Raw genomic sequence first — 67,697 nt, 5'->3', positions numbered from 1 at the left:
GCCTGCGCTTCATCCGATGTGAGTTGCCTGGGTTGAGTCTTTAGGTGGCAGGTTGACCCGATGGGTGACAGAATGGATCCTCCTGTAAGAGAGCGGTCCAATCGTGTGCTTCAACGCCTCTGCTCACGTTCTGCCCTGTTTAATAGAACCAGCGTAAAAGAATGCTTAACCTGTTGTTCGACTGGTAGCTGTTCTGTAAACGTGCAACACATTTTAGATATCTAAAGCAGTGATGGATTGAAAGAAATAGTTGTATAGGAAACACTAGAGTGATTGGACAACTAACTAACTGTCCTTGCTCTCCATCTTCAGCTGCAGCAGGTGGATCTAATGGGCATTACAATCAAGTCATTGGCTGAGATTGAAAAAGAGGTGAGTCGATCGATGCAATATAGAGCATACCAGAAACACCATGATCAGACGAGTTAACAAGCAACAGTTTATCACCTCTTTATTTGGAGGAACACCTGGAATAGTGATGATAACAGGAGTCATCCTTTATCTATCCTGGTTTGATATGAACGGTGGAGGGAGGTAGTGCAGTGAAAACTAAAAACATTTCCAACAGCAGATGTGAGGTCTGGGCCCCGCTTCAGAGAGCCGGTTTAGTTTGTGAACCCTGAGACGAGGGAATCCTAAACTCTGGCTCTGAGACCCAAACCTTTCTCTCGGTCCCCTCCCTCTCACAGTTCCTCATCCATTCATCTGTACCACCACATTCATTAGGGAGGTTACCGTCTCTTAGAGTGTAAACCCTGGTCGGCTATAGTGATGCAGCTGTATAATGTAGTTTAATAGTGAGGTAGCTGAAAGCACCCAGAACGTTAGAGCTGGGTCAGACTGTGGGCTTACAGTCGAGTCTCCTGTCTGTTGATCTATGCATTGTTTTAAATGTTTAACAATATGTTCCATGTTCAGCTGGCCCCTGTGTTTTTTACCTGTCAGATTAAAGCTTACATGTATATTTAAAATGACTACAGACTAATACACAGTCGGATTCCACCACTTATGTATATTATGAATAAAACCTTTGACTTGTGCTCCCTTACTCTCTGACTCAGGCTCTCCAAATATATTTTACACGCATTAATATCTTCATCTGGATTAAAATGGAGGCTGCCTGTTGTTTACCTCCGAGCTGATTGAAAACACTGATCAGCTGTTCTGGAACCAAAGACTTGTCAGGCTTAGGGTTCGGGACCCTGGTGTTGTCATGAATCCACATTTTCCATTGGTGGTCTCAACAAATAGAAATGTTCCTGTAGTTACACACTGTGTCCACCAGGGCCAGAGTGCTCCTTAGTTTGATCTACTGTACCCTGGTGACTCACAGGCGTTATGCTGATTTTGATGAACTCGTTGTAGACTTTGGTGATTTCTTTGCCCGCATACATAATACACAATAACAACGATTGATTCTCCCTCCGTCAGTATGATTACAGTTTCCGCACAGAGCACAGTGCAGCGGCTCGCCTCCCTCCCAGTCCCACGAGGACCTCCCTGAGCTCTGAGGCCTGAGGGTCCCCTCAGCAGGAGAGACCTGTACACAACTACTGAGGACCTGCCTGCAACAAATAGTCCCTGAGAAGAAAAAAAACAAACTACAAAAATGATTTTTCCTAAACTTTGGAAGATGTCATTGTCTCTAAGTGTTAGTTGTTCTGTTGAATTGTAAAGGAGACACTGAGAGGAGACTCTACCTACAACAACTGATGAGCTGGCTTTAAGAGGACATGGAAAGAACACACCTTTCTTGCTCAAGAAGAATGGAAGGAATCTCCCTTGTATGATTTTAAAATACATTTTCTTTTCTCAAAACAATGGTGGGACGTTGCCTGCGATACAAATAACCACGTCCGACCTGAAGGACTTGTTACAAACGAGATGAAACACGTCACTCTGACCCGTTAGGCCTTTCTGAGAGCAGTCATCACGTCTGCATCATTGGCCCGAATCAGCACCCTGAGGGCAAATCATCCCGTTCATGTGTTGGAAATACAAAAGGAAATATGTTTTGTTTTTTTCAAGCTTGTACTGCTTATTTTGAATGGGAATGGTTCTCCTTGTTCTCTTGATGTTACTGTTAATATACTGGCGTGACTGTGAGTGCACTTTGTGTTTGGGAATTTCAGTGTGCTTCCTGTTTTGCCACAGATATTCTGTTAAGCACTCCTCCACTGTCTGTACACAGTATAGAACCACTGTTACTGTTAATAGGTTACACTGCTGGGCCTCACATACCACTATTCTTCTGATCTTTTTTTCAACCATTGCTAATGTATCGTCTGCCTTTTTTCTTTTTCTTTAAGGGCTGGGTATCATTTGAGTTTTGGTACCAATGCCGTACTTTAAAAAAAGACTTCACTTTGAATTACTAACATATAAACATGTTTATAAAAAGAGGAACAGCTCGTTTTATCTTAAACATGTTCAGTGTTTTAAAGTACAGTACATTTCTTCAGTGTCTTTCCCTTCCGTCCAGCTCAACCGCTCTACAACTGACTGTCCATCAAGAGTCACTTGTGTAACCAGGGTTCTATGAATTCTGTCTAGCTGCTGTTACACTTGCTTCCGCAATTCTTTACAGTTTACGGCCCATGTTTATCTACTACATTCAACACGTTAGCATGCAGAAAACTACAGCTCCCACTGAAGTCATCTTGAGCTTTTGAATAACAATTAGTTAACTAATAACAATTAGTTAAATGAGTTAAATGAATAACAATATTTAATTTCTTTTACTATCGTCCTTGCCAACTGTCGACAGTTGTCATTACTCTGTGCCACTGCTACATTCCGGACTGCACCACAACAAGCTATTGAGGTTTGATACCCGGCCCTGGTTTCTTTACAGCAACAGAACTATCTTCACTAGTTTGAGTTTCTTTTTGAAGTACAATGCTAAAGGTGCTACATTTGATATTCAGAGCATTAATACAGCAGCAAACCACTATTTGCTATGTAAACGTATAGAGGAGTAATGTCTGCCTGAGGAGAGCATTTAGTCACTCCCACTCTGTGTGTTGTAACGTGCCCCGCTGGCTAGCTCATGCCGCTGTCAGCACTGTTGCCGTTGTTGGCGCTGTTTGTACCGTCAGCTTCTAGCCGCCGGCTCAGCTGTTACCATGTTGAGAGCTGTGCTGAGGCGATAGATGCTCTGGATTTTGCATTGAACACCTTTAACAAACAGAGAGATGTTGTGTTACAAATTGTTCTCCACGCCTGAACAAAGGCATAGTTGTCACTCAAAAGTGCTCTTTTTTTGTTGTTGAGTCTATTGGTTACACGTTATAAACCTTTGTGCCTGCAGTGCATATTTATCCTCTGTAACAAAGCTATGTCTTTAATTCAACTTTTCCCGCTAACCGTTTTAACAAACTTGTCTTTTAGCTTGAATCTGTTTTAGAAGTTGGATAACTTAAATTAGCAAATCTTTTTTGAACCCATTTGACATGTGAGCTCAGAACCACTAGAGTACAGTTCTTTGTGGCACATTAAAAGGTCTTACCTTTGAAGGGATTGTATCGGCATGATTGCGGCAACAACAGTACAAGGAAGAGGCGTGTCATACTCACCACTGCTGCTTTTCTTGTTTGCCGTTTTTCCCAATCGCTGTTGAGCTACTGTCGGGGGAACTCACCACTTCCTGTAGACGTTTCAAATGAACAGACTACCGGTAGGTCAGAGGGCATGATCCTCTTCATTCCCGGCAGGCCTTCATGTGAGAGCTTCCTCTTCAGTTCACTCCAAATACATGTCTGTGTATTTCAGTACCACTTTTTGTTTATGTAAATGCAGTATTGTGTTGAGAAGCGCCATGGATTTTGGTGACCCTGTTTTATTTAGCTTGTTTCCCTCCATTTGTTTAAAGTGTCTCTGCAATATTACCAGGTCATAAATGCATGGACGAACTCCTTTTTTTATTTTATATTTCTGTGCGTCTAATTTATTTGTCATTTCAGTATTGTGGCCATGTTCTCCTAAAGGCTCTCTGTTGTTTTCAGAACTGGAGCGTATAATGTTGTCAATTGCACTGGCAGCATGTTTGATGGGCTCATGTGTATTTGAGCCAAGTGTATCCGCCTGCTACACGTATCATTTCTCAGCTGTGGTGTTAACTGAAACATTTAATAGCTAACCAATATTGTGTCTGCATTAACGAGTAATACTGCTTTGATATGTCTGTGAGTTTGCATGTACAGTGACATGAGGTGTCAGAGGTTTTAATAGGACAGTTATTTTTGTAGCTTAATGATCAAAGGTCACAGATTTTGTTTCATAAATAGATTTTATCCACTAAAGAATGAACAAAACGGCATCAGTTGAATTTGTATTATAATGAAGTTTTATTAAACTATGATGAACTGGAGTCCTTGATTTACTTTTGGTGATGTCACTCAAATGCAAGCCTGATCAATAGTAGATGTTATTTTATGTTTGATAAGGATCTCTTAATGGTGAACTTAGTTGGTTTTCGTATAGTTGCACCAACGTATCCTCCTACGATTTTGTATATCTTAGGAAAAGTTTCTCATTCATGCATACGGTCTTTTCAAAATAAACTTCACAGGAAACAACAGGCAACAAAACAACTTAGTTTTCAGAAAAGGTCGTCGTAATATTACTATGGAAGTTACTGATGTACACAAGTTACGTGACAAATAAATCGCAGCTTGTCATTCGACACGGGGAACGTACAGCGGCCTCCTGGCTGAAAGCCCGCTGTCTGTTGAGCTGCACTGTGTGTTTTCAACATAACAGACCGGATATAAGGAGCGGACGTAGTCATCGTGACGTCACTCATCGGTTTGTGGACTGCTGTTAGGAAGCCTCGAGTTCGGTGATTTCGCCGTTGCCATCTTGGATTACCGCAGTTTTTTTGCAACCAATGAACGGAAGTGACGGTCACAGTCACAGTAATCCCCCCAAAGCATCCCCTGCTTTATGGTCTGTTTGACTCTAAATGGACAATAATGTACTAAATGAACATCATGTTGTATTGAAGAAGACTTGAAACTAGAGATTGAGACCATAAACTCATGTTTACAATGTTTATTGAGCCTGCAGACGGAAGATGAACATTTTTCATTTGCACAAACCTCCTACATTGCAAGGATACAAAGCCTGTGGAATATCGGCAAAGTTTCCTTTTAAATAAGGTTCTAAAGCCCCTCCAGCCAAAGATGTGTCTTTATATGTGTGTGTGTGTATATATATATATATATATATATATGTATATATATATATATATATATATGTATATATATATATATATATATATATGTATATATATATATATATATATATATGTATATATGTATATATATATGTATATATATATATATATATATATACGTATATATATATATATATGTATATATATATATATGTATATGTATATGTATATATATATATGTATATATATATGTATATATATGTATATATGTATATGTATATATGTGTGTATATATATATATATATATACATATATATATGTATATATATATGTATATATATATATGTATATATATATACACAGTATATGTACAGTATATATACAGTATATGTACAGTATATATATGCGCTACACAAACAGACAAGCATATCCATTATGGGATATAACATCTAATTTAATGTACAGTATAGTACAGCAATATGGCACAGAATATAAAATATAGTATACTAGTAAAACAATGATTAACAATAAATATATAGTATAATATATAATAAATGCTATGTGTATTTATTATACAATAATTTTACTTATTTTTCTGAGGAAAAACCATATAGGACAAATTAATAGTCAAAACGGTATTTTCATACAGCGATCAACATTTTTAGTGAGTGGACGTTTTACATTCATACATCCATTCGTTTGGTGGACAAACTGCGCAATGGAGGCACCGTTTCTGAATGACCATTGGCACGTCTGTACCGACGTTAGATATCTAGACGCTCTCTGAGAGATGTCTCCATTGACCACCACCTTGTAACAGCAGGCAGCAAACTAAGGCTGAGAAGAGCAGGCCCACCACCCAAAGGAATGTCTGCATGCTGAAAGACCCGTCCAGAAAGACACATTCCAAATACAAGTCCTGCTCCCCTGAGGATGTGCCATTGTCGTTTTTGTTACGCCACAAGCTCGACTCTGTTGCCACCTCAACTTTTCACACAGGACACTTCATGACCTAATAGGCAGATTGTTGCGTATCTGAGCACATTCAATCTCCCAAGAGGATGAACCTTTTTTAAAGACGTATGGCCTTTCCTCTACTGTAGTGCCACCCTAAGGACAAATTACACTAGTTGAAAGGGTGTTAGAATAACAGAACTGTCTTGTGGTGTAACGAAAATTGGCAGCCCTTAAGGGCCTCGAGTAAGTTGACACTTGTGTTCCATTAAAGCTTCAAAGCAGTTCACAGCGAGCCTCAGAGAATAAAAGCCTCTCGGTGTGGTTGTCTTAAATTGCTTTGAATTGGCACGCGCTGTTGGTGGTTCATTTCTCCTGCAGTGTTTCATCTCCGTGTGTCTTTATTTTCTCAATGGTTTACTCACAAACACGAGTCGATTAGCTCTCCAGCAAACACGTGGCCTCTTCCGCCGGGAGCTTTATGGAGCAGAGTAGACAACAGCGGCCGATACGACATCTGGAGCTGCACCACTGCACCACAGACGGCAGAGGTGGAAAAACACGACGTACGTCATGTGTTGTTCTTGTTCTAAAGCACAGTGACAGATGTTTCAGTCCACGTGAAACAGAAATAGAAATCTTAAGAATTAGAGAAAGAATTGAACTTCCCACTAAAGAAATGTGAAGTCAGGGTACAAACTGAAATGCGAGACAAGTTTTGAATGTTGTCTTCCAACGCTATGAGCATTACAAATGAAATCCCATTCTCCTCCATTGTATTGGGGTGGAGACCGATTCTTTAAAAATCTGGATCTTGTGACCTCGATGTTAAAGCTGTTCTCCAGACAGATTCCATGGCCTGATACCTGTAGAAGTTCGGGATCACCCGACGAGGGTTTCATGAACATCACTGCAGTAAATACATGATCTTCTGGCATCGTGGTCACAATAATTCCACACACTCGATCCCCTCAGCACGAGCGGATGTGCTCAGCAACACGATGCGCTCACCCTGAGCTGTTACAGTGCTGTGAATACAGTCAAGCTTAGATTTGAGTTTTTAACACAATATACTCTGATGTCAGTCAGGCGGCTACCTCCGGTTCTGGCGAGTGAAGCCGATGCAGAAGTGTCTTAAAAGCTGCATTCTCTCTAGTGTCCATCAGGGGGCGACTCCTCTGGTTGTATAGAAGTTTATGAGAAAATGACTCTACTTCTCTCTTGATTTATTACCTCAGTAAACATTGTAAACATGAGTTTATGGTCTCAAGCTCTAGTTTCAAGTCTTCTTCAATACAGCATGATGTTCATGTAGTAAATTATGGTCCATTTAGTGTCTAATAGACCATGAAGCAAGGTATGCCATTAACATATTTTGATGATTATTGTGAAGTATCACATTAGAAACGCTCTATGAAAACGACAAAATTCAATAAAACTTCCTAAATTGTGCAAAAAAAATGTTAGACTCACTACAAGTGGTTTTTCCATTTGTCGAAAAAAGAGTTGATGTGCTCCGCCGAATAAATTCTGACATAGCAAACATTTCACTCACATGATCAGCTGTTTCTGCTGTCAGCATGTTCTCGGTTATATATTTGTATTGTTTTGGTCTCAGCATGAAACATGACCAAAGCATGACATGAAAGAACAACACACACACACACACACACACACACACACACACTGATCGCTCAGCACACCTCCTCCTACAGCACTGAGTGAGACAGATTGTCATTACGTGTAATTAACATGTCAGCAATTACTGTGAGATAAATACTTGTAATGGGCTGATGATGGTGCTGTACTTAGTTGATTAATAGAGCACTGACTTGTTTCCACATAAATGCACAGGCAGGCTGGCCTGAGGGCAGCACTCGGGGCCCGTGGAGTGATGGAAGCTGGTACAGAGGAGCTGCTGCTCAGCTGAACAACGCGTTACGTCTTCAGTGGGGTCCGGAGTCGGGTTTGCGCCAGAGACAGAACTTATTCAGATTCTCTTCATGTGTCCGTCGTAGCCGATTCAAGTCCACGGATCAATCGGTACAGAGTGAGGACTGGTAGAAGAGTCCTCACTCTGAAGAGGTGCCAGTTCACCTCCTGGGCACTGCCGACGTGCCCTTGAGTAAGGTACCCATCCCCCTGACTGTTCAAGGTGCTGTGTCATGCGGCAGCGCCACCAGTCTGCTATCTCTCCCCAGTAGTGATTGTGTACTGTGTGTGTAAATAAAGAAAATAACTACAGAGTGAAACTTATTTTCCCAAGAGAACTAATGAACTTTTGGGAAAAGTTAAGTGAAATTTCTCATCTTACTAAACAACACTCGGCTCACTGCGAGTCTTTGGCTTTATTTCCGCTGGTGTCTGGGGCCTCATGTTGTCTGCATACAAGATGGCTTCTAGCATTTTCTTTTGCATTTGCCAAGACACAAAAACTGGTAGCTTTCGCACAATTATTGAAAGCACAGACTCATGTAGCCTTTCTATTGACCAGTACGTCATTGTCTGCTTTAAATTAAGATCCAGATTCTAAAACACTAAACACGGTTATCTACATTAGACACACCATTCAAAACTAAAAGCGCCCAGAATGCACCTTTAAAAACATTATGAATAGGATTCCGTTTTGCTCTTTGGTGTGCACAACAGTTGAGGCTGATTTCGGAGGAAAATGGAGTAGCAGGTTGTAGTTGCAGTATAATGTATTCTGTTTACAGTACAAAACAGTAACTATGGTCGTTTCATCCTAAGGTGAATAGAGTAACAAAAATGACATTAAGACAATGATTTTTTTTGTATATGGAACAAATAGAAAAAGTAATAAAAGTAACACCTGAATGTGTGTTTTGGGTGTTTTCTTTCCACAAGTCTGAATGACGTGTTATGGAAGTGAGAATGCCAAAGACTCCTGATAATAGTGTTTTATATGAAGACAGTCAGTAGGAAGAGCTTTTCATGTGGTGTTTCTGTGTACAGCTGTGATGCAGAAATACCACTTGAGAAGAGTTTTGAATGAGGTGTTTGCTTTTGCAAGAGAAGTAAGATATTTTGTGTATATGCGTTTGTTTAACATATTGCTCTCGTATAGCGTTGCTTGTTAAGTGATTTTATAGTGTTATTTTTATCGTGCTTTTAGTGGATAACCTGCACCTCACTGAAGCAGTAACTAAACCTAGAATGTTTCCTTCACGTCATCCTTGCCAAACCATTTCATTCATTCAACCTTGAATAAGAATGAAAGTGACCACTGGTTCTAAAGAAAGAGACACACAGCAGGCAGAGACCAGACCCGAGTTTGTGTCTTCAAATGTTGGCTTCTTTTTCCAATTGTAACCATGATACACATTACAATAGTGTCATCGAAAGCCTGGACAGGACATTCAACTGCACTAACATCCCTCTACTAATTACTACATGGAATCTCCTGCAACGTTAGCTTAGTGCTCTGGTACCCCAGGGACTCTTTTAGCCTGGAGAGGAGACACAACAAAGGGAAGTGACTTGAACACAAACATTACATTTTATCCTCAGTCATCATTCTGGCCAAGGTAAAAACTACAGCGAGCACATTATGTTGAGATAATCCAACTCTCCAAACTAAGTGTACGTTTATCTTTACCATTCTAAAACATTTAACCCTTTGAGTGTCTTCTTGCTTGAAGCAGTCCTGTATACAAAGTGCTATGTAACAGAGAGGGTCTTCATTATACTCAGACTACAGACACGTTTTTACATCCAATGCTTACATTTTTCAATGTTCTAACTGGTGATAGAATTCACCAACTGGAGAGTCGGATCAGAAAACGTACAGCTGGACATATTGGACGGATGGTTTCAGCAACCACACTGGTATATTTTATTTGATCACGTAGTGTACCGCTAATACTGGTATTCATTTTTCTCATAGACTGTAAATCTGAAGTTAACGTAATCACCGGGATGTTGCCCATTGGTTTGTGAACTACTGTTTTGGCCCTGAAAAAAGGCACTTGGGAACACTTGTGCACTATGACGGCTTCGCTCTCAATTTTGAGTGTACAGATAACACCACTGTTCTCTGTTCACTATTCTAAAGCAGCTGTTCTAACCCACTTGGCTGGGGCCCACTGTGAGCCTCAGAGCGCCATCTAATGGGCCAAAAGGTTACAAATATTTTTGGGGTAAGTTACAAAGCTAGTTACTGTTATATCTAAATATGCTCAAAAATTCACATTCATAAAAAATAAAACAATGCGTAATTTCAATGACCAGTTATGTTTGAATATTGTAGTGCTAATCACGACACACGATCAGCCAGAGCATGATGCCCCTAAAGCATCCCCTGCTTTATGGTCTGTTTGATTCTAAATGGACCATAATTTACTAAATGAACATCATGCTGTATTGAAGAAGACTTGAAACTAGAGATGTAGACCATAAACTCATGTTTACAATGTTTACTGAGGTAATAAATCAAGAGAAAAGTAGAGTCATTTTCTCATAGACTTCTATACAACCAGAGGAGTCGCCCCCTGGCACTTTTATAGAACCGGAGGTTGTTGCCTGCACACAAATTACCCAGAGTGCTTTGTGTTGGTGCCACCACAACTACTTTAAGATTGCTGCCTAATTTTCCACTAAACTTTCCAACTGCTCAGATACATCACACAGGACTTTATACACGCAGACGTTATAAAAACGTGTTTACAAGGACGTCAGCTGCTGCTGATTTCCCGAGAAACAGTTTTACAGATCTCTTTGACAAAAGCTGCTCGTTAAAATCATAGAAATGACGGAAGTCAATGTGTGGGGCACATGTCATCAAACAGGCTCCGCTGCTCTGACACTCATATCCTCTTGTATGCATGTGTTGCGTTATATTTACAGGCAGTGAGTGGCATCTGATGGTTAAGAACATCAAACCTCCTCTTTTCTTTGCGTCTGTGTTGTAACACAGCTCCTGGCAAATTAGCAGAATGAGCTGTTAGGGAGTTTGTTGATTAGACTTCATGCATGGCACCGTGGTCTGATTAACCTGCTATAGCAATATAGGCCCTGGGGTAAAAATTAGCTGTGGACAGCAGATAAAGATGAGATTAAATCCATCCATTATCTTTAACGACTTATCCTGTTCAGGGTAGCTGAGGGGGGGGGGGGTGAATCAACCATTCATACCTACAGGCAATTTAGAGGAATCAATTAACCGTGCTGCATGTCTTTGGACTGTGTGGACATTCAAACTCCACACAGAAGGGGCCGTCCAGCCCTGGAATCGAACCCTCGCCCCTCTCGCTGTGAGGCGACAGTGCTAGCCACCACCACACACCAAGTTAAATTCTGCAAATGTTACATTCTAATACAAAGGAATGTAAGTAAGACAGTAAGGAAAAACTCTGACTGATGGCGTGGGAGTGCTGGTGGAGACCAAACCAGAGATAAAAAGGATATTAGGATATATCTCTCATCACAGTTGAGTGGGTACCGAGAGTCAGGACTTTTTATGGAACATTTGACATCTTCATATTTTAACTTTGAAAAGTGTGTGTAGGGCCAACCAAAACAATACAGGTGTTGATTGCCATTATCCTGTAGATAAACTCAAGTATTTCTTAGTCTAAGATAAGATATGATGTTAGGGAGATCAGAGTTGGCTGTCACATCCTTTAGATATCACTATTATATCTGCTATATGGCTAAATATATATGGCTGCTGTTGAATATATGTTGCTACTGACATTTTCAGAACTGAAGTCAGAGGTCAACCTCAGGGACACTTAATAACTTTAAATGTTCTTCATGTCAAAATGTAAATATCAAGCGTCAACCGTCCATTTGTTTTTTGAACGCAGTAAGTTAACGTAAAGACACTCCACTCCTTTAAACTCCAGTAAAGGGAATCTATCAAGGAGTTTTGGAAGGAATCTCTCCTGCTGTATGTAATTCCAATATTTAAAATCATTCCTATTGTATGGTAACTTTATTTCAGCTGTTTTCTTGTCCTCTGAGCAGCTCTGCATTCTGACCTGTCCTGTGGTTTTCTTGGTGAGCTTCATCTTTTGACCACAGGGCGTCAGGACCGGCCACTACATGGAGGTGGACTTCCATCTTCCCCTTCACTGAAGAACCTCCATCAAAATAAATGTGTTTTTTTTTGTTGCTCTGATTAAAAGGATTTTGATAATTGTGGAAACGGAAAAGAAAAATGTAAAGGTATTAAATACTGAACCGAATGAAATGAACAGGTTTCCATGGTGGCCTGATATTACTCACATCAATAACATTGTTCAGTTTTGATAAACGCCAGTGCGTGGATCATCACCTTTTTAAATCAGTGATTTATCTTTAGAAATACACACATTATTTTTCTTTTGAAATCTATTTTATTTGACCATCGTTCAGTTCTTTTAGAAACGTTGAAGCATTGCTGATGGTGTATCTGCTGCACATCTGTTGTTTTCTGAACTCAAACAACTTTGATTTTTTCCTGCGATTTGTCCCATGAATGAACTACATCAAATAGTAATGTGTGTACCCATTAATGTACCAAGCAACCTCTGTATTTATAATATGGACTGGAGGACGGGTCTGTAGAATGTGGCACTTCTGATTACCCCCCCCCCCCCCCCCCCCCCACACACACTTTTAATTGAACCCGACCCGCGCGCATCTTTCCATATATTTCATTTCCCGTTAATAAAAGCCTCCTCCCGCCGCTCATACATCACGACGATTCCTATCTGCGGAGCAAACTGCTGAATGCAGCACGAGCCAAAGAGCAGACAGCTGATGACTTTATATTGCTTTTCACACAGCTGATCTCAGGCCCGCGGCGCAGGGCTGATCAATCTGCGGTGCTTTATTTGAAACCGCCGGATACATCGTCTGCGTCTCATATCATACCCGTTTAGAACCACGTGATGCTATCTGTGGGTAACATTCAATAATATAACGTGAATATTTATTCGTATTGTGAATGCGCGTCATTATGCAAATTCTACATCAGGCTGCACGTGCAGATTTAATCTGGGTTCCAATAAAACAGCAGATCGTCAGCTGGTTCTCGTCGGGATCGGTGAGTTGATATTGATACACTGAGCTTAGACCAAAGGCCTGCCGTTCAAACCCAAATAGAAATAAAAGATACATAAAAATGGATACATTTATGGATTCTAGCAGCAGTAACATGTCCATACACTGGGAGGGAATGCGTATAAAACACGTAAATATTTATATTTGATATCATGGTGCGGCCATGAAATACACCTGAATATTTCAGCAGTAAAGTCTCCAAATTATTTGTCATTATTTTAAATTTTCATATTTAGAAATTCTGTTAAATGTGAAACTATCCTTTCAGTAAACGGAATATCCTAACATGAATTAGAGGCACAGGGTCAGGACCCTCTTTGATATTCTGGATCGTCTCCCCTCTTCGGGGCCTTCAGTGGAGACAGTCTGAGAAGACAGGGTTCGTGGTTCTATAATATGTTGTCCGAGTAGACTGATAGACTATTGTTCCATGTGATGGGGTCACGAGTTGTTATTACTTCATACTATTTAAGATGCTGCTGGTCTAAATGCTGCCATACAGTACAGAAATAATGAACCCCTCACTTTTAATTGCTGTAGTGAAATTGAGTCTAAAACCCAGATGCCCAGAACCCGGACAGCAGGTATATGACCTCAGTGTCATCACCACTGGAATGTGTTGTAGATACAGGAGCATGCTGGTTTCATTTCTCCTGTAATTTGAGGCCCAGTGTCATTCCGTGATGTTGAGCTTGTATGTGGATACTTGATGTGATTTGACAGAGCAGCATTCGGGAGGCCTGCATGGACTCACTGTGCAGCTTCTCGTGGAGGCGGATCCATCCGGACCCTCGGGCACCAATACCGCTGCAGCGCGGCGGAGACGGCGCTCGGCGGAGGCCAGGGGGGAGGGCTTCTATCTCCGCCGCAACCCTCTTTGAAAGAGCGGCTCATCGAGGTTAGAATCGCTGGACCCTCTTCGGTTCACACCTCTGGATTTACACCAGCTGCTGGTTCTGTCCTCGTCTTCCCCGGAGACCGACATCTCGCTTGGCTTGTTGTTTTTTCAACTTCGCGGATTTTACAAACTCACTATTGCTTCGTTGTTGTAGTTTTTGCCGCTGCTCGAGGCTTTGTGTGGGATCTCTCACGCGGACCGGGAATCTCACGGTTTGTGGAAGTTGCAAGAAGTCCGGAGCGTGCGGAGAGGCGCGTGCGGGCCGGCGGTCACCGCGCTGCTGTTTGAGGATGCTGAACGACATTAAGATAGAAGACCGTCTGCGGACCGATGCGGGCTCTCTGGATGTTATGATCGGTGAGTCCACATCCTCTCCTCTCTCTGCTGGAAGAGTGCAGAGTCTTTTCCCTTTCTTTTCTTTCTTTGATGACGTTGTAGCAGATCTCCACTCAGCTCTAAGCTTTGGCTTTTAATAATAATATTAATATATATAGTTATTATTATTAGTAATATATCTCTATATAAGTATAAATATGTGTTTATATATGTATGTATACTGTATATAAATACAATCATTATTGATTTTATTATTAGCCTGTAGTGGGGAGAGAGCTGAATGGAGATCTGCTGTAACGTCATCAGTCGGATAACACACATCATGTCAGGAAGTCGTTATCAGATCAGCTCATTTAGATTTTAAATCTCTACGGGATTCTCCTGGATACAAAATGAATGAAGGTTACATTAAAATAAAATAAAGTTCGATGTTGTATCTCGTCTTCAGTTCAATTCTTCTGTGCAGCTCGTCAGAAATGTCTTGTCTCGTAAGAAATCTTATGATAGTTTTTTGTGCGTTTTTGCGTTGTTGTTGTTGTTGTAGTAAAATGGGACTGCAATCTGCATTTCGTTGTGCAATTACCTATTTCCCCTGTTATATTTTATAGGTGGTGATGCTTTTTTTAAGAGAGGGTACTTATGTATTGAATCAAGAATTAATATTTTTTTCTCACCCAGATGTTTCAAATCTCCAAACTGCACGACGCATTATATATAATGTTAATGTCTATAGCATCGGAGGAGTTCAATGCTCAGGCCTCGGCTATATAGAAATATAACCGATGTTATTGCTTCTTAATCTATTGCTAAAGGCCCGCAGCAGGTATATGATGAATGTTATCTTTGCTCTTCGCCATATTATAATGGTGAGCGACAACAAACGAGGGGGAAACACACTGTGTTTATGTACTTATTCATAAGGCCGAAATAGTGCAATTAAACGAGCGAACACGAAAGGAAACCCTTTAAATGAATTCGCTCCGCGCGCCGAATGACGGCGACGCTCCACGACCTTTCTCCTCCTCTGTGTTTTATACGAACCACATCGCAGCGTTTCATTTGTCTCCCCCTTCCTCTCCGTCAGGCGGGGACTCTCTTCAGCGGGCCGTGTGCGAGGGCTGCACGCGGGTCATCTCCGACCGCTTCCTGATGCGGGTCAACGACGCGTCCTGGCACGAGGAGTGCCTGCAGTGCGCCGCGTGCCAGCGGCCGCTCACCGCCACCTGCTACTTCAGAGACACGAGACTCTACTGCAAGACCGACTACCAGCAGTAAGACGCTCTCTGTCCTCCGCACAGCACGCGCTCGGGCTCGCTGGGGCCTCCGGGGCGGAATGTGTGTTTGGGGTCGGTCGGGAAAGGACATTTCCAGTAGCTTAGCTTGTATTTAAATTTTAAAATACTGTCGTGTTGTGGCGTTTGAGCCGCGTACTAACGGCTGGTGAGGCCTATTCAGAAACACGTAGGCCTACGTTCAGTGTCAAGTGGAGCTGTGTTTCTCTTCACTTTTACCGCGAAACAGTTTAAGACTTTGTTTCTCTCCACAACAGCTGAACAAGAATCAGATCTGCTGTGCAAAGAAACTCACGGTGAACCGAGGATTTTAGCTTTAAAAACTACTACGTGTGAATTGATGAAGTTGGCATAATTTATTTTGGGACTATTTTGTTCTTTACGCAAATGGCGTAATTCACAGATCCGTTTGATGACTCCAGGAAAACAAAGGCAGCCGTGGCCGTTTCTCTGTGGGCATAATCATATATTTTTTTATCCACCGACTGTTCTTTTGAATTATAATACCTACATTTTAATGCCAGATATTAAAAAGCAAATGTATTTTTATTTGTGAAAGCACGAGAAAATGAGCTACTGAAATCTAATAATCATGCAGTTGAGCAAATAAGAGGTTGCGTTAATAATAACCGGCAAAGCACACACTGATTGCATTACTTCTGGATGACTTTATGAAACATGAAAAGTCATTGATCTTAATGCGTCGGCCTAGTTACATTCATTGGGAATGAATGGGGGCTTTAAAACATGCATTGATTGCTTTAGTTATGGCATAACTAATAATAATGTTGTACAGTAAGCAGGATGAGGTTATGTGCAGCTGCAGTGTGCTGTGGTTAAAAGGCTGTTTGGAGCTTTGAGTGGAGCACCTGCATGCAGGTGTTGTGTTATTACAATATGGGCCTCCATAGGCTTTAATACACCTTAACACACACACTGTGCAGCTCAATGTAGCAACCTAACAATCCACAACAGCTACCAGTAAGAAACATCCTAGCACCCAGCTCCAGTTTGCTGATTATGTGTATTTGTGTTTTAAAGTCCTATTTTTAGGAATATGATGAAAAAGGCACAGAAGAGTGATAAGTTGTGAGCAACATGAGAGTGGTGTAGGCCTATTTGATGTGGTGCAGCTGGGTGGTCTTGCCTCTTGAGTTTTTTTTCCCAGACAGCCTGTGCAGCGCTGACAGCGGGCCGTCTGACTGTCACATCATCTCTCTGCTGGGTGTCTCTGTGAGCCTGTCTGCTTTTCTTCGAGGGCCTTTTGTCCCGTATAGTGCTGGAGCTCTAAACACTCGCTGCCATGCGTCACCGCTGCGTGCCGGAGGTCCGCTGGCCACAATGGGCACCATGCATCTCCCACACAGCATCGTCCCAAACACTGAATTTCACAACACAGATTGACCTTTAACCCTTTCCCCTTATTTGTCAATGTTTCAGTTTGTTTTTGTAACACCAACTGAAAAAAAAATCAATTGTTAGATATGATGCAGATGAGGAAGATTGAAATAAAAAGTGTACCAGGTTTAATATTAAACCCTGGAACCAGCACAAGACTTAAAACCAACAAGTGCTAAAACAAGCGTGAGGTCAAATATAAATCAATGAGAAAAATACAATTTAACAACCAGAATAAAGCCAAATATGCAATATGCTATGAGACAAAAGAAAGGTCAGCTAAAAGTTTAAAGATTTTCTTATAAAGTAAAAAAATAAATATACAAGAATGATGTAAATTTATGATAAAATGCTATGTTTTGCCACAATAAAATCAAAATGAAATCCAATCAAATAAGTCAAACAAATGTACAAAAATAAAAGCTTAGATGAATGTATTTGAAATGTTTATCTTTTGAAATGTAGATGTTACCAAAATAAAACTAAGATTTCACCAAGGGCATAGTGAAATATAAATTTACATTTTAGCTTTTTTTATAGTGAGACATTGTAAACTAAACCCCAATATACCAAGCAATAATAATAATAAAAAAAAGATTAACAAAAATGAATCGTGGTGGTCTGATTAGTTTCAGTAAAAACATAAAGTCTCCATTTCTCAAATATTCAACTTAAGGCTTTAATTGTTAAAAATGTCACTTCTCTGAGGGCCAACTTTTCTTTACTGGCATTAAAAAAGCAGAGACGAATTCTAAGTGACAGCCGTAGTGTGTTGGATATTTTACATTTGATGCAAGTAAATAAACAAATAACGAAATGATGAAGGAGAAACCCAACAAACTGTTAAAAACACTTCAAGACGTGGACATAAAGTAAAATGCCCCAAATCCTTCAAATGTATTTATTTTAGCCACTTGCAAATTTAAAATAATTCCATGAGTGACAAAAATACTAATAATGTGGTTGAAACAAAAATAAATATATGTTTTATTATTTATTGATCCTGCGGCTGTGTTTTGATCGTCATGCGTCACCAACACTGACGGCCAACTGGCAAACAAATGTCTCTCCTTGATGTGAGAAGCAATAAAAGCATCAACGTTGTGCAGTATTAGAAATTTGACACTAAAAACCATAATTTATAATGAATGCCACATCATTTTTATTTCTTAGAGGAAATGGTAGCACTTCATAAATGAAATACAACAAATGAGTGAATGTGAAGGTGCAGAGGAGACGTGATATTATAATGTCCCTAGAATACGCTGCAGTGTGCTCTAAACCAGGGTTTCCTAAAACTATTTGAAAAAAAAAAAAAAAGACAAACCGTCTCAACCCAATTCACAAGGCCTCATCTATAAATCATGAGACAAGCGTTTTTTGATTGGAAGAGATTTAACATTTGATTAATCACAACTTTGTTTCATGCGTTATTGAAAACAATTACACATGTTCAACACTTTGTAAGTGAGACAGAATAAATGCATTTAGGCCAAGTTAACAGGCTGCCTCGTTCTTTTAGTTTCCTCTCATCAGTCTGACAAACAGAATGCATGCTAGCCTCTCATATTAGATTCAGTGGTACAACTATCGTAACAATACGAACATTCAGGCTCCCTCATGTGGCCCAAAAGTGTACTGCAGATATACATTTTAAATAAAAGACTATGGAAGAAATTTATTTGGCGACCCCCAAAAAAATCCTGTGCGATCCACCTGTGGGAATGACCGTTGTAAACCATTTATTAATTGCCTACATACTGTTAATAGATGGTAAAAAGCACAGCGTTACTCTACCTGTACAGTTGTGCTTGCTTCCTGTGTGAGTGCTACAGTCTTTGTTGACTGCCGGGGCATCGTCTTATTAAATGTTGTTTTTTAATCAAGTGCAGCTCAGGATCAGGGTCAGAGTTAGGGAGGATTTCTCTCGGGCTACCGCCTCGCTGTTTTATACTGTGTATTAAATTGCTTCCCTCATCTTCCTTCGCCATTCAGGGAGAAAAAATATTGATGTAACGGCAATAAAAGGAGTGACCGAGGGTTTAATCACGGCTCTTCAGTCCTCACAGACTCAGCCTTAGAGGAGGTGAGCTCTACTGCTCTGTAGCTTGTAGGGTTATGGTCATGTTTTTACAACCTGGAAAGTAAAAAACATATTATCAGTAGTCTCAAAGCGCTTACAAACACAGTTACATTTACTCCCTATAAAGCATACGGACATTTATTCAAAATCTGATTTATTATACATATCCACGATTTCTATTGAACTCCTCAATAAAACATGGCTCACTGGGTTTTTAGTTTTTAGTTTTAAAGGGAACATGTAACTCATTTTCAGGTTCGTACTTGTATTTTATTATGAAATCTTTTCTGTTTTTTTACACACACATGTGGGGTATTTGGAGTGTCTACCAACCAACGAACTGTGAAATAAGACAACCTTGTCCTTTTTTTGTGGGCTGCCTAGATCAGGAAACGTGATGCACCCACACATTCAGATGTGGCTCCCTGCGATTAATCGTGATTAATGGCATTGTTATGCGCAAAATTCAATAATGAATTCAAAAGTAGTCTATTGCTCACTTTTATTTTAAAAGTACTGCTATATGAACAAAAGTGCAATAACTTTTGGTTTGCAAACACTTTAAAGAAATCAGGTGCTTTTTAACAGCAGTATTCCCTTTACACAGTAACAGTTACAATACAGTTCTAATGATTCTGATCATAGATATTCAGCCGGTATTCACAACTTTATTTCCATGTGTGTAATAGATGCAATTTAAATATACACCTTTAAAACTGCAAACCTATCTATGTCATGTTTTTTTTATTTTTTTGTTTGTTAAATTCTCAGTAGTGATAACTAAATGATATGCTTATTATACATATTCCAAACAAAAACACTTTAAAAACAAAAAAAAAAATAATTTGAATGAATCATTTCTTTTTTGCTTTTTTGGTCAGACACATATTCAGGTATTTGTTATAAATGTACGTTGGTACATAGAGGGTGATAAAAAGCTGTACAGGGAGGGACTTAGGGCCCAGGGGAATGTAGGTGAAGCATGGGAACCTGGAGGGAGTCTATACAGTGCATGTGGAAGTTATGCTAATAAAGAGTTGCACACAAACACTACACAGCTGTTCACCGCTCGCTTCTTGTGTTAAAAATGTCGGCTTAATAATATAATTAATTAATTAATGCGCGATAAAATAATTGTCGGCATTAATTAATGCGTTAACGCGTTAACTTGCCCAGCCCTAATATATATAGATATACGTATATATATATATATATACGTATATATATATATATATATATATATATATATATATATACGTATATATATATATATATATATATATATATATATATCTATCTATATAAGAAGTACACAAAGTCATCGTGACGTCACCCATTGGTTTGGCCTTTGCCATCTTGGATTACGGCCATCACCATGTTTTTTTTGGCAACCAGTGAACTGAAATGACCATATTTGGAATGCGGAGGAGTGACATAGGTGGCGTCAGCGACCTGTCAATCACAGTTAGCCCCGCCCTAAAGCATACCCTGCTTTATGGTCTGTTTGACTCTAAATGGACCATAATGTACTAAATGAACATCATTCTGTATTGAAGAAGACTTGAAACTAGAGATTGAGACCATAAACTCATGTTTACAATGTTTACTGAGGTAATAAATTAAGAGAGAAGTAGAGTCATTTTCTCATAGACTTCTATGCAAAAACTAAAGTTAGCTTGAGGCCACAAAACCACATAGTTGGGTTCAGGAAACCAGTAATAAATGTGTGTCTTCACATCTACACATTCAGTGTAGAGTTGAAGGTCCTGTGTTTGTTGGACCCATCCACGTCTGATTTTTGGAGCTGTTATGTGTGTTTAGCTGAACAGCTGATGAACTCATACAAAAGCGTCATCTTCATAAGCTCATGTGAGGAGATGTCATTCTGTGGAGAGTGTATGGAGGATCTTGTGACCTGTAAAATACAAATAAGCAAAGGCACAAATCCACAACAGCTCATTACGCATAAGCAATATGTTGAGACTATTAGATAGATATTTGGTGGTATATTAATTGATATTGACATCAGTATGCTATTTTTTGTCAGTGCTAGTTATGTTAGTTTTGTGTGAAGTTGAATATTTATATTATAAATCAAAGTGAATGATTATTGTTTTTCAGTTTTCTTTTTGTGAACGATTCCCATGAAAAGGCCAAAACTAATGTGTTAGTCCGTCTCTTAATACGTTCTGACTTCCCTACCCTGTCAGTGGGTCTCAGCCCCAAACCCACCTTTAAAAGCGGCTCACAAATATATAGTTTCATTATAAAATTCTATGTATTTTCCTAAAACACCTGTCCTTTGTAGTTTTTTTGAAATGTCACTCAAACAGGGGGAAATAGTGCATTTGTTGGGTACTATTTTAAGCTGAGGATTAATCCACATTTGGTGCTTTAGTGAGTGTTTGGGTTCAGCATGTTTGTTCATGGACCCAGTGCAACAGTGTGGCCCACTGATGTGTTTTACACAACAATGGTGCTTGACTGCACAAGAGGAAGAAGAACTATCAGGCTGTGATCCACGACCTGGTTGCTCTGGTTGACCCTCGGGTAAACACCGTTAGCTCTGACAGCAGCTGTTGTCAGTGTTTTCACTGTTTGCGCTGTTAGCATCGTTAGCTTCCAGCCGCCGGCTCAGCCGCCGCCATGTTGAGAACCGCGTGGAGGCAATCCCTCTGCTCTGAATATCGTATTGAGAACCTTTATGGTTTCGTGATTGTCTTTCAGCCCTATGCAATCCAACGCCAGGGAGTTTTTGAGCGTTTTGAATCCCTGGTGTTAACAGCCAGCTGGTAACATAAAAGCTGGTCGTGGCTAAAAGGTAACCCGGGAGTTGCAAAACTTTCACGAGATGGTTTAGGTTAGGCATTTATCTCGAATGGTTACAGTTAGGATTGGTTGTTTTTGCATATTTTTGCAACTTGTGGGTGACCTAAATCTAGACACAACCCCATCTACCTACTCTTCTTATTGTATATACCCCATTCAGATCAAAGTAGCCTCTCACGGCATGCTGTCGTTCTGTCTCTTCTACATACTTTTTCATTCGTTAACAATATAGTGCGTGTGTGTGTGTGTCTCATGGATTCACGCAAATTAATGATTTAAAGAAAAAAATGTTGTAGTGGGCTACTGATTCAGATGGATAACCAGTTTCCAAACAGTTTTGGAAGTCTGTTATGTTGAAAGATGCTAACACAGGCGCTAAAAGCGGCTAACTCATCATCTTCCACTGAAACTGTCCTGATTCCTTCTCCTCTTCTCTTTGACTTTGTAGGTTTCGTCGTCGTACATTGGTTTTGCTCCCTGCCCTTGTGTGTGAGCCCTCCATTATTCATTTCTAAACAGGGACGTATGTGGGATGTGTCATTGTAAAACGGAGCAGGTTTATTTTATTAGAAACCAGAGGACCTGCTGTGTTCAGCATTAATCAAAGCAGAGACCCCTTCAGGTGAGGATCCAGGAGTAAATCCTGGACCCAGACACAGCGGGCTGTCCGGGAGTCTAAATACACTCCCGTCCCCCCCGAGAGCAGGGGGCAAAGAAAAGAAGAGGGGGGGGCGTGTACAAAGTCAACCCAAAGCAACAACACAGGAACCAGCGGGAGCTCCTTAAAGCGCTGTTCTGTTTGGATACCACAGCTGATCAACGGCCCAGCTCAGCGCTACAAAAACAAGCCCTCGTGAAAACTTTGCAGATTGGGTTTCATCACCTCTCCAGACTCCTGCCCCGGCAGCCGCAGGTTGTCCTCCTCCCACAGTCTCCAACATCAGCTAACTACAATGATTTATGCTACCGGTCCTCTGACCCCACCTTGACTTCAAACACAGGCAACATGAGTTGCCTGTGTTTGGCACAGTCTGTGGTCGTGGCTCTTAAGGGGCAGTGGAGGGAGTTTTCAGCTCACAGAGCGTCAGGATACGGTTACTGTCTGAGGAAAACACAAAATCAGACTATTTTCTATTGAAATAAGGGATAAATTAAGTCAAAATGAAGTAAAACGTGATATATCGATTTGGATCAATGAAAAAGTCATACCGGTGCATAGCCGAAACAACTGCTGTCGCTCTTCAACAGGCAACTACATATATTGTTCGCCGCTACAGTCGGAGCTAGTTTGTATTGAGAGGGAACCCTAATCATGGTTATAACTTTATAACACAACAATTAATAACCCACAACTAACTCTCTTAAACACCATGACACAACAATTTGTGACACAAACAATTTGTAACACTAATAATTGTACATTTATAAAATTTCACCGCCGAACAGCATGCTGGGTACAGCTCGCTAGCTAGCCCGTTAGCTAGTCTGTTAACAGCTGGGAGAGGCTCCGTCGCTACAGTCACATTACTTAATGAACAGAAAAGAGCGATGCAGGAGGAACAAAGAGAGACCGGAGATGCACCAATAGAGTCTGTGCCCAAGAGAGGAGCTGTGTCTGCTGTATGGATGTGTTTTGGTTTTAAAAAATCCAACGTTTTGCGAGTTTGTAGCCACTGTTGATGCCGCTGGTGGTAACATGAGCAACTTACATCACCTCAGCAGAACATGTGAGTTATTTTCATGTGTGTAGTAGATGCAATCTGAAATGTACACTTTGAAAACTGCAAACCTATCTACGTCATGTTTTTATGTTTGGGTATTTTGGTTAGATACATATGCAACGCTGATTAGCGTGTAATATGTATAGTATTTGTTATAAATGTACGTTGGTACATATAGGGTGATAAGAAGCTGTACATGGAGGTTCTTAGGACCCAGGGGAATGTAGGTGAAGGAAGCAGGAAAAGACGGAAGACATGCCACACAAACAGCTGTTCACCGCTTGCTGCCCTTCTTGTGTTAAAAATGTCCGCTTAATAATTAAATGCGCGATAAAATTATTTTCAGTGTTAATTAGTTAATGCGCTAACGCAAAAACAAATGCCGCGATATACCGTGAAACCGGTAGAATCTTAATATTACCGTGAAACCACCAGAATCTTAAAAAATACCGTGATACAAATTTTTGGTCATACCGCCCAGCACTACGTAACTACCATAAATAAGAAACAACCACCCTTAGCTGACTTTCTTACATAATGCTACATAACTAGTGTAAAGTCAACGTCAGCTTTTTGAACACTTAGACTGTCTCGCTTGTATACTCGTTATCGTTCAACGTAACTCTGAATAACTGTTGCTCGATATACTATGTGAGTTGCTCTGATCGAATACAAAAAACGTCCACATTCAACGTACCCGTTGACTGTAGAAACTTACAGTGCACACAAAGTTAGAACATAAAAAACATATTTGTAAACTCGAAAGACTATAACACAAATGAAAAATCTGAAAACAATTTGACGATCATAATAATTGTCTCTATGAAGGTTGCACAGTGCACAGTTCATTGCTACATTTCAGATACATTTGATAACACTGTCCCTTTACACAGTCCTGTTGTTTTATCACACCAGGTCAGGTGTTAGTCATTTAGGAAGTGATCTGTGTTTCTTCCCGCTGACCTCAGAACAGCTTGGCATTCCTCTACCACACTGGGACAGACTCTAAAATTTGAGAGAGCCACAAATCATTAAGGGGCCGCAGGCAGTCTGTGTTGAATGCAGCCACTCTGAGAGGAGGATGATGATGAATCTGCATCTGAACATTTATGCACCCCATCAATCATACAGCATAGCCGTTTGAACCGATCCCTGGTCCACATACAGTGCTGAGTACAAAGAGGTGTGAATGACTTTCATTTCTTATTTTAGCTCCAGCTATTCTGAGATTCAGAGTGAGATGGCTGGTTGGTCAATGATAATATCTACACTGGGACATTGTGGGGGTTTATACGGCAACACAGAAAACTACAGGTCTTTTTAAAGTGAGCTGCATGTCAAAGTCCTCCATTTTAGTGTTCACATCAGTGTAGGGAGGCGACAACTAATGGCGAGGTGGTCGCGGTGCCGGATGAGCATGACCTTCATTGACTTACTATTAAGTTTAGCATCTTTATTAGTTGTAACTACGATCCCTCCCTAACCCTAACTAAGTTTTAGTTGCCTAACTTTAACCATGCAATAGTTGCAAAGCTGAAATATTTGCCCATTTTGGAATGTTGTCAGCTGGATCGAGTGGCCGTCTGCCTAATGACCTTTACACATCATTTGAACTTTTCTCACTTTTTTTTGTCATGAGCACTTCCACAGAACGCCGACGTTACGCATCGTTTTTTTACGGAGTGAGGTTGTTTTGAGGGAGTTTTCGTGCCAAGAATAAAGACATCAAATATTTACACTATAGTGCACAACAACAAGGAGGCTCGGTGGTCTAAACCAAGACGTCAATCTTTATTACTCCCTTCAACTGTGATTAAGGCAGCCTAACCAGATCCAGTCCTTTTGTCCTTAACTTTCACAATAAAAGCCCTAGACATATACAGTATGTATGTACTGTGCACCTGTTTACCAGAGGGAACTCAAATTCACTTATAGCATTTTTGTTTATTGGAAACTCAATAAAATAGCTTTCTGTAGCTTATTGCATATTGTTGTAAAACTCTGGAAAAATAAGACATGGCATTAGAAACACTACAAACCCAAAATGTGTCTCCTGTGAAGCTACGATACCGGGATGTACTCACACAAATATCTGGTGTTGCTCATTCTTTGCTGGATAAAACACATCAGGTTAAAATAATTTACATTTGTGCATGAATATGACTAAGTTAGCTAGCTAGCAGCTAACGGCCATGTTGGTGACGTGCATTGGGCAAGACGAGAGATTGGTTTCACACAAAACTAAATGATACTACAACAAATATTCGACAAACTGCAACTTTCTTGATTTGCAAAAGGATCTTTTGAATTGACAAACATGATATGTGACATTCATAGCACTATATAGACAGGAGCACAAACATATTTGCCTCTAGCCATACAGATTCCTTTCCGAAATGAGGTCTCGTGGTGGACACCAGAGGGGGAGAGACTTATAGGATCCTGGTAGTTGGTCCGCTGCCTGTGTGACTGTATGCAAACCTTTTACTGATAGTGGTGCAACTGTCACAAATTAGCATCACTGCCGGCACATAGACTGTATTTAAGAAGTGGACGTAGTCATCATGACGAGTTCGGCAATTTGGCTATCGCCATGTTGGCTTTTTGCAACCAATGAAATGAAGTGACCATATTTGGAATGTGAAGGAGTGACAGAGACGCTGTATACGGCTCAGCAACCTGTCAATCACAGTAAGTCCGCCCTAAAGCATCCCCTGCATTATGGTCTGTTTGACTCTAAATGGACCATAATTTACTAAATGAACATCATGCTGTATTAAAGAAGACTTGAAACTAGAGATTGAGACCATAAACTCATGTTTACAATGTTTACTGAGGGAATAAATCAAGAGAGAAGTAGAGTCATTTTCTCATAGACTTCTATACAACCAGAGGAGTCGCCCCCTGATGGACACTAGAGAGAATGCAGGTTTTGATGCAAAATATTGCAAAGTATTTCACATTTTCCGTGTCATTTAGACGGGCCGACCTGAACCTACCACGTTGTGAAAGTAAAACTTTGAAAATAAAGAAAACAACTTTAGGTTTAGGCAAAACTACTTGGTTAGGTTGAGGAAGAGGGAGTGTTTTGGTGTAACTGGATTAATTGAACAGACTTTTGTGTTTTACTTCTCACAGCGTTGAACAATTACATTTAAAACGTGCCACCCAGAAACGGTTACTCTGTATAATCCACAGACCACATTGTGAGCAGCTTTTATTCATTTTACTTTGTACCAAGAAAGTAGTCCAGATGAAAGCTGCTGAAAGTGAGCTCTGTGGATTATACAGAGTAACTGGGACTTTGTTTCTGAAAAGAGATATTTGAAATGTCATGGTTTGATGTTATTCATTATTTAACATGGATATTATTAAGTCCATCGCATTGTTTTTAGAGTGAATCGGGATACTTTTATTTTGGATTGCTGAACATTTCTTAGTTCACTAATGATATGTTTGGGACACAGTATAATAAGGGGAAATTTCAACCACAGGAACAATCTGACATCATGCCACTGTTTTTACGATTGTGTGAACTCCCCCGGCTTTTGTGTTGTTCGGCCCGAGTGAAAGTCAATAGCCAATAAATAGAGGCCGGCCCGTGGGTTTTAACTTTCTGGTAGACATGCCACATTTTTCCCACTCACGGTTTTTATCTGAGAACATTCACTTTTCCACCCTGACACCACCTCTGCACTTCATCCATTTTTGAGTGTCAGTGTCAGTAGATTCATAATGGGCCTGCGGATCAAAGGGGGGGGCACAGGCTATTTTGTCATGTGGACCATTACACTTGGATTCATAGAGCATCCCAGGGTGGGACGGCACGTCTGAGGAGTTTGTTGAATTCATTCCAATAGTTCATATGTGACAGACGGACATCAGTGTGTGTTTTATATGTCCCCCACTATGTCATGTCTTTTCCCTAGACTTGGCCAGACTACTGATTGGTTTATTGCTTTAGTTTCACAAATATAGTCTGTTGTTTTGGCACTTTCTCCTCGTTAAACACTGGCTGATTTTGAGGAATATTTCCACCAATTAAATATAAACTCAGGATAACTTCAGTTCAATCAGGAGGGACTTAATTTTTAAGAGTGATCAAATACATTTACTGACATGGAAGCACAACGGCTCTCACGCTAACGAGCTGCGGCCGTGCTCGCAATTGGGGTCGGGCGGGGCCCTCAATACCACGGCTCTGCTCCCTCATCACTGCTGCACAGGCTCCGGCTCCAAAAGGATAGTCAGAGCTCGTATCTGGGATATTTCGGCTTAATTTCTGTACAGTGGGAGTAAGTGGAGACGCATCATCCATCTCAGGCTGGTCTCATCCAGCATTCGTAAGCAATACCTACGAAAAATAATGGGCAGTGATTTGTAGATATCCCCCAAATTTATTTTGTGCGTTATCCTTGTAATCATGAACGAGGATGTAAAAAGGCCGCTGAAGCACACACCGGGCGGGAGGGAGGGGAGGGAGAAGGATGGGTCCAACAAACTACTTTAGTATTTAGTGACAGCACATCCGTGGTTATTTAACCCAAGTGATGATCTTCTCCTAAACCTAACGAAGACGTTTTCTTGTCTCAAACTAACTAAGGAGTTTCCTGTGAAGACGGAAGTTTATTTTGAAAAAAACACAGGACATCATATGAGGATACATTGTCTTTCTATATATACAGCCTATTATCCACACCAAAAGTTTCTGAAATGTGGTTATTAATATCTAAATGCACACAAAATTGAGGGAGCTTGATCCCTAAAGTGTCAGAAAGATAATGACATTGTTGGTGTGACTAAGGCCAGACCGAGATGACTGAGGACAGCAGTTCTCTGCTCTGACAGAATCATGTTTGCCAGTCTGTGGTTGGCTGGACCCCTCCCTCTCTCTCTCCCCTCCCTCTGCTTTCCCTTTTCCCCCTGTTTAATCGTTATATCAGCGCTGCTGGCCTCTCCCGGGAATCTGGCTGGCATTTAGAAGGCTGAGACGACTCAAGACCCCAAGGGCTCATCCAAAACCTGCCTGCTCCAAGCTGTCCACATTATTAGCTTCCTGCTCTCAAAGGAGACATTCACACACACAAGGCACACACAACACACACCAATACAATCACACACTCCTTCACTCCCTCTTTATGATTCTCTGTTCTCTGTGCTTTCTCTTGTGTTCTGCCTCTGGTTCTCCCCGGAGGAGCAGGAAGACGACGTGTGTGTTGTCGGAGAGCGTCTCCACCACCAGTGTAACAGTAATCACTTCATTGATATTCCTTGCCTAATTACGCCGCTGCGGATCATTTGCATAAACCATGTCCCTCTTTTTAATAATGAGGACAAACAGACGTCTGTAATCTTGTTGGTCTCTTTCACAGCAGCATAGCATACATTATGTCTGCTGCTGGGCTCTCTGTGTGTTTCTGCCTGTCTCTGTCACTTTAGACGGTATGTGAGTGTCTGTCTCACCACGGTGACCAACCCACTGATTTTTTAACGTGCCACTTGCTCAAAGATAGTAAAGGATGGCATCGCTGCCCAATCAACAACGGATTATGAGACAGAGCAACAATTATGGCAAACGTATGTTTCAACAGTGTAGACAGTGGAGACTTTCATTTTGTAGTGATGAGGAGGTCATTATCAAACATGTATATGTTGGGGGCTAGTTGCCCATATAATCCATTGATAACTCGAAAAGTACACTAAGTAGAGTGCAGATCTCCACCAGGTGTGTCTGCAACGCAGCCTTTTGTAGCCTAATTGTTAATTGAATGAATCCAATTCACAAATGTCTAATGTCTACTGTGTGTTTAGTCCCGTTAGCTGGTAGCTCTGTTAGCTGTTAACTCTGCTAGCTGTTAGCTCTGTTAGCTGTTAGCTCCGTTAGCTGTTGGTCAAACACACCGCAGGACACTGCTGCCCACAGGCCGCTAACAGCTAACAAGGTCTCGTCTTACCGACATGAGAAGACGCTCTCCGTCGGAGGCGGTGCTTGCTTTAGTTTGTTGTTTGCTAAGCAATAGTCATATACAAACATACACACGTAGCGAATACAAGAGTCCAAACTGAGACAGTTGATGATCACTTGCATATTCTACTGGCCAGTAAAGAGTAGTGAGGTGTCAGCAGTCAGTGACAGTATAAAACTGTCAATAAAATGTGTTTTCAAAAAGTGTGAGGCTCTCCTGATCATCACTGCACAAGCAACGCAATGATGCTGACTCTTGTCTTGTCAATTTATCCAGCCTGCAGAGTTACACCTCTGGTACATCTTAACTCCTCCATGACCACAGCAGCAAAAACAAGTTTAGAAAATCAGATTTTATTCTCTCTGCATTAATATACTTAAAAATCCACAGCACTGTATTCTTACATGGAACTTGCTTGGGGGGGGGGGGGTTATAAAGAAGGATTTTTAGTTCTGCAATAAGGGACTACAGCGTAGCTACGTAGCTGATAAGCCAAGTAACAAATGAAATATTCATTGGGGTTGCACGGGTTCCATCCATGTGTTGGATCCAGATATTGAATGAAAAACTGGATCCAGATGCTACTTTTTGATACTACCACTTAGGGGCCCCAAAGTCAGAATTTTTCAAATCTACAGTTTTTTGTGGCTTTAAAATGGATACTGTTACATTTTTCTCTGATGTCTTTCGGTTTGGCCAACATGATCACGCTGTCCGCAGTCATCTGATGTGACTTTAGAAAAGTCACTTTACAGCATTTCTGACACCACTTCCTGCCATTTGGTGCCACCAAAATGTAAATTTACTAAGTGCAGCTTTAAGTAGATAATTCCAAAGTATTCAAATATACAATGGAAACAAGTATTATTTTTTTTCAATGGTGCGTCACTTTTGACAAGATGGAGCACAGAGCTCACCAGTGATTGTCCATCTGCTGACACGTTGCAGACAGGAAGAAACTAGTGTGTTTACAACAGAGCAAGAGATGAAGACATTCTGTCTTATTTGCTACATTTCTAAAGCTGATGTTATTGCACACACAACTTTACATATCACTTTTTGGGCACAGAGAATCTTCTCATCGATCCCTTCGATTAAAAGGGACACAGTTTAATTTTACTTCATCAGTTGATGGTCCATGTTTGAGCCTGTGACAATCATCCACACACACATGGTAGTCTGATGGACACACAAAAAACATGTATCTGACTCACCCACTACCTCCTCGTCACAGCTGTTGCGCTGTGGCTTCTTATCTGTGTTGTTCACATTTCTGGCTGGATTAAGGTCAGCTGTGTGAGTACATGACCCGTCAGGTAGCATCCATGCAGGCTGAGTTCATCAGAGCCATGGAACGTATCCTCAAACAATGGACTTATTTTTGTCGTATTATATATTTATCATGCGTTTCCTACGCTTGGCGAGCAATCAGTGCGCCTCCACAAGAACTTGCTGTGTTTAGGCAACGAAATAGTTCGAAATAAATACATTTGACATACTTGGTGAATTCTGGGCTTTGTTAGGTTTCAAAAAAGATCGTGGTTTGGGTTAAAATAACTACAAATATGGTATTTCTTAAGTACGGAAGTTACGTGTCAAATAAGTCATTGTTTGGGTTAAAACAACGATAAAAGTGGCATCACTACTACGGAAGTTAATTGACAAATAAGTCAAAGCTTGGGTTGTTTATAGACTCACCCATCCACCCGGACCTCTCCTCTAAGCGGACTTGTTCCTTACACTACGTCACCTGTTCTGACTCATGCTTGACGTGGATTGCATATGAATTGCTTACGCGGCTTATAAAGGAATCGTAGTGTATTACTTTTCAGAAGTACAGCTACGAACAGTGTATGAGAAGAGCCTGAGCCACGACACAGGGCTTTCTAATCTGAGCATGGGTTCTCCTCCCTCTCACAAGAAGCTGCTGTTGAACAAAGAGCCAAAAAACACCAGTCCTGGTGCCGTTCCACACGACACATTCACCCCCGCCCTTTCCTCATTTATTACTGGGCCTCAATATAATGATCTCATCTCAAGAGGCTGGAAATGGTGAGGCAGCACATTTGACCACTATTTTTGTGGTAATGTTATGTGTGTGTGTGTGTGTGTGTGTTCACGCCTTTACCTGCAGGCCAACATCTCCATGTAACCTCAGCAGTACTTTCCTTTGAGATAGCTGATGTGGCTAAACACATGTGACCCAGAACAGCGCTAAAGAGTTTTGTTTCCCTTTATCTTCCATTTAGTTCCTTAGGTTTACCGCAGTGGATCATTAGGCCCTTTGAAATTTAGAAACCATTATCCAATTATGCAGTTAGAGTGTCTAAGCATTCACAGAGGTCATCTGATCTGGTAAGTTCAAATACCAGCAGTGACATTTTCAGAGCAGGCCTGCTGGGCGCACACTGCACCTACATGAGAAAGAATGCACACGACTGTTTGAGAAACACACCTCTGTTTATGGAATGAAGGTATCCTGTTTTTTTAAAGCTTTATTCTTTCATTCACGCCTTAATTATTCATTAGAAAAGTCTGTTCAGAGTTTTGATTTAGTAAGTCAACCTTACAAAACTACATTCAGATACAACTGAAATGCATTCTCAATGCTAAGGGACACAAAACAAAACCTAATCACAACAAATTTGGTTAACCAAAACTTGGTTATATTAGTAACATAATGGCCAGAGTAATTTTTTTGGAGACCGTGCTGGAAATTACAAATTCCTTTTGTTTTTGACAAATACGTCTCTAAACACGGAAACCTGCATAGCAAGGAGCTCAGGGTGGACGGTTTGGTCAAAGAAGACTGCTCTTCGTGTCCGATGTGGAAAGTCAACGTTGAATTGTTTAAATTGACATCTGCAATTTAAATAATGTAACAAACATACTTATTATAAGCCCACTAAACCTAACCAAGTTGTAGCATTTTCTGTTGTGCTTTGTTTCAAATTACAATGTTAATTGCATGTTTAAAACTGCAATTGTAATTCGGGAGAAAATACATTTCCCTTAAAATGTAATTGAGAATGCAGTTTTGTTGTATGAGAACATCATTGTTACCTGTAGCATTTTTGCCTTTGCTTGTTCTACTTCAGTGAACCGTGGCTAAAGCACTAGGGATATCTTCAGCACATGAGTTCCAGCTCCAAATGACACAAACAATAAAAGAGAGCGAGTATTGTCTTTTAACCGGAGCGTGGGTGCTTCAACTGCAGCACTGGTTTATGAGGCTCGGATCAGGAGGGCGACCGTATCTTTATGTGATCTGCTCATGAAAATCACTGCTGTTCACTGAACAAGCTGTGTTTATCTTTCGTCTTTGGAAACATTGTGTCTATTTGGACCTTTGGGTTGTGACCGTGTGTGTTCATGTCCAGTATGTGTGTGTATATATATGTGTGTGAGGTGTTAGTGTTCGCTTCGGATGGAAATATTGGCGAAATGTTTTTTTGCTTTTTTTTTGCCAGTGATGAACACCATATTAGAAAAATATACATTTCTAATCCCCCCGACAGTTAAAGAAACCCACTCTGCACTGCGCTACAGCGTGACCGGTGAAAGATGTAAAGAGGGACTAGATGACATACAATATAAAGTAAGGCAGACTTAAACTGCATGAGGTCATTGAATGCAGCAGCATCCTGCGTCACAAAGACGTACTGTGTAAGCAAGCCGGTTTTCCAAACATTATAGAAACAATTTAAAACAATCACATAAATGATCTACTACTTGTTGTGTTGTTGTTATTATAGCCTGTAAACTCTTAACGTGAAGAATATGAGAAAAAATCGAATTAATAACTATTAAGATTGCTATCCAATTGGACCACGCATACCTATTAATAAAGAAACCCTGTCAGTAAACAGTACAAAAAAAGAAAAATTGTCTTGCAGTTCAGAATAATCCATTTAGTTAAAGACCCTCTTGGCCCTCACATTTCATTTTGGTGAGTCTCGTGCTGCTTCATGCTGCACTATCTTTCACTACCTCGAATATAAAGCCATCTCGCACTCACAAAGGATGAAGAGCGAGGAGTCCGCTCAGGGCGGGTGGTGAGGGAGGATGGACAGGATTGGACTTTCACCCGACACCGCTGTTCGGGTCATTTATAATTACTTTGGTGACATAACTTTTCTAACGGCAGTTATGTAAACAAACTTATTTTAACCCAAACCATGATCATTTCCTAAACCTAACCAAGTAAGCCTAAACACTAAGTAAATCTAAGAAGTTTATTTTGAAAGGACACAATGAGCGGAAACTGTCACTGAGACGTCCTAAAGCGTCAGTATTTGACGTGTCGGTAGCGAGAACATGTTGACTGCAGAAGCCTGACCAATCAAGCACTATAGATCTTAACCCCTGTGACATGAGAGCAAAAAGTAAAAGCAGTGAATCTGTAAAACAGAATCAGATGTCTGGATGTTGCATTTCTCATCTGAGTATCTGAGTCAAATTATAGAGCATGCAGTAGGTATAGGTAGATATATAGATAGGTAGGTAGGTAGGTAGGTAGGTAGATAGGTAGGTAGATAGGTAGGTAGATAGATAGATAGATAGATAGATAGATAGATAGATAGATAGATAGATAGATAGATAGATAGATAGATAGATAGATAGATAGGTAGGTATGGAATTTCTCTCAGCATGCGCTCCATATAACCATCTTAGGCTCATTCAGTCTGCATCAAAACACTGCCTGCTGTCAGGAATGTAACTGCCTCCACCTCACCAGCCTCCTCCTGTATTAGCTTTTAATCAAACGTGATTTTAGAATTATTTTGTTTACCTGTTCAATAAATGTTGAGTATCTCAGGCTCTGCCAGAGGTTGTGAGCTAAGGACTCTCTGTCTCAAGCTCGCTCCGATTTGTTCCAGAGCATCACGTTAGCAGAGCCACACCACCAAACCAGAATGCACGCTGCTGCAATGAATGGTAAAACCTCGACGCAAGGATCCCAAGTGAACTAAGATAAATTTGAAGTTCTCAGAAGTTTTCGCGACACAAATCAAAATGATGAAAATAATTGCATTCTCCATTTCAGACAGTGATTCAAAATTTGCACCTCAATTTTCGTGAGACGTGTCAGAATTGAAGGAATACATTTGACTTTAATCTCACAATTCTGACTTCACAGATTTCTAACATTAATCCGAGGAGCCCAGATTATTATTGTCTCGAACAAAGACGCACATCAGCAGCCGCACAGCTTATAAGAGTGGAGGTCATCCCTCCTTTGCCCTCTCTGTCGGACTCAGAGCCAGGTATCAGTCGGCGGTGCATCAATTCTGTCTAGTCCTGGGAGGACTGGAGGCTGGAGGGGGTGGGGTTGTGTGTGTGTGTGTGTGTGTGTGTGTGTGTGGGGGGGGGGGGGGGGGGGGGGGGGGGAGGTACAGCTACTCAGAGACAACCTGCACTGCCAGCAGTGATGTATTCTTCCTCAAACAAATGTCGGGGCTAGGGATGGGGGATCCCCTGGGAAATAAAGTCTGCCTCCATCTACAACCCCCCTTCCCTCTTTATCTGCTCAAAGCCGTGTCTATTTATGAGGGTATAAGTGGTGTTAAGTCCCTGTGCCTCCAGGATGTTTATTAGTAGCAGGTCCAAGCTGACTGACACGCTGAATGGAAATTATGTCTCACCTTTAACACACATTGATTAATATGTCTGAAGGTATTTATTAAAAAACCTCTCTGTTACAGAGCAGTCATTTTCAAACTAAGACAAGATGCGCACAAACCGAAGACTTGGATGAATATTCAGTTAAGACAAACACTCATAGTGTCGCCACAAAGTGAGCAAAGTACCCGGTGGCAATGTGGGATACCTTATCTTGTGCTACAGTGTTACACAACCTCAATACACAATATACAAGATCTCATGGATGCAAGCCAACTAGGCGATACACACTGTGCACACACATCACCAAGGCTAATAATGTTAACTAATGACGCAGCAATATAGACTGTAAGCTTCTTCTGGACCAATAGACAGTGTCCTCGGGTCCAAATGATGTGTTGCTTAGGTTTATAATCTAGACACACATAGACAGACACACGTTTGACATTTACACTTAAAATGGAGGCACATGACACATATATTGAAATGTATATAACATGTAATAACATGTTGAACATAAGGTGGTCCTTATCGCCTCCACCCACTGCAACCATTAATCCAATATGACGATATTGTATCGATTACACTTTATTTATACTCGTGCGTGGCACTACGTAGGCCTCCGCAGATGCTGAGTGAGCTACTAGCACGCATGAAGTCGTTTATGCTCAGCACGCTGTTGGTTGCAATATTCTCCGAAATGCCAGACGGCATACAAGCAAAATGTACCGCGAAGAAGCAAGAAAACGAGGGAAAGCAGCAAAACGCCACCATCTGCCTTTACAGAGAGATTGCTAGTATTGTGCTACCGTGCACATTCTATCAGTTGCAGTTCTATGGCTCCAGTGATTCCCTTGCATACAGTGACGCACCGTCACCGCTACAGGATTAGCGCTACCGTTTAGCAGTAACGACTGTTATTGGTCGTTTGAAAGCTTGTGTTTTTCTGTGTGCAGGCCTTAGGCCGTCCACACATGGAGGAGAGCAGGTAAAGTGAAGATAACGTTGGTACCGGTTACAAACAGGCTCGGTAGAGTGAGCAACACGCTAACGTGCTGGTGGTTTAAGTGTTTTTGTGTTTTTAAGCCGAGCTAGAACAGAGAGTATTTGGTTAAAACAGATCCTCATTGTTCTCCGTGAAGTTCGCTGCAAGTGATGTAATGTGGCCCTGGTGCGTTTTATGTGGAGTGAGCACTGCACCAGACTCCATTTAAATATAAAGCCTTTTAAATGCTACATTGTTTGTCAGCAACCAATCATAGGATACTTAGGAGGCAATTTGGCCATGTGTGCTCTTACTAATTTGGTATGCAATTAACACATTAGTCATAATTTAGTTTTAATGAAAACTCAAATCCTGGCAATTGCTCCTGGTTTTCTTCAGCAGTGTTTGGGAAGAAGGAAATAACAGTAACAGGCAAACCAACTTTAAAAGTGATATATGTTTGTGTGTGTGTGCTGTATGGTGGATCTAATTAATGCTGATGTGAAGAGAGCTTCATGTGGATTAGGAAAAATAAAAAATATTTGTAAAATGTACTTATAAATATCAAAAGAAACTTTAAATTGTTAAATTTGAGAATTGAATTTGGTGTGGTGTTTTTGTTACTTATAATTATATATTTTTGAAAAGGAAAATAAGTTTAGCTGCACTGTTCAGTAACAGATAAACAAATAGTCTTCAAAACCAACACGAAAAAGAAATGTGTAACATTCTAAAAACATAAGATCCTAAAAAAAATTGTCATATTTTTGCCACCCTTCTACTAATAACATCCAGGGGGCAATATTCTATTTTTTACTCAACTACATTTATTTGATATGTTTAGTTACTAGTTACTCCTTTCACTTCTCTGTAATACTACTTCATTATTTAAGAGAATACATTAAACATTAAAGTGATCTTCACAACTAATGCATCAATAATTATAATCCAATAATATATCTTTTCTGAAATGGGTTGCATAAACCCAAAATCCTGCACTTCACACCTGCCCTTTGTGTTTAGAATGTAGAGATCATGTTCAAACCAAACAGAGAGCCGTGATGAATCAGTGTGGGTGTGCTGGTTAAATTGGACGCAGCCTTGTCACCACCTCTCAGTCTGCAGCTGGGACATCAGTCCTCTGTGGGTGTGTCTATTATCCTCTTGCACACAAAAGGCCAATGACAGTCGTCAAACAAATAGTTCTATTCCAACAGTGATGATAACGTCCACGTCCCTGTAAACCATCTCTGACATAAAGGCCTTTAAAATGGCCTCGTAACCCATGAACATAAACTCTGGCATGTACATTTTTCATGAAAAACCCTTGTGTAATATGGAAACACGACCGTGTAGTTTAATATTTTTATATATTTAGTCACGAGGGATAACTCTAGTCTTAAAGTCAGCATACTGACTCAGTATTGTCTGTTACTAACCTGGTCTCACTCTCGACTCGTCAAATACCGCTGCTAGCTCAGTGGCCCTCGCCGATCGACACCAACACAGTGAGCCATCCTTTAACGTCTGTATGAGAGGCACGGGGCATTCAACTGCCTCCAACCTAAACCCACTAATTGGGTCAAACAAACACACAACTTTCACCTATGGGACCGCTGTTCAATGTGTGTGAAAGCAAGTCGACTGCCTGACCAAGTATTTTTGTTGCATAAGTAGTCAAAAAACGAAGTGAACCTGAGTTGGAAGTTTATTTTGAAAAAAGATTAGATGCATGTAACAAGCAGAGACTGTATAAGTTTTCTGTGAACATAGAAGTTTATTTTGAAAAAAACTAGCACACTATCCCTGAGCCATCCAAAACTATATACATATATATATGGTGTATGTTTTCCACGACCACTGTGCATCACAGAGCTATTCGATCCTTCTTGGGAGTTCACAAATCTACTTCAATTTTGGCCATTTGTAGGGATATAGAACTTCCAAACATCAGACATAAGATTCAAATGCTTCGACTTTGGAATAGACTTGTGAAGATGTCTGATAAGAGAGCATTTTGCCTGGCCATCCCTGGCCTTTGGGTTTGAAATCTCATGTCTAATATGAACAATTTGTCATTTATTTTTGGGTCACTTTGTGATATTCAGGAGATTAGGACCAAACTGTTCCTCATGCACAGAGAAAAATGGTCTGTTGATATATGGTGTAAACAAAAGTTACAAAAGAACATATTGTCTCATAAAGAATAACTATAGTGCAGAACTTTATGTGAAGTACAACTTAAACAAAAGACAAAGATCCCTATGTGCACAGTTACGCTCAGGAACATTACCATTAGCCTCAGAGACCGGCAGCTTTAATTCCACTCTGGAGGAGGACAGAATGTGGTTGCTGTGTGAGCTCGGGGAAATTGAGAATGAGGTGCACTTTTTGTTTTACCGTCCTATCTACGAGGACATAAGACTCTTTTGCAAAATGACTTCCATTAATGTTGATTTCTTTTGGCTGGAAGACTGAAAAACTTGAGTTGTGCTTCAGGAAAGGAAGCTTTTTTGTAGCAGGCCTGTTAGAGAAGGCAGAACGTTTTGTTTCAGATCCAGCGGTGAAGTAACATGTCTTTCTGTAATTTAATGAATCTTAATGAAATGCGTGTCCACTGCAGCTGTATTTTTGGTGTCTTATAAACCCATGAGGGTTGGGCATGTTATGTGCATGACACGGAAATAAAGATATCTATCTATCTATCTATCTATCTATCTATCTATCTATCTATCTATCTGTCTATCTATCTATCTATCTATCTATCTATCTATCTATCTATCTATCTATCTATCTATCTATCTACCTATCTATCTATCTTATGTGTATTAGACTTTTTGTGTCTGTTAAATGCCTGAATCTTCCAAATTCCACGTCCCCAGTTTGACATAATCATTTTAGTAGCTTAGCTTTTTCTGGAGCTTTTAATTGCACCTCATGGTCTTCATCAGTGGAGGTGTTTGCTCATTTTACGATCAAAAATAACAGCTGCATACGTTTTCATGTTAATTTCACAAAGCTCTCCCATAGCTTCAGCCTGTTTTTATAAGATGTATTCCACATGACTACCATCTCATGACAGTTCCCCTTTAGGTTTAGGTTTCAGCATTTTGGTACACGGTTTTGTTGACTGGTCAAAGAATCCTGAAACAATGGCATTTATTGTCATGAACATAACAAATTATTGAAAGATCAGGCTCATGTACAAAACACACGACACTCTGACAATGCTATGTCCTAGTAACAAACACAAATTGCTTCATTTGCATTACAGGTCTATTTAAAGTTGTTTTATTGATGAAATGTTAGTGAGGGTTCAGGTGGACTGCATGTGGAGGTGAATGAGTCAAAGCTGTGTTGATTTGAGCCGAGCAGTGGTGAGGAGCACAGGTGAGAGGTTGGCCACGGAGGAGGAGGGGTTAGCCGCCTGAAGGCAGGGCTGTTGAGGGCGTTGTGTGGTGACGGACAGCAGCGTGTCGGGAAACAAATAAATTGTGACAGCCAGCTGGAGCACCGGCCCCACCAGCCAGTGAGCCTGAGGCTTTCATCACTTTAGGAAGCAATAATGAGGAGCAGCCGTGATCAGCCTGGAAATATGACTCCATCATGACCCAAAGCAATGCTTATGGAAGGGATGCGGACGGGCCAGAAGGCCCGTTGGCCCCAAATGAAACCCACCAGATTGCCATGACAATACTTATTTATATTATTGTACAGTATGTCCTCCCACACCACATGCAACCATTTTTATCACCTTTGTGAAATGTAGTGTTTCATAACTGAGGAGATACAGGCAAATCTAGATTTTGGTTGTCCTTCTCCTGGTGCTGAGGAGACCCGAAAGCCTTGTCTGGGCAGACAGATGACACATCAAAAGGCAAAAGACCTACACATACCATATTAGTGTTAATTTCGTCAGCTATATTTAGGTTTACATGTCAGCCCTGACAAAAAAAAGTCTGCGTGAGGTCTCGTTTTCCAGGCGTCAAATAGCAGCGTTTCATCGCGGCCGTCGGCGTCTGATACTGCATACAGGGCGCCCTTCAGCCGCTGTAGGAGACGCACCAGGCTTTCAACTGACTCCAACGCAAACCCATCCGCATCATCATTAGACGCTCAGAGCAGCTGCTCCGGCAGTCAGGTGTTGTGGTATAGAGGGATAAAGTCTGGGTAGGGAAGGGGCCGGGGTGAATAACTCAGTAACTGTTTTTTTAAAAATAACTTTCTCTTTTAAGTAGCTCCGCTCCACTCTTGAAATACCAACACATCCCCTGTTAACTTAAAATGACGTTAGGTACAGGCATCTGCCTGTCTGGGATGTGTTGGTTGGTTGGTTGGCGAAAATCGAACCCTCCACCCCCCCCATGGAAATCAATTAGAGTGGAAGCAATGTCGGACTGAAGATGGAAACAGAGTGTAACGTGTTGACAATTCTGTCTGATATCAGGCTGTGTGAAGCTGTCATTGAAAACTGTTAGGAAAAGGGCAGGCACTTTCAAAAGATACTTGGCAAGGGATTGGATGAGCCGTCTGTCAATCAAACTCGTCAGGAGAAAAGCCTTCAGTGTCCTTCTTTGCTCTTCTGTCGATGAAGAAACTCTCTCCAATTCTGATATAACCGATGCTATTGCAGCATCTAAGCTAACCTCTTTGGTTCTAAGCCGCCTTTGTTTTTTAGAACGAACAGTCACCTCTCCGTGTCGTCACACACACCTAAGTGTATGTGTGTGTAGCAGAGGGTACCCTCATCCCTGTCTACCCACCCCCCCCAAAAGAAACGGAAAACAAAGACAAAACCCACCCACCCAGGCCAGGACTGCTGCCAGCCTTACATTCAAATTCCTGCATGATTCTTGCATGACCTCTGGCTGTAAATCATTTCGGTAGTAACCGTGTGAGATATTGCACAGCATTAGATCCCGTCAGTCCCCTCCTTCAGGCTGATCACACGGACATTGCAGCATCTGCATCTGCCGCTCTGCCTCTTGGTGAGCAATGGCCTTTGAGTTGTCTCTTACAGCACTCTCCAATGTCGTAATCTCACATTTTCTTGAGGCTATATTCGATTTGGATGGCATTCAGTTTGTCGTCGGCGCATTTGTCCGTATCGTGACTGCCGCTCCAGATAGTCGAGCTGTTTTTCCATTACCGTATCTGGGATATAGCATCGTCAGTAGCTCGAGTCCCTTCATTTGACCTCGGGGGAGTCACTACATGACGTTTTTCTCTGGTTCTGCCATCAGTTAGTAGAAAACATGCGGAGTGTAAGAACAATCAAACTAAGTTGAATAAATTAGCAAAACGATGTGGAAGTCAAACTGAAGACAAAGTTTCAATGGTGATGATAGAAGGGATTAAAAGACAATTCTGATTTAATACAACTAGGTTCTAAATATACCATCTATGACCACCGGGGTGAAAATAAACTCTGGGGGGTCCACTTCTTTTTTTTTCAAGAAAACTGCACCAGGAATTTCAGCAGGCTGTTTTCTATTAATTGCAATGCTTGTGCCTGTGACCTTGTACCAGGACTCCCACGTTACAGATTGGTCCCCTTGGCAAGCGTGATAGAAAAACAAAACACAGAGAGAGAGGTAAGAAATCCCCCATATAGAGAGGAACAAAACTATTGCAGCTGCATGTTAAAGCAGGATTTGCTCCTGTCCTCTCTTCTCCTTTCCTGCCCTCCATTCCTTCCCTTTTCCTCTTCTCTTCTCTTCTCTCCTCTCCTCCCTTTCCTTATCCCCTCCTCTCCTCTCCTTTCTTGTCATGTGGTTTGCTTCAAGGGTTTTTTTCTTCATTTTGTGGTGAAATGTCTAGACAGTATGCTGGGTTCCAATCAGTACAGACCCACGCACCCACTTGCTGTCAGTAAGTTACAGAATTGGGTTTTGGGTGGTGTCACTATTGTTATTGTTCGGCCCGTTGTCATGAGAACTACACTCAGAGAGTCCTGTCTTTCTCTGTGTCTCTGTCTCACTGTCAGTCACGTATTCCATCCTACCCTCATCAGATAAGATGGAATAGCTTTGCCTTAGTGTTGCACAGGAAGCTGGGTGACCCATTTCACAACACATTCTCACTCTCATCTCAGCAGACACCGACGCTCGGTCACTGGCCCTGAGCTTCAAACTATGGACGGCGTGTCACTGGCTTCCTGTCTAACAAAGAATTGACTTTAAAATCCTGCTGTTGGTTTATAAAGCACTGAATGGTTTAGGGCCAAAATACGTCTCTGATCTGCTGCTACCTTATGAACCATCCCAACCCCTTAGGTGGTCTGGGACCGGTCTACTTTCTGTTCCCAGAGTCAGAACTAAACATGGAGAAGCAGCGTTCAGTTCTTCTGCTCCACATATCTGGAACAAAGTCCCAGAAAGCTGCAGGTCTGCTGAGACCCTCAGCTCCTTTAAATCCAGACTGAAGACTTTTCTGTTTGCTGCTGCCTTTGATTGAACCACATTCAAGGATATTAATACATTCCTGCATTTTACTACTGTATTTTATTTCTTAAACTGCACTGCAACTATTGTTCTGGTTTTAGCGTTTTAGTGTTTTAATGACTGTTTTTAATGTTTCAATGAATGTTCTTAATTGTTTTTAAATCTCCTTTTCTTTTGCATTATGTTTTGATGCTTTTAATGTTTTTATGTGAAGCACTTTGAATTGCCTTGTTGTTGAAATGTGCTATACAAATAAACTCGCCTTGCCTTATGTTGGAGTCAGCTGCCTGATAACCAGCAAACATTAGTATCAGACGCTTAAGGGCACCGACCAAGCGTCGGTATTTGATGAGTTGGGAGTGAAACCAGGTTGCATTTAAATCTATAAACCACCTGATTCACAACTGTTGGGATTTTACAACTGTATGTCAGGGTCATCCAATTTGCATTTTTCTTTTGTTTCACTGTCACCAATTGGACCGGAGGATCTCCTACGGACCTCTTGGCTATGGACTCACCCTCCTCCACTCTCTTTGACTCTCTCTGTGTGGTACTTGGCATCACATTTTGTTGTGCTTCGCTGCCAAGAGAAGGCAATCGCAACTTCAGCTCCCCCTCCTCTCTCTCTCTCTCTCTCTCTCTCGCTCTCTCTCGCTCTCTCTCGCTCTCTCTCCGTTCTCTTTACAACACAGCTCTGCTGTATCGGTGGAATAGACAATCACCTCCAGCTGTTGTTTAAACATGGAGCGTGTACCTGATTGATACCACAGTTTAATGTGATAACGTGCACAGTGCATTGGGCACTCTGCTTAGTCTTGCACTGCAGTCTTAATGCAGGATAAAAATCGTCCTCGTACTGTACAGAAGTATGCACAAACATACACATATATAATAAGCGTGGAAACATCAATTCCCTGAGGCGTTGATATATAAGATTGTGAGGATCCACCCGTCTCACACGGTGTCCACCACCACTCTATCACAGCCAAGATTTAATATCACATAACCTGCCAACAGCTGTCATGGCAACCTGCTTTTTCCCACAATGCAATTTCCCCACTGTCCCTGAGCTCTGATGTACAAAGTCTCCTTTCTCTCTATTTGTGTCTTAAGTCGCCTGTATATTAGAGTATCGGTCTAGAATGAGCAGCTGTATTCTGAGTTTGACGCCATGTCTCTGGGCTTGTGTATTAAAGGTTTGCCTCACAGGGTTGTCGAATGTGTGTTGCAAACTCTGGCTATTGATTTGTTTCTTAATGAAATGTCATAAATCAATTCTAGGTTATTATTAAGCTCATCCCAACCTTTAAACCAAGGTACCAGGGGTGAAGGCAGCCTGATAATACGTCAGAATTGACATTTAATTTTACTTCATTAAGGCCTTTACAAATTTGGGCTGCTTTTTAGGTGCGTTTAATTTGCACATCAATATATTTTTTGGAACTGGTGTTTTTGTCATGAGTACTTTTGCAAAAGCAAAGTCAATTTCTTTTGCAGCAAGGTCGATTTTTCAGAGAAAGGCAAAAACCAATCACATTGAGACACTTTATTCTCAACTGCACTGTGAAGATAGAAAGAACAAGCCCAATCATTTTAGTTTTAGAGCAAGACAGATTACATCCATTATGAATACACGTTCCTCTTAGCAATAGAACCACAATGCATATCTGTTTTCCTACAGGCTTGTGGGTGAGTATACATACTCAAGTCTCTTGGCGCGCGGATGGCCCGCCCCGACAGCCTCTCCTGTGCCATGGTGATTTTTCGGGGCTTAAAGTGAGAGACGCTGACGTTGCGTCAACAGGTTGTGGTCTCAAGTACCAGTGTTTGCATTTAAACAACTGAGAAAAACTGTAACTGAAATCGTATTGCTCCAGCGTACAATGATATTCCAGACAACCGTGTTCTTCCAGCTTTGTGGATTCAGTTTGTGTTTGTCCCTTTCCTGTTTCAATATGACAATTCCCCCATTCACAAAGCCAGGTCTATAAAGAAATGCATTTCCCACTCGGTTGTGGAAGAACTTGACTGAACCCTGTCCAGAACCTTTAGGGTGAACTGGACTCAGCCATCATCAGTGTTGGACCTCGCTATTGCTCCTGTGGTTGAATGGGAGAAAATCTCTGCAGCCAGATTGCAACATGGTGGAAGCCCATGGTGTCATAATCACATCTTCAACAGGAATGTGAGGATTTGGCATATTTTGTTTGAGTGTCCACATCATGTTGACCATGTGGATGTACATCGGGTACATGCAAGGATAAAATTGTTTTATTTTCTAATAATCACCTTCACTTCCTTCTTTTTGCAACACCACCACCTCTGATCGACTCCCTCAGTGCAAAGTAAACCTCCAGAAGGTGAATAAATGAGTGCATCTGATTGATTGCTGAGATCATTTCCCTGCTAACAAACATGTTGAAGTGAGTCCCCAGAGAATCCCGAGGCCTTACTCTGACTTCTTGAGCTTTGACTGAGCAAACAGCACATCCCCACTCTCTGAATCCGGCTTTTATTTCCCCCTGCCTCCTTCACAATCATCTTTTGATTACGCCTACTAATTAAACCTCCAACAAGCTGCCACCCGAAGCCGCCACCCAGCCTCCTCCTTTAGGTCACCCAGGTCCCTGAGGAGAGAGAGCAAACAAGAGAACAGTGAAGGAACACACACAGTCTGTTTTTTTTCTGCTTCATCCTTTCTCCACTCCTCTTATCCTCTTTAATCCTGTACCTCTTTATGCTTGTTAAGCCGCTGGAGCAGTGTGGAAGCATAGGGCACAGGGCCAGGGGGTCAAGGAGGCTCCTCCAAAGAGGCGGCCCCGAGCAGTGGTGGTCCAGGTCCTCGCTGAAATCAACCGCTGAGGACTTTTCATGAATCCTCTGTTGGAACAAACGTTCGCTCACATTGAAAGCTGCACCAAACAGGGCTTTGGAATAGACACGACTAAAAGTCTAGAGCCTCTGTAGAAGCTGTTTGTTTAAGTTTAAAGCCTCGCTAGCTGCTCCTTGAAGCTGCAAGGTTCCGTAGGCCCCACATGTGTTGGACAGAACCAACAGCAGAATGCTAATGTTACTGTCATTATTAATAATACATTTGTCCAGGGGAAAGGTCATGGGATTGTTCAAATCAAAAGGTTCACCCTCTTGGGAGCATACAGTGCTGTGTATTTCATGAAAATCAGCCCGTCATGCATACTCGCCCAGTAAGTAAAAATGTTGTCATTGTACGATTTTAGAAGCCACAGGATCATTTCTGAATCAAAAAATATGTTTCATGAATACATTTCACAACAGCCTTGTATGTTTAACATTATGAAACAATGGGTTAGGTATAGGCAACAAAACTACCCGGTTAAGGTTAGCAAGAAGATCAACGAAGTAGCATAGCAATGTAACGTAACAATCGTAGATAAATAACAAAAGCCCTGAGCAGACTTTGTTACATAACGTTTTGTAACAACCGTAACAAGTCAACATTTACTTTTGGTTTCACATAAGACATGAACAGTGAGCTCCTGGGTGAAAGTCCTGTGTTTGAAGTTAAATTAAAACTAGATATAATACATAACAGATTGACATTGCACTGTTATTTTCTTTTCCAGATGATAAAGCATTTGAGCTTTCTGTATTCCCATGTGTCAACCATGTGTTGAGTTATTCTGCACCAGAGCTATTTGTGTCATTATGAAAACCATGCAGCTGACCAACACATTGCCTCTGAAGGGGTAGCTTTTGCTTGTCTGGTACATAATCGTGACAGTTCGTTCATCAGCAGCCACAGTGAAACAACATCTTCACATTCAAACCAAACTTTTACTTCACAGCCACTGATATCTGAAATAACGTGCCTGTAGTTTAAATGTAAAGGAAGGGTGTTGGACAGCAGGGAGAAAGAGCTGCTGAATAGAGGAGGGGAGTCACACTCAGAGAGGAGGAGGAGGAGGAGGAGGAGGAGTGCAGCTGTCCAAACACTGAGCTCTTCTGTACCTGCCTTTAAGCTACCTCCTCCCTCCTCCCATCCCGCTACCCTGTCCTCCTCTAAACCTGTTCCCAGATCACACCAGTGAGCCACGCTAATATTATTGCCAAACTTACCTGAAGTAAAGAGCATCAGATTTGATCAATTAAAGCGTCTTCCTTTTTTTTAATAGCAGCCACTGCCAAAATACATTTAAATGTATTGATAAGACCTTTGATGCTCTTCAATTGTTAAACTTTAACAGATAGCTATTGCTAATAGTCCAACATGCTAAACACATGTAAACATGGATGTTTACATGTGTGCCTATTTACACATCCAAAACACAAAGAGTGGGGCTGGGGAAATTCGCCGACATAATCAACGTCATCAACTACTAAAATATATTCATTTGAGTAATATGAAATACTGATCAAACAAGGTTTTGATATTCATTTTTTTGTTAAATGAATTGTTATATTGATTGGGAGTTTCAAATATTATCTTTAGAATAATCAATATATTAATTGTTTGTTTCCAACTGATGAATGTGACCAACATTCACTCTCTTTTAGCTCTGTCTCCACCAACTCATGAGAGAAAGGTGTGTCTCAAAGTGAGTCACTTTAAAGCTGCATAGAGCTGAGGGGACCTGCAGTTATGAGATAACTCTCTGTGGGTTCGACGCAGTGAGGAGCCGCTCTCACTAAGCCTCTGTGACTCGATCTATGGTTAATATCAAATTGTTAATTGGTGAAGCTTTAAGTACAGCTATGTCTGCCACTGTAAAACAAACTTGATATGGACAAGATAGAAATACCCTAACAAACAATCTAATAATATATATTTAACTACACATGAATGATACTTTCAAATAACAGAAGCCAGCATCCCAACCCAGTCGAAACAAAACCATGAAAACCTTCGTGAGGGTTTAGTTGCCATTGTGGCAAAATAAATGAAATACTGTTGACAGTGAGTGTTGTACAATATACATTTTACCTTTGCAATAATAGTTTAAATATCCATTAGTGAACATTTAGTCTTTATATTATTAAAAACATAAGTGTTAGTGATGTTGGTTGGTTGGTCTGTCAGCTCAGTGGAAAATATGACTACTGGCCACATTACCATTAACTTTGAGGGAGTAAATAGAGGATGAATCTTATGAATATGAATATTTTGTAGCCTGTGTCTTTGCCTAGTGCCATACATATTCCCTTGGTCAACTACATATTTATTCATACCTGGCTTTTTAGTCAGTCTGTTACAGTCAGAACAATTTACCAACATCCAGTCCAGGGCTGGAAAAGAAAGGATCTCTTTCCTTCATAGAGCGTCTCTCCACCTCAACACACACACACACACACACACACACACACACACACACACACACACACACACACACACCCAACATCGTTAACCCTTCCAAAAAGCCCCCCCCCCCCCCCTTTCTTATTGGTCTTTTGTTCCCTGTCTATCTTTTCTCTCTCCTTGGATTCTCCACTCTCTCTTCCCGCTCTCTCTGGAAAGTTCTTCACTTTCTCTCTGACCTGTCAGGATGAACAATGTGTCTATAGAGAGGATAAGGACCGCTCCTTCTAGAGTCCCCCATGACCTTATTTCAGAAATAATGTCAAAGGTAGACAACCACGAGCGACAAATCATTTTTTGATGGTAATGAATTAATCCTTGTGTGATAAATGTTGGTTGGTAATGAATTAATCCTTGTGTGATAAATGTTGGTTTAACTGTGTGGTGAAATATGATATTACACTACTAATCATGGTGTCATTTAATCTGCAGAAGTGAAGACCTGAGACCTGCTCTGCTAGTCTCATGTCCTTGAGCAAGACACTTAACCCCAAAAATTGCTCCCGTAGCTGTGTAGATAGATACATACTGAATTGTAAGTCGCTTTGGATTAAAGCGTCTGCTAAATGACTGTAAAGTAACTTCATGCCACTGTGACTGATGTAAAGAGAAGCACCTGTAGCACCTGTAGCCTCACACCAATGAAACAGAGAAAGATAGCAACCCTTTTCAGACTTCTCTGTTCATTTATTCGCAATACATGATATAACCAGTCCACTCAGCCCCTCTGTCCCACTATAACCAGTCCACTCAGCCTCTCTGTCCCACTATAATCACTCCAGTCAGTCTCTCTGTCCCACTATAACCAGTCCACTCAGCCTCTCTGTCCCACTATAACCAGTCCACTCAGTCTCTCTGTCCCACTATAACCAGTCCACTCAGCCTCTCTGTCCCACTATAATCACTCCAGTCAGTCTCTCTGTCCCACTATAACCAGTCCACTCAGCCTCTCTGTCCCACTATAATCACTCCAGTCAGTCTCTCTGTCCCACTATAACCAGTCTACTCAGCCCCTCTGTCCCACTATAACCAGTCCACTCAGTCTCTCTGTCCCACTATAACCAGTGCACTCAGTCTCTCTGTCCCATTGGGCTCGTCAATTTTTTTTTAAATGTCAAACTGTATTAGGCTCTGTAGTCCGGAATTATTGTCTCAAACAGTAGAAAGGCTTCACACTGAAGGTAAACATTCCTAAGTGAACGCAGAAGTCACCACCGGAGGAACCACCATGATCAATTTAGCATTTAGCATGTTCACTAGACCCAGCATGCACCTGTTGGTCATGCAACATTAGGGGTTGGGGGGTGGTGCATTAAATGAGTGATTAACTAAGGTATATGCAAGCTTTTTTATAATGATGTCAAGGTGCAATAATGCTCACTATAACTACAACTCCACCCCCAATCTCACACAGGTCATCAGGTCTTTTTCATGTGAAGTAGTTTGGACAGTAAATGTAACTAGCTACTTCTTCCACTGCACCCTAGTATATAAATGGTGCGATTAGTGACAGTAGGCCTCAAGTCCAGTGCCCCCCTCTCCCCATACAGTATTCATTGTTAAAACTCTTCTCTCTCCTGTGTGTCCTCAGGTTGTTTGCCACCAAATGCAGTGGCTGTCTTGAGAAGATAGCACCCACAGAGTTCGTAATGCGAGCTCTGGAGAGTGTTTACCATCTCAGCTGCTTCTGTTGCTGCGTCTGTGATCGCCAGCTGTGCAAAGGAGATGAGTTTGTTCTGAAAGAAGGTCAGCTGCTTTGCAAGAGTGACTTTGAGAGGGAGAGGGACCTGCTCAGCACAGTCAGTCCAGACAACTCGGACTCAGGTAACACTGGGGATACCATTGTAGGCTATACGAACACAGTGGCTTTGAAAACGCATCAAATGAAGGACTTAATGTAGTCATTTTGATGTTGACGATCGGTCCTCATTAGTATCAAGACACAAAACTGCACTCAAGTCAAATCTGCAGTAAAATTAAGTCAAAGAATTGTGTTTGTTTATTTCTGTCCGGTGACAGATAAGAGTGAGGATGAGGATCTGGATGTGAAGTCAGAGAAGTGCCCTGCCGCAGGGAAGGGCAGCAATGACAGCAAAGACCCTCGTCGGCCCAAACGACCACGCACCATCCTCAACACCGTGCAGAGGAGAGCGTTCAAGGCTTCCTTTGATGTGTCCTCCAAACCCTGCAGAAAGGTTTCCAAAATCATGTTATATTTGATTATTTGATTTATTTATGCAATAACGTGTACATGTTGCTGACGAGTGTTGCTGTGCTGTGACTTGCAGGTGAGAGAGACCCTGGCTGCAGAGACAGGACTTACTGTACGGGTGGTCCAGGTCTGGTTTCAAAACCAGAGAGCAAAGGTCAGTAAACCCAAAATGTTAGATCTTTCAAATCGCCGAATACGACTGCTTGGTTAGTGACCTAAATGCTAATTTTGGGACGTGTCAGGAATGGCGTGACAGTCTCTACTCACAGTGTCTTTTCCAAATAAACTTTCAACGTTTAGGTTAACTTAGTTTTAAGGTTAACTTGGTTAGGTTTATCAAAAAAATATGGTGGCTTGGGTTACAAAAAGTATGTTTCTTATTTAAATTTGTTAAGTAACTGGCGTTGGTTAAGTATGGAGCTCAGGTAAAATGAGTAAAAGCCAGCTTGGTTTCACACAGGACACATACAGCAGTCTCCTGGGTGAAAGTCCTGTGTTTGTCTCTGTCTGTCACATGACCCTCGTTCAACACAAGAGTCTCCCACATCGCTCCCCTTGACCTTAAAAGTACCGTGTTTGTTGTCAAGTCTGCCAAGTTGGCCTACCAAATATGTAACAAGACACGATCACAATGCTGGCAGAATTGATGTCATTATCCAGATCTGGATCGCGTGTGAAAATGGGGTCTTACTGTCCTTTTTTGCCAAAAGTGCTTAATTGTCTAAACCAGTTCTACATCAGTTAAGCTCCAGTGGATCAAGAATTTATAATCTACTATTTGCTTGGCTTGGTGGCATTTGGGAGAATAAGCTCGTCAAAGTCCGAATATCCAATAGGCCTTCTACTGAAGTCAGTTTTCAGTCTATAAGCAAGTCACATAGTCTACAAAATGTGAAATGCTGGATAAAGATTGGTTATGTTGTGATAGTCACTGTTCTACCACTTCTCCTCTTTTGACAAACATATACAACAATCAATCAGTGGAATCTGTTTTCAGCAAGGAAAACATGCTCAGTACACAGACATAGAACTCCAGTACCTATGCCACCACTTGGCTCCTTTATACAGCCTTCTCCATCTTCTGTCAGCTGAAAATACACATAGCCCCTGTTCTGCTCACAGACAAAGCTGCTTGACAGGATACAAAATACTTTTTTTTTTTCTTACTATCATTAAATTCCATGTGCAGCGTCAAAGCAACAGTGAATGTGTCTCCTAACAAGTGTTGTGTGTTTTATCTTATTACTCTGTGCCACAGAGCTCTTACCTTGCATGGCAGCTGGATTCATGCAATGTCACAACATCAAACGAAAATCAATCACGTCAGGCTTCAATTAATGCGTTTGTGTCTGGACTAAGCAGTGTCCTGTGAGAAGCTACCAGCAGCTACAGGCGTGGTTTTGGTGCGTGTGACCACACGGAAGGCGACTGTTTTTTCAAAACAACAATGGCGGCTCCTAAAAAAGTTAGCGTAGATGCTTCAATGACATATGTTGTATTGGAACTGGGACGGCTGTAGACACTAACTATATCTAGCAAGCCACATGTCAGCGGGTTTGCTGCAGCTGTACAAACCCACATGAAAGGATTTATAAAAAGTCTGACTTCATGCTTTGTTAGGTCCAGCCGCAAAATAACTTTTAAAATGCTTGTTTTCTGAAAGGAGATCGGATCTATTAGTGTTTGGCTACGCTACCGCTGTACCTGCTCCAACAACACTCAAAGTAACATCATCCAGGCATAGATACAACATTACTGTTTATGCCATACATAATCTATTTGTACACAGACATGTAGACACATAGTTCTGTCCGGTTTCTGTACAAACATGAGTTAACACAGATCTATGGGTGCCCATCAGTACCCACAGACTGCTTTTTTTCTCCACCATTTCTGTTTCAACCACAACGTCAGGACGTCAGTGATGACAGGAAATATTTCATCTAGAGCGAATATGCGAATGACGTGAATTTCGGGCATTTGCGTCATTCTGGTGTAAATTTGTGAGTATTGGCATCTTTGCATTGTCTTTGTATGTAATCCCAGCTCACTACCTGTAATGCTTAGGATGGGTTAAATGCAGTGTACCTGTATGTACATGACGATTCTAATAAAGTTTACGAGAGTATTTCTTCATTGAAAGAAGAGCACTGACAGCACTGACGGGTTTTCGCTCTCTTCTCGACTGGCTTTGGCAAGAGTTTGATTGACAGATGGTTCATCCAATCACCTGCCAAGTATTTTTTTTTTTAAAGTGCCTGCCCTTTTCCATACTGTTTCCAATGACTGGCTTCTCAGATGGTTCTGTGTAACAACAACAACAACCATCTGGCGCGTCAGGTTAGTAGAGCACCATTGTTGTTTAAAACACATCAGTGGGCCACACTGTTGCACTGGGTGACATGTTGCTTCATTACCATGAACACACACACTGTAGTTTATTTTGACTCAGTCCCACACACACCGTCCTGCTGCCACAAACACTCACTAGACCACCAAATGTGGATTGATCCACCGCTGAAAAAAGTCCCAAACAAATGCACCATTTCCTCCTGTTTGAGTGACGTTATATAAAAACTACAGTGACCAACTGCAACTACAAGAAAGTGCTGAGAAAATGTTTGTGAGGTACTTTTTAAAGATGTACATCTTCAGTGTGAAGCAATGGGCTTGGAGCAACTGTGTAGTGAAGTCAAGTGTTGAGAGACGGACTCACACAATTTGTTAACAATAATTCAATGTACTATATTGTATAATCTTTCTCTGTATTTTCACATGGTCTTTTATGAGGAAAGTGTTAGAATCAGCCTTATTTTTGCAGTCAGTCACACAGTGATAGCCGTGAGTTCATCATAAACTGAACATTTGGAAAATATCTTTACATAAGTGATGTATTTCTAAAAATTAATCATGTGTCTCAATAAGACAACTTAAAGAAGACTTAGTATATGTCCTGATTTGATCCATTTCTGTATTACAACACATGTTCCGTCTGATTGTCACAGCAATGATCAATCACAACTTCTACTTCATAATAATTAGTGTCCCCATATATACAGTATGTACATTTGTAGGCTGATTGACTTGTCCTGTTTTCCTATAGCGTGCTGCTGGAATGAGCCCTAAATTTCCTCATCTCAAAGTCAATGTTTTTTTGGGGGGATTGGTTTTTGGTTAGATACCTGGAATAAGGTTTGTGGTTGAAACAAGCTGAGGAGATTTTAACACTTTTTTTGTAGTGGTCTCAGATGTGGTTTGGACTCCCACATCACCCCTCTTTATTTGTTTTTGTTTATGCTGTACATATTATTTGTTGCACACCTCAAACTTTTCACTTGATATTTTAAATACATAATTCAGAGAAGGTTAACAAGTGATCTCCGTGTCAGTGTCTCCTCAATAATGTCGGCCACATACCAAGCTTTTTTTTACCGTTCATGTATTCACAGATGAAGAAGTTAGCCCGCAGACAACAGCAACAGCAGGAGCAACACAACAGCCAAAGGCTCAGCCAAGGTGAGGAATTATTTGTGTGTGTGTGTGTATATATTGTACTGCTTAGCTGCTTTCTCTGAAAAGGCACAATTGATATCCATCTGCATGATTTAATCTGTCCATTATAATTGTAATAACGGTGATTACTGAGAGCTAGGTAATTCATGAATTATTTGGAGAAACAGCTTGAAATATTACATTTATTAGGGGAGCAATAAACAGAGTGGAGTCACTTAGCAAACACTTCCAGTTTTGCAGGCTTTAGAATGAGTCCCATACTCTGAAACCAGAGTGACATCTCCGCTGGTAAATATGAGCTTTTCCAGACAGTGGAGCTGTAAAGTGTGGGCCACAGCCATGATTCTCGCTGCAGCATAGCTCCTCATAGCTAAGGGCTTATTGCCACTGTGGTCTCACCGCGTATATGAGCAGACAGTTTAGATAAGTGTCTCAGTGCTTTGGCAAGCACTGCCTCTATCTGTTCAGGGACTTCCAGCGTGTCAATATTGGCATAGCAGCAGGGTTTATTATAGTGGAAACTGCTGTTGTTAACCAAATGAGCTAAGCAAACTAGCAAACGGGGGGTTGTTTGACATTGATGTTAGGATGAGATGAAGCCTCTCGGATGACTGGTGAGATATCTTCAAGATCAAACAGCCAGTCAGTTTAGACAATGCATTTCCAGTATACGCTCTTATAAGAAAGCCATTTGTTGTGCAGCATTCATAGTCTGTAGAATAAACCATGGATGTAGTGTCTGTGTTCACAACTGTAGGGCTGTTTGGTGCTCAATGCTCCAGAGCAAGACAAGCATGTCTTTTTTACTGCTTAAGGAATACATGGAGTTACTACAATGCATCCGTGGCTGCTTGTAGTAACTTACTTAAATGGTTGGCAGAGATAATAAACATATTCATATATATTCAAGATATAAGTCAAATTGAAGGCTTTTACGAGGACACCGACACGTTCTGTTTTTCAACAGCTGCCGTCACTATGAGCAACCACAATGCATCCGGGTGATAGTCACAAGTTAACACGGTTTGCAGACGCTTGTACGTGTTCTGTTTGTTTACTTGTGATCTTTAGGTTTCCCTAGTTGGAGCAACTAACGTTATATTGTACACTTCTAAGGACAACGTGTATTGTAGGGAGACACAAAGCTTGCTTTTTCGGCCGAGCACATCTGGTACCTACACAGGTATTTCCCTGGAATTGTGTATAGCCTGGGAAAACCAAGATAGTGATCTCTATCCAGATATGAGACACTTGAAATGGCAAGTGTAAATGGGAGCTGTTATGTTTCAGGTTTAACAAGCAGGCAGACTACAATTTTGAGGGTTTTACTGAACACACAGCAGCTATCTTAGCCTCAGTGAATGCTGTTTAAACCCATTGGAAATCCAGCAACACGTATGTGAATACAACAAGAGAATACGACAACTGTGGAATAACTGGGAGTTACTTTTCTCCTCTCATGGAGGAACTGTTATGTCCCAGAGTAGTCTGTCCACATAACGCAGAGAGACCAAACTGATAATAACCCTCCATCTTTATTCCAGTAAGTCAGCGAACAAGCCAACCCCCAAATGTCAAAGTGGGCTTAGTTGGACATGAGATGTCCTCACAGGTATAGGAAGACAATGTGTGCATGTGCTATGTGACCACTACATCTGAGGGTTGTAACCCTGCTAAAACTTGTTGCCACTGACTGTTACAGAGGTGATATCAGGTTGTATGGAGGGCCTACTCAGCTCCTACTCAGGGCATCTACCTCCAAACCAGCAGCAGCAGCTGGTGACCATGGAGCACAGCGGCTACCACACTGACCCCTTCCAGCAGGGCCTCACGCCACCACAGATGCCGGGTGACCATATGAATCCCTACGGTGAGCACCACGCTCTATAATGGCTGGTCCTGGTCCTGTTCTCTGTAAACTCCTTGTTTCCTTTGATGTTAATATGATGTGGAGACTTTTGTCCAGAGTGGTCTCCAACTGGAGACCCGTCCAAAGTGTTCCCCTACCTGCCCCCCGTTGCATGCTGGGATAGGCTGCATCCCTCAACTACAGTAGAGGAGTATAGCACTGTATTTCACATCTCTGCAATACCCAATATGAAACCTCTTGATTGAAGATATTATCAAGTTGCAATATGGGAAGTATAGGATCCTTTTTTGGACCTTGACATTTAATCTGCACTGGTCTTGGGTTAATAAATCATTAAAAAAAAATGTACCACCTGGTTTGAACCACATAACACACTGTTAAGTACCATCATGTCCCAAGGCTTGATTTTTTGTTATTTGCATTCAAGGATTCAAATTAGGATTTTGTACTTCTAGAACACAACTCTAAAGATGTTAATTTTTCAATGAATGAACTGATCTTATGAAGCAGGTAGCTCAAATCAAGCAATCGGATTGGTTCATATCAGTGATATAATACCCATATACAAAATGGAAACATGTAAGGCTCTATGGAGGAGTTGATTGAGCAGTGCCCATCTCCAGAAAGAAAGAAAAAACACCTGCTAATCAACATGCAACACTAGCCTATCATAATATATACATATATATATACGTATATACGTATATATATATATATATATATATATATATATATATATATATATATATATATATATATATATGTGTGTGTATAAATATGCTAACTGGTTCGCTCCATAGCAACTGCCTCGTCAGTTCAGGCAGCCAACCCAGGAAGGCTCATTCTATTGTGAACATTATTATTTATTAATAAAAGACTATTCAACTTGGAATGTGTCTATAACTTTTGTGTGGCCGTACTTGATGATCGTTTCATATATAAGCAAAAGCTTGCTTAAAGAAGTAGCATGGAAGCAGCCCAACAGAGAGCTAGCACTCACTGTTAGTGGTTTTATGGAATTTACTGTATGGCTGAGTCTCACTGTCATCAAATACATTGCCACTAAGATGCAGCAGGAAGCCTTTTATATGGCAGTAATACAATATGTCAGGTCTGTCAGCTTGTTGTGTACAGCTATTCTGTCCCCCAGTGGCCAATAAAATCAATGAATGCAGCTTTAAGTAGAGATATCTGTGTTGAAGTGGACTTCTTAAAGCTACTGCCCACTCACAGCCGTTGTGTTTGACTTCACTGTTTCTTCTCTTCACAGGCACCGACATTATCTTCCACGACATGGACAGTGACACCTCTCTGACAAGTCTGAATGACTGCTTCATGGCCACTTCAGACGCAGGCTCCTCGCAGGCTCAGGCGGGGAACCCCATCGACCGCCTGTACTCCATGCAGAGCTCCTACTTTGCCACTTGAGAACCCACCATCGCCGTTGGTACCACCCAACCCGCCACACCGTAATCCCAGGCCACGAACAGGTAATCCCACATTGGTGAAGACACAAGACACATGTCCTGTATGACATGAATCTGTAAGGAGGGAAATGTGACTGCAAGACGGAATCCACCAAATATACCTGACCGACCTCCACCAGCCAAAGGAAAAAGGAAAACTTGAAACTAAAACTTCACCTACCAGTGGGCCTCCATTCTGCTTTTCGACTGGGCTCATTTTGTTGGACGTCAACATTTGTACAGATATCACATTGGAAGTGTTTAGTGCTATGAAAAGTTGGAAAATTGAGTCCAAATCAAACTGTGTCACAGAAACGTTAGGCTCCGTCTTTCTCAGTATGTAACACAGTTTAATCGGTACTTTATTTAGGTTGTAAGTTGTTTTTAATGGGACAATCAGGCAAGTGTAGTTTTGATGATGTAATATTAGCCGACTATCAAGCTCTTCTGGTGTAAAAAAAAAACAGTGAGCCGACTGATTGATACCTGTTGCAGAATGTATATATTGTTCTAAATGTAATTACTGTTCTTCAGAAACATCCAGTTTTGCATGTTAGGATAGACGATTTATTTATTACTCACCAACGTGCTGGTATACGATAAATCAAGAAATTCTGTTTAAAAAGGCAATAAGATCCCGTTAAGTACAAAAAATACTTCCTAATTGGTTGATGATTTGCTATTTATGATGTTATTTGCATTGTTTAGTGAGTGTGTAAATTACTATTGCTTTGCTATTTATTTTTCCATTGAGATCATGTGGACATTGTCAAGAGGGCATTTTAGATTTGCTAATTTATCAAAAGTGTTGGTACTTAAAATTAAAATAAAAGAAATGCATTCTCTTGAATTCTTGTCGTCTTTTGTTGAATTACATGGGAAACGGTCAGTGAACAACGGCAGGACAATTCAACTGATCTAGAACGGGTGGTCCTCTAATCGGAAAGATCGGCGGTTCGATCCCCAGCTCCTTCAGTCCGCGTGTCCTTGGGCGATATATTGAAACCCAAATTGCTCCCAAAGGCCTCGGCATCGGCGTGTGAGTGTGTGTGAGTAAGCATTAGTTTAGATCCTGATGGGCAGGTGGCACCTTGTATGGTAGCCTCTGCCATCAGTGTGAATGTGTGAATGTTGACATGTAGTGAACAGTGCTTTGAGTGGTCAGAAGACTTGAGAGACACTGTGTGAATATAGGTACACTTAGCATCCATTTACAAAGGTTCATACAAGAAAGAAGAATTTAAATAGAAAGAAGAATTTAGGAAATTTTTTTTCATATTCCATACTACAATGTATCCTTAAATGATGGTATACAACATCTTACAAAGAGTTATTATGTGCAACTGCATAGTACGTGAATTGTGTGTATGCCAGAAATCCAAAACATTCTGAGTGTGCTCACTGGGTATATAACAGGCCCAAAATGCATTCTGGCTCTTCAGAGTGTTCAATGGAGGACAATAATTGTGTGTACATATATAATATATGTATGTTCACACAATTATTGTCTTGTACAATGATAGCGAATAAACGTGGAGCTACTCGGGCGTTACGGTTCAGTTAAGAGGAAAACACAGGAGACCACATATCTAACGTACTCTAGAGATTCAACACTGAAATACTTCATAATTCAGAAGCACTTTCTATGACGCCCATGGGTATAATGCACTATAACAAAGTTAATAATGCTTTATAATCTCATTATAGCACTGTTTAGTTATAAAAACTCATAAATGTTCATTATGTTTTATAACAATAATCAAAACACATGAATATTATCATTTGCAACTATAATAATGTATTGTAGTGGTAATACATTATAATCTATAGTAATGCATTATAATTACAGTAATAATACAAGTGCTAATTGTTTGCTTTAATTAAAGAAGAAAAAATATTACAATTAATATAATAATTAATTCATATTATTGATATTATTGCAAGAACAACAAACAAAACGTTGTAAAATACATTTATACTTTATTGAAAACAATGACACTAACTTATAAACACATTATGATACAATATAACAATAATAATAATTAAATATAAAAATATTATGTGTTATTACAATACACTGTGATACTTGCAAAAACAATGTCAGTGAGTGACCAGCAATTATTATGATACTTGACCTCATAAAACATTATGAGATACTTTATAAGGTGTTATAATTATTGTTATAATGCATCATGCATATTTATGAGTGCTTATAACTATAATTATAAGCAGATTATAATACATTATAAGTATATGTTTATGATGTGTCATAGACATGGGCGTCATTTAAAGTGTTACCAATAATTTAACTTTACTTTTAAAAGAATACTAATAAACATACTGAGGGGAAGAGGTATTGCTGGTTTCATTCGTTATAAACAATTTTCATTCAATGCAGCTCGGAGCGGTAACGCCGTGACTGATGCAGACGTATCGTTTGACTGTACTTCAGTGTGCTGGTAATGCCATACGTTTTGTTCATTTAGTATGCATCACATACTAACTGAGTATGCACTAGTGCGCAGTACGTTAGTATGGGAGTTCAAACACGCTGTATGACAAGTCTGCATTAGCTTCACCACTCACATGTTGAGATTACTGCTTGGGGTAGACCAACAATAGACTCCTCAAAGCCAAAAACTCCTGATGTCTTCATGTAATTTGAGAGAAGCTTCCCACGAGCTGGATGTAATGGAACAGAAAAGGTAGATGAGAGGGAGAATGGCAGAGATAAACGACAAGGAGGGAGAGAGTCAAAGAGTGCAAAGAGCGAGGAGAAAAAAGAGGTGAAGAATTCACAGGATTCAGTAGGTGAGAGTTTTTGCCCGAGGTGTGCAACACTGTGAGATGTTAGGCAACACCTGGCCGGCTCTTCAATCATCCTGACAGCAGATCAGCTCGACATTTGCGCTTCACCTCGTTTCTCCCAAACCTACGCCGAGATCTGTCTTGATAAGCAGCTGCTTCTTCTCAGAACTGGTTGTTCTTTTCTTATTTGTTCCCCTCTCATCTACTGCACCCTGAAGGAGGAGTGCTCTCCATTACTCATCAGTCCCTTCTCCTTTCTCTTGCTCTCCTTTCTTTCCCCCGAGGCAACAAATAGATTATTATGCTGACCCTAACAAACCCTACAGACGCCATAACTCTCAAGTATTCTGAAGGCCTTTACACATCGGGTGCATTTTTTCCGTGCTCTTAATTCGCACGTCAATATATTTTTTGTCACGAGTACTTTCACACAGAAAGTAAATATGACGCGACAGAAAAGTGAAGACAATTTTTTTGACCTTACACCCACAAATAAAGGCTTATGAGTTTTATTTATTATTTAGTTATGTTACTATTCTAACTGATTGTACCCGAAATATGTACTCTTGAGTACTGCTTGCTTACATAATTTGAGTTGCAATGGTAGAGTGGCGCTGTCTGTTCAAAGTTTGTTAATATCAAACGTTTTGCGTTTCAAAATTGCAAAAAAAAGCTTCCCTGCTTTATAGTTAGAATATCATTTAAAAAAGTAAAAGTTCTAATTTTAGGATTAGAACTTTTAAAGCGTCTAATATTTTGTCCATCTTTGATGCACATTTACATATATGGAAAAGAAACAACATTAGGAGCATCTTTCAATGTATTGCAGTTCAATGTAACACCACAAGAAGTGAATAAACAGAGTTTTATTAAAGGACTGCTGTATTGGATTGTATTACAATATAAAGGGGTCTCATATTTCCGGTTACATTAGCATGCAATGCAAGGTTATTGGAACCATGTGACCTCCACTCTAAATGACACTAAGCGTTGTAAAAAGAACTGGTGCAAATTGGGGTTGTGGAACGAGAACAATGTCTTGAAATGCAAATGTGTGGTCTTTGCATTTTTCACATTTCCCCATCAGGTCACAGTTTAGAGAGGAGAAACAACTGAACCATGTTTAGTTGTTTCTTCTCTGTGTGGAGGTTGAAGGGTTGGATAATATTTAACAATACTATTTAAACAATCTGTAATCGCCGATTCACTCTTTTCCACTTGAAGTTCATTGTTTGGTGACGTTATATGGGCTACGAGATCTAATGGTCAATACGATTTTCAACATGTGAAATGATTTCAACACTGGTGTTTTGTTTGTAAATCTGTGAAAAAAACCTCTATGAGATATTCAAGTTTGTAAACAACTACAAGCTTTAGTAGAATATAATTTTACAAGAGCAACAGCTTATTGATTATTTATTTGACCTCATAACTAACACAGCAACCCTTTTACGCTAACTTTACACTAAATCTAAATCTTATTGTGTAAACTCTGACCCTCGGCCTATTCCTTTGGTGTCCTCCCTTATGGACCCTGGAGACATTTGATCCCTAAACTAATAGTATACACACACACACCTGCAGGTACGCTCTACTTCATCAGCCCAGACAGGTTCTGCAAACCCTCACACCTCCGATTTGAATCCAGTAATCCCTGCAGTGGGATTTCCCTTCTGGAGTTTAATACCTGGCAAGTGCAATCTGGTTCACTAAAAAAGTACATATAGTTCTCCTACCTCTGGACCTGGTTTCATGACTGACAGACGGCAACAATATTTACCCACCATGCAACAAATCCCTTCCTCCTCTGTATGAGCTGTGAGTGAGCATGAGTGGAATAACTCCCATTTGTTCCGCTCCGACAAGCTGCTGGATGAAAGACAAACAGCTGCCTCTTTGCCAAACAATTGATCATAAAAAAATGATGCGTATACACGGCAGCACACAAAGACAGCTCATGGTTTGAGTTCAGTCAGGTGGAAGGTACAGAGGGAGACAGATGTCAGTGGCTTTCTGCACGATGAAACCTGCCGCCCAACAACGTTTGGCCTCGGTGTTACCGGCAAACATTTCTCAGGTGACTCAGAGGCCAAGGTGACAAAACGCGCTGCAGCACTCTTTTCATCAGACACCTCAGAGGAGGAAGTAACATGCATCTTAAGTATTTCAGAATTCTATTATGTTTTATACATGGTTTTCCACCTCATGGGCTCTGACTGGGACTCTTTTGATTTTGTATTTTTGTTGCGTATTCTTCTTCTGCAATAGTTTAATAGCACCCGAATGGAGAATTGGCTCCACCGACTGTTAATGTACATAAACCAACTGTTAATATTCAAGTTTGTTGTTATTTATATAACGCAAAACCAAACATTTTTATTGCCTGAACCTAACCATTTCACACCGTTACGCAAACGTCATTTTGCGTTTGTTACTAGGTTGATATAAAACATTTATGACACGTTGATGTGGAACATATCCTGTGATTTGCAGAAACGTACAATAGCAAAATCTTTTTTTCTTGCGACTGGGGTGCAAAACCACAACAGCAGTTCTCTCATGACACTTTTCATAAACAGCAGGCCAAGACCACAATCTTTAATTAGCAGAGACCCAACATCACCCCATGAGCAAGCATTTAGACGACGGCGGCAAGGAAAAGCTCCTCTTTAACAGGAAGAAACTTTGAACAGAACCAGACATCTGCTTTGACCTTGGGTTTCATAGAAATGATAATGACAACTTTAAAAATAATACAAACATGACTAATAATAATAGTATTAGTAGCAGTGGGCGTCAAGAAGAACCACGGGCAACAAGGCAGTCATGATCCATGATCCTGGCACAACCATGTTCAACCATGATCCATGGCAACCTGCACAAGCACAAAAACTCAAGGGAAGATGCCAAGTTAGTAATATGCATTAATGGAACATAAATGCAGACAGATGGAGAGGAGCTCAGTGTAAGGCCACAATCACGCTGAGATGTGCCGCTAGTTGCCAGCAAAACTGTTGTTTTCATATGGTACTGGTACTTGGCGTGCGCCACGCATTGCGTTTTTCTTAATGTCACACTTGGCCAGAAAGCCAATCAAATCAAGCAAGAGGCAGGCTTTGCTACTTTGCTACTTCCTTTCTGTTGGCAAGTGAAGATGAGAGGTTGATATTAGCAGTATGATGAGCCATATAATTCAAAGGTCAGCCCATTATATATTATAAAGCAGGAGCTCAACATCTGCTCGAATGAATTGTTTTCCCGTTTGCCCGATGCACGTAGCAAAAGGCATGCCTTTTTGAAGCGGCAGCACCTGTAGCGACGCATCTCGGTGTGATCAGCCCCAAGTCCCCCAACAGTCTATAGCAGCATAACTAGGGGCTGGTCCAAGTGTTGTCAAAAGAGGAAAGACGACTCTTAAATGTGGAGTGGGTGTCTGCCACCCTGACTAAAAATGGGAACTGGTTCCACAGGAGAAGTGCTTAATAGCTGAAGGCTCTGGCTTCCATTATACTTTTGGAGACTCTAGGAAACACAAGTAATCCTGCATTCTGGGAGCACAGTGTTCCAGTTGGATAAAAGGGTACCATGAGCTCTTTAAGATAGGATGGAGCCTTACCAGTAAGGTCTCTGTAGATGAGGAGGAGGATTTTAAATTCTACTCTGGATTTACAGGGTAAGGTCATTAGCCAGTGCTGAAAAGCTAATATGGGAGAAATATGACCGTATTTCCTGTCAGCAGCACGACAGTACACATGCTGCTGCATTCTAGATCAACTGGAGTCTTTAGAGACTTATTGGAGCAGTCTGATAATAAGGAGTTGCAATAGACCAGCCTGGAGGTGACAAATGCATGGACTAGTTTTTCTGCATGTTTTTGAGACAGGATGTGCCTGATTTGTGAAATGTTGTGTAAATGGAAACAGGCAGTCCTTGAGCTTTGTTTCATGCATGTTCTTTGATCATCCTGATCAAAGAACATGCAGAGATTCCTTACAGTGGTGATGGAGGTTAGGGCAATGCAATATAAGGTAAATATATCTTATAGATAGTGTGTTTGGGAGGTGTTCCGGGCCTAGTACAATATGTTCCATTTTGTCTGGGTTTAGCATATCAAACAACTAAATTGCTGGTCATCCAGTTTTGTTTGTTTTGTCTTTAAGGCATGCTAGTTTAGCTAAATGTTTGGTTTCATCTGGCTTGATCAGTAGATATAATTGAGTGTCATCTGCATAACAATGATAGTTTATGGCATGTTTCCTAATAAAATGGCTTTATAGAAGCATGTATATGGTGAGTGGAATTGGTCCAAGCACAAAAAAAGGAAGGGAATGTAAGAAATAGATATATAGTTGGCTGAAACATCTGGATCATAAACAAAACCTCTATTACCTTGATGTAACATTTTAGATTTTCTTAAATTATCTTTTGATTGTTCGATAATGTTTCTTTCAGTGTCTGGTACTTCATTCTATTCTAAGTGTCAACATATAAAACTATAATATTCAGTTGTTGGAGCACATAAAAAAAGTTCATCTTGGTTGGATGTCAGGCTCAGATATAGATCTGTGAATGTTGGAGAGTTTTTAAAAACAAACATACAGGGCTGCGTGTAGCAGTGAAGAATCAGGTGAGATTTGATTGTTAAACACGAATGAAGGCAGCTTTGCCTCTTCCACGTCTGTAGATTTGATCTCACTTACAGGAATTCTAATCTTCACACATGCCACATTCTTGGCGCTCTGCTTTAAATATGAGATAAATAGTGAGTGTCTGCTGCTAGAGGCCCCCTGGGCTCCGCTCTGGGCCCGCTGCACTGAGCTGTGAGACAGCCTCTGACAATGCACCGCTTCTCCGAGTCTTATCCGAGGGTAATCTGACATCACAGGTGTGAGCGAACAGAGCAGTCAAATCTGGCATGAGCCGCCATGCAGGCACGATACAGCTCTCTACCCTGGGGACAAGTGGGCTGTCTAAAGCAGACCTGCTATTGGCTGGCCTTGACACAGTGGCTGACACCTTGGTCTCCGCAGATCTGGAAACAAACTCACTTTCTGCTCAGCTCTGTAACCCGTTGCCCTCAGTCACATTACCGCCATACTTTTCCGCACCTTGGAGAAATACACTGATTGAGTCTGTGTCTCAGACAGATGAATGGCAGCCACAGGGCAGGTAGTTGTGCACGCTCTCCTTGTTTGATGGTTTTCACCCCCTCTTTTAAACCAGTGCTGGACTTGAAACTTCTTGTTGGACTCCTTTTACCTTTCTGTTTAGCAGTGTTCACAAAATGGTAAACTTCAAAAATAGCCTGACTGCATTCTCTATTACTGTGTGTAAATCTCACTTGTCCTATTCTCTCCCCACGTTCCAGTTAACATCATTCATGCTGGACAGCGTCCACTGCTTTAGTTGAAAACATAAAAAAATTTAAAATAAGGTTACAGTGTTGACGTCACATCAAAGACATCTATGTATTGTGTTGCAGAGATAGCTACTGAAATTAGCATGCTAACTAGCTAGCACTGGCCTGTCCTGTGTGTCAGCTCTGGAAGGCGGACGGCTCTTTGGTATAAATTCAGTCAGAGCAAAACCAAGCACCGGGGCTCTGATTCCGGGAGCTGCTGCCCCGGCTGCTGTTACACAGCTTAGACCAGCCCGCTTTGAATCCCGGCGCTGGAGTTTTTGCCGCCCAAATCTGAGCCACAACAGCCGCTAACAGCAGCTCGTCTCCGGGAGCCACAGCACAGTTTCGTCCCGCGGAGGCTGTGATGCTGAAGTTCTTTTGAGGGGACACCTCTCAAACCATAATAACTTCAAGTCATACAATTGGAAATCTGAAGAAATAATTTTTATTTTTGAATTACTTTAATGGCTGTGTCTCAGAACGTTATTTTGTAAAGCATACATTTCTGAAGCAATAAAAAGTACTATATGAACCTAATATTTGAGTATAGTGCAGTCATGGCCCCATTCTACAGTCTGTCATTGCATGAGGCCCCTGTGGCCCTTTTGTGGCCTGTAACATGAGTTGTTTCCCTGACTTATGACGCTGATTTGTTTATTGTTTTACTATGAGCTCCTTCTCTGCTGACATCATTTGAAGCTATGGACTCATTTTAGGCCTGAACTTGCACTGAAACCTAAGCTCCCGCTGCCAGACATTATTCATTAATAACAGCAGGCTCCTGATGACATCAGCAGCACACAGGGAAAAAGAGCCCTGTCATAAACATTCAAGATGGCTGACACCTGTCTGCGGCTACATAAGCAGCGTGCTCGGCACCAGGAGTGTATATGAAAGGCTTGTCCTTCTGTCACCTAGGGCTTCAGGTGAGTCTGAAAGACGTTTGTCACCAGCCGGCACCGAGACACAGACTGCTGGTTTATACCATGTGAGTTGAAATGATGTTTTTCATGTATTCCTTAGGTCCACATTTAGAGCCCCAACTAATGCTGAAATACTACAGCACTCATAATGAGGCATGGGTGCAGTTGAAATAGACATAAGTATAAAAAAAAAAACATGCAAAACTTCAAGAATGTTTGACAATAAAGTGTTTTCTTGATGCAATGCCCTTGGCCCTCGGCCTGGTGAAGACAGTGGGCATAAGCCTGCCATTGGCTGCCTATTTCAGCCGGAATTCTCCTCCTGTTCCGCTATCTGCGCTATCTATTTTGCAAGGGCCCCGTCGCTGCATCACAGGCTCGGCACTGCCCAAGAGGGTGGTGATTAGTTTAAAAAGGGTTTGGTACAGTCCTCAATCTCTGTTCACGTCAACCTTCAGCAGCAGCAGACAGCTGTTTTCAGTGGAAAAGCTCTGATGAGCCCACTGTACACTACCTGTCCAGAAGAGAGAGAGAGTTCCCTCAGGAGTTAGTGGAGACCAAACCAGAGCTAAAAGGAGAGTAAATATTAGACTTTACCAGATGGACGGACACAAACACCACCCCTAATACTCCACCGCTGTTTGCTAACACATTCTCAATGCTCATATTTCAGTGTTGTGTTGTCAGCTTGCTCTGCATTTTTTGATGATTCATTTAATGCTGCTTAAGGTACCAAACCTTTTTTCTTCTTCTCAGCTCCACACCACCCACAAGTATCACAATTAGACACATTTCTTGTAAATAACATGTGCAATATATGTGTATATTTTCACTTTTTTGAATTGCTTTGCATTGACCATTCATGGTTACGAGGTTTGACCACATTTTAAAGTGATTGTTATTTATAAAGGGAATAAAGGCAACAACGTTTTTGACAGTCAAACAACCCTAACTGTAATTTGGTTTCCAAACAATGTATTTTTATATTTTTAACAGAATATCCAATTACAGAACATTGTTCAATATGAATATTCTCTCTGATGTATGGATGGAAAATGCAAACTAGCCCATGTTGTTCATAATTCAATCTTTCTTGCAGTCGTGTAACAAGGTTGACAACAGTTCAGTAAGCTACAGCATGTACTGTTCATTCAATCACTGTTCATGTGAGCAGGTACTTAAAGCTTTTTAATGATATAGTTATGTGTCATGTTGCTTTATGAAAGCTTTCTCAAAGACCAACGTGATTTCTCTCTTCTCATAAGAAGGTTGAATCCCCGGGCGGTCCCGCGGCTCCACCGTTAAATTTGCTCCATGTATTGATTGGTTTGTTATTAGTTGGGGAATAAGTACAGAGCTCTAGAGGAGGAAAGGTTTCTATGAACATGAAAGCTTGGAAGA

The 67,697-nt window shown here is 41.0% G+C and overlaps 2 protein-coding genes across 4 annotated transcripts in view; both read left to right on the top strand.

The window, feature by feature from the left end:
* The window catches only part of mvb12ba (multivesicular body subunit 12Ba), a 15,108-nt gene extending 10,739 nt beyond the window's left edge, over positions 1 to 4,369 (top strand). For all 3 annotated transcript variants that reach the window (XM_068706093.1, XM_068706094.1, XM_068706095.1), the window contains 3 exons: positions 1 to 18; positions 313 to 372; positions 1,432 to 4,369. The exon at positions 1 to 18 is cut by the window's left edge and continues 38 nt beyond it. In XM_068706093.1, coding sequence (XP_068562194.1) covers positions 1 to 18; positions 313 to 372; positions 1,432 to 1,518 — 165 coding nt within the window. In that variant the 3' untranslated portion in view covers positions 1,519 to 4,369. The remainder of the gene's footprint in view (positions 19 to 312; positions 373 to 1,431) is intronic.
* A 9,786-nt stretch (positions 4,370 to 14,155) lies between these two features.
* On the top strand, positions 14,156 to 57,936 carry LOC137868643 (LIM/homeobox protein LMX-1.2-like). The gene is made up of 8 exons (XM_068705520.1): positions 14,156 to 14,453; positions 15,517 to 15,703; positions 49,695 to 49,927; positions 50,123 to 50,298; positions 50,392 to 50,469; positions 53,765 to 53,831; positions 55,531 to 55,698; positions 56,969 to 57,936. Exons 1-8 carry the CDS (start codon positions 14,387 to 14,389, stop codon positions 57,124 to 57,126), a joined length of 1,134 nt encoding a protein of 377 aa, XP_068561621.1. The 5' UTR covers positions 14,156 to 14,386; the 3' UTR covers positions 57,127 to 57,936.
* Positions 57,937 to 67,697: the final 9,761 nt, after the last annotated feature.

This window comes from Cebidichthys violaceus, unplaced genomic scaffold, assembly GCF_023349555.1.
Source record: "Cebidichthys violaceus isolate CVI_PGR_0920_01 unplaced genomic scaffold, fCebVio1.0.p SCAF_12, whole genome shotgun sequence".
Taxonomy (NCBI): domain Eukaryota; kingdom Metazoa; phylum Chordata; class Actinopteri; order Perciformes; family Stichaeidae; genus Cebidichthys; species Cebidichthys violaceus.
This window is presented reverse-complemented; position numbering and strand designations above follow the sequence as displayed.

What these genes read in the sequence shown, in the direction of transcription:
- LOC137868643 (XM_068705520.1), top strand. Translation starts at nt 14,387, where the DNA reads ATGCTGAACGACATTAAGATAGAAGACCGTCTGCGGACCGATGCGGGC. An exon ending in TGCAAGACCGACTACCAGCA is followed by an intron (nt 15,704 to 49,694) that starts GTAAGACGCTCT and finishes GTGTGTCCTCAG; the next exon opens with GTTGTTTGCCACCAAATGCA. An exon ending in TTCAAAACCAGAGAGCAAAG is followed by an intron (nt 50,470 to 53,764) that starts GTCAGTAAACCC and finishes ATGTATTCACAG; the next exon opens with ATGAAGAAGTTAGCCCGCAG.